This window comes from Engystomops pustulosus, chromosome 1 (genome assembly GCF_040894005.1).
Source record: "Engystomops pustulosus chromosome 1, aEngPut4.maternal, whole genome shotgun sequence".
In the NCBI taxonomy this organism is placed as follows: domain Eukaryota; kingdom Metazoa; phylum Chordata; class Amphibia; order Anura; family Leptodactylidae; genus Engystomops; species Engystomops pustulosus.
In genome coordinates this window covers 138,569,385-138,630,332 of record NC_092411.1, presented here as the reverse complement: position 1 = coordinate 138,630,332, position 60,948 = coordinate 138,569,385, and the positions used below count along the sequence as shown (strand labels likewise).

The following is a 60,948-nucleotide window of genomic DNA, read 5'->3' as shown; positions in this document are numbered from 1 at the left end:
AATTAAAACATTTAACTCTATAGCTTCTAAAAGGGAAGCATACCCCCCCAGGGTGGCCGCTGTATCTAAGATGGCGGACAGTAGTCAAGATGGCGTCCGAAACCAGTGCAACCTCCTTAACAATGGCGTTCGGCCCCGTATTCCAGGGAAAGATAGGATATGTCCTATCTTTCTCCCGGCTACAGAACAGTATGGTGCCACATGTATATACGTAAGGGATATGTATAAACGGTTGACGTATATACGGCCGATATATGTCCCCCATAGACGGCATGTCCTATCTTTCACTGTAGTACGGCGCCGTGCGCCATAACTTCCTATGGAGAGGGGGGCAGGGGTGAGCTGCGCTCACCTCCTCCTCTCCCCGTGCGCTGCCATTGCCCGCTACGGTACGGCGGGCAAGGGGAGTGTGAATGCAGCCTTAGCGGCAATCATTTCTAAATCTCCCACCACGCTGTACATGTGTAGATCATTTACATATTGTAAGAAGTTGTGACCGGGGTGAAGAATTCATGGGATATGATCACAGACAGTTGCGTCACAAATGTACTATGAGTAGATACCTGGACAAGAAGGGCTCATTGAGTGCTAATACTAAACATGAGATATTGGGGCCAATAATTCCAATAGAAATTGAGTCAATTGTTGATTTTTTTTTTTTTTACAACTATAAATGTGAATTCTTGTTAATTGAAAATGATGACTGCCCGTGACAATAAGACCCAGCGCCTCACCAGGAACAAAAATGAATACGACACCGGGCCACATTTACTACTACGGGTAGTCCCGTAGTTAGTCCCTAATATCTCCAGTAACACATACTGTAAGGCAGCGCCTGCCTCCTTCGTACGTATGACATTATAGCAGTCAGTCACAGCTATACACAGCACCCTGCATGAAGCGGGCAGTGATGGAACATATTATACACCACACAAGTACGTAACACTCCTCCCACACACGTGACCGGGCGCATGATGATGACGTAGTCGCCTGGTTCTTAGACCCGGCACTCAGTGAGGCAGCATGCTGTCTGTACCGGTGCAGGATGTGCTGGGTGAGGTTGTCTTACCGGGAGACGTGCTCCTGCTGCCGGCGCAGGCTGCGGACGCCCCGCTCTCCCTGTCAGTCGCCTCCAGCGTTACTAAGCGGATGCGAGTGGTCTGTGGCCCGGGGCTGACGCGCCAGGGAGAGGACCTGCAGGTGACCAAATGCGGGCTCCTGAGACACCGGGAGCCGGCCGTGTACTGGGTGGACTCGCATCAGAAGAGGGTATGCACTCCCGTCATTGCCAGCATGTTTTCTCATGTTAGTGATGTACTGTTACACAAGCAGAACGGGTGCAATCCCTATTAGATTGATGGTCTATCAGCGGTACTTGTGGGTCATCACTGATCCTGATATACAATCGGGAACACATCCACTTCATATGCCCATACAATCCCTTAACATAATATTTGTCTTCCAACAGGAGTCTGTTATTCGAGGGAATTACATTTTTAGGGACACAACCTTGTTTGGGTCTTAACGTGTTATACCCAGGTGCAACATGCCCCTGTGTGTGGTAAATAAGGTTATCTGCTCATAGTGCTCAAAACAGTGGTGGCGAACCTATGTCACGGGTGCCAGAGGTGGCACTCGGAGCCCTTTCTGTGGGCACTCAGGCCATCACCAGAGATGACTCCAGGTATCTTTCTACAGTCCCAAACAACCCAGGACTTGCTGTGCACGGAGGTATTTTAAAGTGCCAGTGCTACCTGGGACTACTGGAGGAGTGGAAAGATGTGGACAGATCTGGATTATCATTGTAGCTCCTGCTCCGGCCATGACAATTCTTCCTGTTTATGGGACCCTTGATGGAAGCTATAATGATTGTCCAAATTTCTTCTATTTTCTGCTTTATTGGTGTCCTTAGGGTGCAGCTATCAATGAAAGCTGTGACAGAGAAGGGAGTATAAATCACAAATTACACTTCTGCATTGGCACTTTGCGATAAATAAGTGGGACTTGGTTGTAGTTTGGGCACTCGGTCTCTAAAAGGTTTGCCATCACTGGCTCAGACTATCCCTGCATAGCACAGAAGCAGTGTAACTAATGGGCTCTCCTCATGCATTGCCTACGTCAGGCATGAGAGGGCAGAAACACAAATTTTCAATGTAGATATGCCCTGAAAACTGGCTGACTAGAGATTGTCAGTCGTACAGAAGTGAACGGTTGGTGGTGTTAATTGTAGACCACAGTAATAGGAGATGTGTTGCTATAATGACAGAGTTGCTGTTTTTTAATTGGTTATATGTCATTTTCTTACAGTATGTTCCAGTAAAGGGGGACCATGTCATTGGAATTGTCACTATGAAGTCTGGCGATCTCTTCAAGCTTGACGTTGCAGGCAGTGATCAAGCATCATTATCGTTTTTGGCCTTTGAAGGTGCAACTAAGAAGAACAGACCAAATGTGAAGGTGAGTGACATAAATCTAGCTATACCTCTGGGTGTGATACACCTCCATCATTAGCCTTTATATACAACACTTTCTTAACCCCTTTACACAGAATCCCTTTTTTGATTTTACGTTTTGCTTTTTGCTCCCATTCTCTAAAAATCCTTAACTTTTTTTTTTCATGTAACGAGCTTTATGAGGGCTTGTTTTCTTGTAACCAGGTTACTTCCTAGTGGCAGTTTTTAATTTTCCATGCCGTGTACTGGGCAGCTGGAAAACTATTCCGAAGTTAACTTGATAACAAAACACTTATTTATCATTTGTCTTGTGGACTTTCACTGTGTGCTCCAAATGACACGGGGTTTGCCAATTTACCTCCATGTTTAAATTTAATATTTTTTGGTTAACAGAGCTTGTTTAGGGCTTATTTTTTTATGTGTTGAGTTGTCCTTTCAATTGGTACCATTTTGGCGCACATAACTTTTTTTGATCACTTTTTAGAACATTTTTGTGAAGCCAAATTTTTTTTTTCATAAAATGTGTTCATAATAATGTTTCTGAGTTATTGTACGGTTTGTTACGGACGCGGCGATACCAAATATGTGGGTTTTTTACTTTATACATGTGTATAGGGAATGTTTGTTTAGGGGACTTTATTTAATTCATTTTTATTAAATGTTTTTAACCGTTTTTATTCACTTTTACAGGTTAGCTTGAACAAGCAATCCACTGATCACCTTACACAGTGTAATATAGATGTATTACACTGTGTAATGTAACACACTGCACATGCTCAGTGTGCTACAGCTGGGTCCTGCCAGAAGGCAGGGACCTGGCACACAGAAGAGGATTGTGCAGCCCCGGGCACCGGCAGTCCCGGGGCTGCAATCAGAGCCACGGACCCCCCCAGGAAGCGCCGGGGGAGGAGGGGTGGTCCGATTCTTGTTAAATGCCCCTAGCACGCTGCGGTCAGCGCGACCGTGGAATGTTAGGGGTTAACAGGTTAGAGGCGGGTGTTGGCTATAATATATAGCCGACACCCGTGGTTTCTGGCCAGAAGTTTGATGTAATACTGCATTTTGCGGGAACGCACTTCCCACGATCAGGCTAATGATTTTGTGAGCTACTAGACATGCAGGCAGTTAAATATACTGGATATGGATATTTATCTGCAGCTCATATTTGCAACGATGTCTTTAGCTGTCATTCTAGTAATGTGGCTCACAAAGCCATAAACCCGATGAGTTCTTTATGTTTAATATGACACAAAGCATGTTTCTAGGGGCTCCTGAAGTGACACTGTACCTGCAACCACTAATCTTGACTCATCTTGTGTAAAAATAGGATGAGAAGTGTCATATTTGCTTGACTTTGGGGAGAGCTTTTTTATTTTAGGTAAATGGGTGAGATTTAACATAAGAGGGAATTTTAGAAAGGACCCTAGCTAAACTAGTGCTAGTATTTCAGTGTGGGGAGGTTCTCTTCAAATGCTTTCATAATTAATATTTTCTCAAATATTTCCTTGTGTTGCAGGTTGGAGATTTAGTCTACGGACAATTCATTGTTGCCAATAAAGACATGGAGCCCGAGCTGGCATGCATAGATGGCTCTGGGAAAGCAAATGGAATGGGAGTCATTGGACAGGATGGATTTATGTTTAAGGTTTCTTTGGGACTTGTAAGAAAGTAAGAAACATCACCCTGGTTTTGCACCTACAGTTTTAGGGCTTTGTTGTTCAGATACTGAGAACATAGCTGCTTTTATAATTGGTACCTCCTGTTACACTAAACTGTAATGGTCTATATAGTAAGAATTGTTGCACAGTGGAAACCCTGAAGGAATGTTTAGGTACAAGAATAAACTAAATCCAAATAAGAATGTTACAACCTATTGCTGCAGTACTGGATAGCATCTCTGCCTTATGTTACTATTACTGCAGAACACTTGACATTTTTGCGCAGTGTAAGATTATTCTTTTATTAAGAAAAAAAAATTAGTCGGGGGCACCATGAATTCCTGCCAACAATTTTTAGTAAAATAGATAAAAACAAATATACATAGACCCAGGACCCCAGCACTGCAAGGCTGTAGTGCTTACCACCGAGCCACCATGCTGCCCATAACGTATTACATACTATAGTGTGTATTATTGCAGAAATCCAATGGGTATTATCTGTCACACGTGAGGCTTCTAGCCATTTGGTTAGAAGCCCATTTATTTAGGATTGGTTTTAAGGTTCTAGTAAATTTCCCTTTAGACTCTTATAATAATACAACCATGAAAGTGAATTGTAGTAAGACCTTTTGAGACAGGCCATATTAAAGCCCTCTGCACACAAATAAATGTATGTATATGTGTGTGTGTGTTTTTCCATGTGCAAGCTGGTTCATAACTTTTATTTTATATGGCTACCACATAGTGACATTGACTTTGATGGTAAATACGGTCATTCATTTGAGTGGCTGTATTTCCGAACGTAGGGTGTGTGAACCAGGCAACTGCATAACAAAAGATGGAGCATCTCTCTGCCCTCTCTTCACTTGAAATCCAGCACTGCCAAGCACATGTTGTGTGCAATGAGCTGAACTCCTTTGCCTAGTGTGCTGTATTTTTAATCTCAACATAATTTTTATTTATATAGTGTCATATTCCGTAGCGCTTTACAAATAAAATGCTACTTTAGATTAGTCATATGGAACAATAGGACTGATTGCCCTGCTCGCAAGAGCTTGAAGTCTGATGATTATAAGGGGAGGACGACACAGGATAGGTTAGTAAAGAGGGAGTTGAAATTTCATGCAATAAGTGAGTGTGATAGGCCTGCCTAAAGAGATTGGTTTTAAGAGCATGTTTGAAACTGTGGCGGTTGGGGCATTAGTCTGATAATCTGGGGAAGGTGATCCAGAGAACTGGTGCAGCTTAGAAGTCCTGGAGACGTGCACGAGAGGTTCGAATTAAGGAAGAGTTTAATCTAACATCACTGGTAGATCCAAGTTCATGGGTTGAGCGATAGACTGAGATGACAGAAGAGAGAGAGGGAGGTGCAGCATTATGCAGAGCTTTGCGGATGAGGGTTATGATTTTAAGCTGTATTTAGGAGACGGGCCAACAGTGCAGTGACTGGGGGGGGGGGGGGGGGTGTGTGGAGGATGGTGAATACTAAGTTTATTTTTCTTATATACTCAAGTATAAGCAGAGTGTCACTTTCTCCAATGTACATTTAAGGCCTTTACACAGTTTAATGCATATTGTATATAGAAGGAATTGTTCTGCATTATTGAAACTTTTTTTATGCCTGCAAACAAGATGGTCCCTTTATCTGGTCAGTGCCCTCTTTACGCTGCATCTTTGTGTTTCCCAGCCTTGACTAAAGGCGCATAGTTTCTTCTGCATCAGGAACATAAAGTTCTGGTGTTTCTAGTGATGGTAACTGCTTTTACTTTTTTAACATCACATTATTGGCACAATCCTGATGCCTCCATTTGCAATGGCTCACATGTAGGCTTCCCAGCTGCTTTGGCCCAAAATCTGAAAATGTAGGAGCTAAATCATATTTAAGCATTGGGAAGGGAAAAAAGATCAATTGATCATGTGTATCATCTGATGACTAATTGTATTTTTTTTATTACAGGCTTTTAACCCCTCAAAATGACATTATTCAAGAACTCATGAATGTTTTCCCAATGGAGTTGGTCATTGGCATGAATGGAAGAATTTGGATTAAGGCTAAAACCATCCAACAGACTTTGATTGTAGCCAATATCTTGGAAGCTTGTGAATACTTAACCACAGCACAGAGGAAACAAGTCTTTGCTAAATTTTCTGATAATGTACAATGAATGGTGTAAATCTTTTAATAAATATTTTGTTACTATACTTGTGTACAGTTCTTTCTAATGACTGTCCTGAGTCATTTTCCATCATATGTTAATGTATGGTTTTGCTTTTGTTTAACTTTGTTTTAATGAAAGCCAATTTTATTTTTCTAAAATCCATTTCCTGTAAAATATTATTTCTTTAAACTATAACACATAAAAATATTAGCTGTAAAACTATTCGAAATAGGATTAATTTTCTGGTATAATTTCATCTGGAAGAACAAAGCCTTTTCCTGGTGACACTCCAGCTCTCAGCGCTTCAGGCCAGCTTCGTGTTTCACAGTAAGTACATAAAATGTCGAACACTGGAACAGAGAAATGTAACTTATCTATTGGGAAGTGATTTAAAGATGATTAAAGTTTGTTTAAAGGAGTGAAGTGGCTGAAACTTAATTCTACCAGCAAGTAAATATGGTGAAGCTACAAATATATTTACTTCCCTTCTGTGTGAAGACCACATGAACATTAACTCACCATTATTGATAGCTAGTATCTCAGAATGATAGTTTTTCACATTGTCCTTTTTAATCATGTATTCCTGTATTGGTAGTCGAGCAGTTTGCAGATTATTCCCTTTAGCTTTTTGATAGGTTACTTTCTAAAAAGGAAAATAAAATGTATACAAATAATAAAATAGCCGCCACACTCAAAGCAGTAGCTTTATTTCAGTGCTTTGTACACAAAGTAAATACAGACAAGGCCCCTTTCACACACATGTAAGCTTTGCCCGGGCCGACTCGAGTACAGGAGGGCGGTTGCTCCTCATCCCTCTACTCTCCACAGAGCCATGCAAACAATTTCTGGCAAAAGATAGAGCACACTATCTTTTTCCCCAGGTACAGTGAAACACGTTGTACTCTCCTTATTGTGGGCAATGCACTTATATGCGATCTGTACAAATGGTAGCTAGCAAATGGCCACCATATAACGCATATGCGTTATTGTGAAAGGGGCCTTAGCACACACACTGTGCATGATAGTGATATGTTATGGAAGTCCACGCTTCTCTGTGAAGCAGCAGTGCCAAATTATCATTAGTGTTGGGGCTGCTGTTATGCATGGAAGAAGGGACTCCATACATCATATATATCACTATGATGAATGGAGTCCTGTCCCCTGCACTATTGTTGGTCCATGAAATCCAACCAATGCAGTTTATTTTTCACAGACCAACCACAGTCATGTGCGAAACTATGCTTAGAATGGGGTTGTAAATATGGTGGGGGTTTGACACCTAGTACCCCTATCGATCAGCCACTTGAAGCTTCAGCAGTGCTTTGGTGAGAACCTTTTTGGAGGCCTGCAATGTCACACCCATTAGTCACATTGCCTTTATGCATCTCTATCCCATTCTAGAGAAGCGACCATAGTATTTGAAAGATAGCTTCGGTCTATTCTCTGATCACGAAGCATGGCACCATAAGTTATTTAGAGGTAAGGTTGGGGTACAGAGAAACTTATAAGGACAGTTGATCAATAAAAAAAAACCTGTTTAAAGCCCAGTTTACAACGCCAATGGGTCTTCAGTTGTTTTCTTCAGGTATTTGGAGTCAAAACCAGGGGTGGCTGAACACACACAACAAGTGCATGTCTTTCCTTTGACTAGAGGTAAAATCTATTGAGAAGACTGTTCTGTCTTTTCCACCACTCCTGGTTTTGGCTCACAATAACTGAAGAAGAAACAGATATAAACTGGACCTACCCCTGTATGTCATGCACACTTTGCCACCAAGCTGCTACTCATCATGTAGAATAAGGCTACTGCTTCCAGTACTCTCTGTAATATATGTTTACATATTTTTGTAAAAATAACACACCTTCTGAACACTTTCATCCACGAGGCCTCCAACAATATATATTTTTGTGGGATCAATGTCTTCCAGGACTTGAAAGATAAACAGGATGGGGTTTATTTTCTTTGTTTTGAAAATATTTAAAATTAAGCTGTACAAATGAAGTTGAAAATATGCAAATCTAATGAAATATGGAGCTTAGGGTGAAAAAAGTGTTGAGCATGACTCCGATCGTTCATGGCCACATGAACATCTAAAACATCTAAAACCAAAATATGGTAGGTCATTCATCCTACTGCAGAATATTAAAGTCTCTCTTACCATTCTCTGAGTCTGGAGTTAGATAAATGATAGTCTCTAATGGAAACAGATCAAGAAAACTGTCTTCTGTGAATTCAACCTAAAAATAGAAATTCAAAATTTCTATGGCTTGAAAAAAGAATTATCTGTTAAAACTGTTGTCCGAGTTATTATTGTTATTTTTTTTTTTACTGGCCCTGTGATAAAAAGGCGTACTTTCCTTGTGTTCCCTCCAATGGCGCAGTTTCCAGTCTGTGATGTATTGCAGTTGTCAGGTGACTTCTGCAGCCAATCCGCTGGTGAGAAGTGGTCACATGCCTGCCGCAGGAAATCACAGACTGTAAGCTGCATATATGGATCGTCTCGGAAAAGCAAGGCAACATCACTTAGCAAAGCAAACAAAGAAAACAGCATGTACATGTTAGCAAGTAAGAGCTCAAAGCAAGATGTAATATGTAGTTCTAAAACTCTTAAATAGGGGGGTTATAGAAGGATATACCCTACTCAAAAAGGGAACACCCAAATGATACATCCTAGATCGGAATGAATTAAATATTCTCACTGAATACTTTTTTCTGTACAAAGTTGAATGTGCTGACAACAAAATCACACAAAAAATGTATTAACCAATGGAGGCCTGGATTTGTAGTCACTCACAAAACTAAAGTGCAAAAACACACTACAGGGAGATCCAACTTTGAGGTAATGTCAATTAAACAAGACAAAATGAGGCTCAGTATTGTGTGTGGCCTCCACGTGCCTGTATGTCCTCCCTACAAAGCCTAGGCAACCCCCACAAGTGGCTCAGGTAGTGCAGCTCATCTAGGATGGCACATCAATGCGAGTTGTGGCAAGAAGGTTCGCTGTGTCTGTCAGCCTAGTGTCCACAGGCTAAAGCCGCTACCAGGAGACACGGAGGGGGCCGTAGGAGGGCAACAACCCAGCAGCCCTACTGCTATCTCCGCCTTTCTGCAAGGAGGAACAGGAGGAGCATATCTACAAACACCAGCCCTTTGCAGCCCAGAAAGGGAAGATTAGGGACACTAAAACACCGGTTCATAAGGATCTGTAGTTGTTTAGTGTCTTAAAACTTCCGGATAGGTTCCCTAGAGAGTTCTCAGCACTTACAAGCAATCAGTACTGTACCTGGGTTTAATTTGTATAGTAGATGGAGGAACAGAAAACACTGATTGCTGCTCTCACATAGAGGTGATGAAAAGTGCTTATTGATACCTTATACAGTTCTTCTAAGTGTTTTATAAGCATATTTTTAAATCGTGTAAAATTCTTATAAATGTATATCTGAATATACATTCAGAGATCTAGTTTTGCCTCTAAGCCAGACCTCTTGGTCTATGTACATTCATACAGCACGTGGCCACAGCGGTCTCATACTGTCATGGTAGCTCTGTGACAGGAGTCGTGCTGCCAATAATGTGACTGCTGCATTCACCCAGGTCTCATACCATAACTTCATTATCAGAGATCAGGACGACCAACAGCAAGGCAGCGCGGGATTCCTCGGGGTAAAAAGGATGAGTGAGCTATGATTTTTTTTTTTTTCTTCCTAGGCTGTTTGCATGGCTTTAAAAGAATTACAAACCCCTTTAAAGGAGATATCAGCAACGACTGCCATTGGTAACCAAGAATACAAGTGCATAAAAAAAAAAATCTATGCAGATTGTCATATTGTTAAGAAATGTACTGTCACCCCTTTCATTTGTTGACATATGCAAGGGTGACATACTCAGACACTTCTGATATATTATTGGTTTATGCAAAGTGAATAAACAAAACCTAGTTATTTAAAAGGTTATATACACTCCAAATGGGAAAAATAGGACTGCATACAATCCTATTTTTCTTGTCAAAATTGTGACATTTAGGATTGCTGACCTAACACATCCTTTAACAGAGTTGGGAACAGAGCCTAAACTGTAAGTAGATACAGGTCAGGAATGAAAACAGGCACAGAACTTAAATGGATTGTCCAGCCACTAAAAAATTAAAGTTTTACCCTGTCCACAAGATAACTTGCTGATATAGGTGGATCATTAGAACAGGGATCTGTTTTATTCGAAACGAACAGAATAAGCCAGTGGCATATATGCCCTGCTGCTCTATTCAACTCTATGGCACTAACAGAAATAGTACTTTGTCCATGCCATAGGCAGTGAATGGATCAGCAGTGTGTCTGACCAACCACTCCATTCGTTCCGAGTAAAATGGCATTCTTGTGGTCCATGGGAGTCCCCCAATTGGTAAATACACTTTACATATGCATTTAAAAAAGAAAAATCAATAAAAAATAGTTTTAATTCAAAGAGACTTACAAGATAATTGACAAATCCGTCATTCATTCTCACACATTCATCATATAAAGGACTGTTTTGTACAAAACCTGTCAGGTACAGCCAAAATGGTTTTGCAGCTTTCTTGTTCGACCCATAAAGTCTTCTGATTTGAGCAGCGAGTCGACTTAGCTCCTAAAAGTTCAAAAAATAAACAAAGTTACTGAATCACACAAGAAATGAATACTATACTATAAATTAAAAGTTGTAGCTACATATAGACAATGAGCTCAACAAGCATTTTGTAAACTAGAGAGAAGGCTGTGATCTGCTCTGTAAAGCAGCTGGAGGTCTAGTGTGATATAGTGGATATGCGTGTTGTCAGTCTTCTTGATACAATTTCAGCCCTCACTAGCAAACTCAGTACCTGCTGAGATTATCATTTATATAGTTCCTATAGCTACAATAGAAAACAACATATTTCACTGGAGTTTCCCCCACTTTGAATTTTATAAAGCTGTGTACATATTCCAGTTTTCTCGAGTAGTAAAAAGAATAAAATTCAGCAAAATCAAAAAGAATACAAAGCTGGTGTTACCTTCTTACTCATGTGATCAGTCATACTTAGGTCAATGCAAAGTCTAGGACCAGAATCTTTTGCTTCTAAGAGGCGTTCTTTGGTTATAGCTTTTAAAAACTTTTTGCTGTGCTGCTGGTGGTTATTGCCTGGAACAAAATAGATAAAAAGAAAGGCAGGGCTCACTTAGTGTGCTTGTCACTATATAAATATATTGGATAAAGTGAGGGTGATTCATAAATACTGTCCAACGTAAGTCATCCTGCGATCTCTACATCTAAAGCTCTACTTTGTGTCTACAAGGCATGTCCGGCACACACACAAATATCCAAAGACTGGATGTAATCAAAGAGTCTCCTTTTCCCACGGATCCACATATATTTTCTATACTAGGAGTCAATGGAAGGCATGTACTACAGGCAGTCCCGGCTTACATACAAGATAGGGTCCGTAGGTTTGTACTTAAGTTGAATTTGTATGCAAGTCAAAACTGTATATTTTATAATTGTAGATCCAGACAAAAAAAAAAATTTCGCCCCAGGGACAATTGGAGTTTCTAAATTTTTTGCTGTAATTGGACCAAGGATTGTTAATAAAGCTTCATTACAGACACTTTACAGCTGATCATTGCAGTCTGGAACTATAGTAAAGCATCCAGAGAGCTTCACCAGAGGTCATAGTGGGCAGAGGGGTCCGTCTTTTACTATGGGTCGTCTATAAGTCGGGTGTCCTTAAGCAGGGGACCGCCTGTAATATACTGTCTATATTTTAATCTAAATGTTACAGAGAGACTAATACATTTATAATCAAAATATAAATCCTCAATTATTGCAACACAAATAATGATAAAACACAATTCAAATACAATTCTAAGAACATCAAACCACAGTATGTGGAACAAAACCCAGTAGGACAAAGAAAACCCTTTATAAGAATAAGGCGAATTACCTGCATTGGCATCCTGACAATGTTTAGCTTTTCTTCTCTCTTTTTCCTGCCTTCTTTTACTTTTTTTGGCGGCAACTATTTTTTCCCAATGTCTCTGTTTTCTCATTACATTTTTCTGAAATATAAAAAAGTATGATTTGGGTAAAAAAATATCACAGTCCTCCAGGTGTGACTCCGAGAACTTCTTGAAAGGCCATGTGACATAATTAATGCATTACATAAATATTTAATATTACAGATCTATAGCTTCTAACAAAAAAAAAAAAAAAAAAACTTGAGTCAAGATACCAGTAAATATGACATGGTGGCAACTGAGAACAGTGATTGGCTGCTACAGTCACATACTGCCTGACATGTCATGAACAAAGAGTGTTAGGAGACCACCAGTAGCAGCTGTTTCTGGTTACTAGTGAGTAGTGTGTTTGTTTTATTTTTAGCTTTTTTGCAGAAGCCCCCTTAAAGACCATGTTCCTTTAATTTGAAAAATACAGAACCTTAAAAAGACTCTATTTAAAGTGAACCTGACACCAGGAATGTCATTTTTAGATGGTGACAGGCAGATTGGCAAGAAGCCAGATAAAATTAAATTAGGTTTAGGGGTTCTCACAAAGTCACTCAGGCATGCAACTCGTAGATCAGAGGCAGTATCTGATTTTAATGTCATCTTCTCATTTTTTTCCTATGTCTTGCCACCTACATTTGTTAAGAAGGAATTCATCCCCTAATAAGGCTACATTTACACAATCGTATGGGGGACGTATATAACGGCGTCGTATATATACGTCCCCCATACACCGCAATGGCCTCACGGCCGGTACGGGAGCGGTACAGAGCCGCTACCGCTTCGTTCCCCGTAGAAAGATAGGACATGGCCTATCTTTCAACGGAATACGGCGCCGGGCTATATGTGAGGCTATAAAGAGGGGCGGGGTGAGCAGCTACTCCTCCTCTCCCCGACACTGCCGTGTGCCCGCCGTGCTACGGTACGGCAGGCAACAGTAGTGTGGATGTAGCCTTATGGAATCTTAGTGTATCTGCACACTAATCATTACGCATTTATCAGAAACCAGTCGTGGCTGTAGCTCAAGCTATGCATTGAGAAGTTTGGTTTCTCCCCAATTATCCATAGCAATAAGTCACAAGTTACTTATTTGCTGCGGTTCAGAAATTGGGATTATTTTACCCCTTACGAATGCCCTTACAAATGGGCAAGAAGAGGGCCATGCTGGGTAATGGGAGGGACTGGCATAGAATTGTCCGGCCGCAAAACCAAACGTATCATGAGGAAGGAGCCTCCTGATTTATCTGGCGCGGTGAGAGCTGGGGTTTGCATTGTGGACAACATATGATAAAACCCTCCCAAAGTGTGAATGGGATGGTCAATAATCCCACACACTACAATGCTACTGCATTAAGCAAATACGCAATGTGTGCAGGTCATGTATGCTCCGCTGAGGGTGCGTTCACACGTTGCAGTTAAAACTGCATCGCAATCAGCTTTGAGGTGGTTTTAGGTGCAGTTTTGTCAATTGAACAGGTGAAAGACATGAACTGAACGAGTGAATTTGATTTTGAAGGAGAAACCTGCTCCACAAATGTAATTCACTCGTTCAGTTCATGTCTTTCACCTGTTCAATTGACAAAACTGCACCTAAAACGACCTCAAAGCTGATTGCGATGCAGTTTTAACTGCAACGTGTGAACGCACCCTGAGGCTTCTTTGTAAGGAATATGCGCATATGTTTTCTTTCCTGAAAAAGCTATTTACAGTTTCTTACCCATCATATATATTTGGTAATGTAGACAGATTGCAGTGGCATATGTGTATAACATACTCCAAGTATACCCGTGTGTGTCAAACATACAGCCCTGAAATAGGGAGCAGTTACAAACATCACCAAGTGCTATTTGACATGGATTATAATAGAAATACGGGCTGCATACCAGATCTGGCCAAAACATCGTGATAGGTATACACTTACCGAACCACAATCTTCATTTTCCTCAAAGCGTAACCCATCCCGGTTACTGTCCAAATCAATATCAATTAAAGAAAGATGATCCAATAAAGAGGTCATATCTTCAGGTATTTCTTTTCTGCCGTCTGCCATTTCTATCTCTTCTTCTCCTGTATAAGGTGCTGTCTCAATTAAACTATTGTCTTCGGCCAACTTCATCATGTCCACACTGAATGCTGCCTATTACAAGAGACTGGTACTCAGAATAGTCTAGTAAAATATAAACAGTATATTACATAGCATCCATTAAAGGAAATCTCCCATTTGCTTTTATGCATTATGAACCAAACATACCTTGAGAATGCCTTAGCTACACTGATGCAGAAACATACCTTGTTTAACCCCTTAAGGACGCAGCCATTTTACAGCTTAAGGCTCAGCCCGATTTTTTGGATTCTGACTTGCTTCGCTTTATATGGTTATAACTTTTGAACACTGTTACTTATCAAAACGATTCTGAGATTGTTTTTTCCCCACATGTTGTACTTCATTTTAGTGGTAAATTTTGGCAGATAAGTTTTGCGTTTATTTACAAAAAAAAGAAAATATGATGAATTTTTTGAAAAATTTGCCATTTTCGAAATTCTAAATCATCACGTTTTCAGGCAGATAGATTTACCAGCTAAATAAGTTGCTGAATAACATTTCCCATTTGTCTACTTTACATTTTCATAATTTCTGAAATATCTGGATAATTTATTTTGACGTCACGCGGCTTACAAATAGAATATCGCTTTTCCGGATTTTCAGAATTGACTATTTTGGGGATAAATACAGTTTTGAATGAAATTTTACATATTTAGCATCAAAACCCCCTATATAATCTACCCATTTTCAAATCTGCACCCCTCAAGCTATCAGAAACAGCTTTTACGAAGATTGTTAACCCCTTGAGATCTTCATAGTAATTGAATCAAAATGGAGGTGAAATTTAGAATGGTCATATTGTTCCCTTATACGTTCATTTAGCACCAAAATTTACACATTTTCAAAATATAAAAAGAGAAAACCCACCATACAATTTGTTCTGCAATTTCTCCTGAGTACAAAGACCCCCCACATGTGGCTGTTACTTGTTTTATGGGGGCACAGCGAGGCGCAGAAGGGAAGGAGGGCGCTGCAGCTGCCAGGATTTTAGTTTCCTCATTGGCCCCTTTTGAAGGCTCTAAAATTTTCGCTTTTTCGTTATTGGGGCCATGTGACTGCATTTTTTTTGCGGGATGAGATGCTTTTTCCATTGTTACCATTTTGGGGTTGGTATCACCTATTGTTGAAAATTTAGGAACTTTTTTTGAGGGCAGGAGTAGAAAAGCATCAATTCTGTACTGGATTTTTGACTTTTTTTTTTTTGGTGTTCACCGTATAGACTAATAGTCATGTTATCTTTATTCTATGGGTTGATACGATTACGGGGATACCAGACATGAATATATTTTCTTACGTTTTACTAAATTTGTCAAACAAAACCCTAATGTGGGGAAAAATCTATAATTTTTGTATTGCCATCTTCCAAGTGGCATAACTTTGTTACGTTTTTGGCTACGGAGCTGGTTGATGGCTTGTTTTTTGCGGGACATGTTGTACTTTGCACCAGTATCATGTCTGAGTACATATGGTTTTTTGGTCGCATTTTATATCATTTTTTGTGGGATTGAAAAGGTAAAAATCATAATTTTTGGAGGGTTTATAACAGTTTTTTTTTACGGCGTTTATCGTGGGGGTTCAATAATGATTTACTTTTATTCTACGGGTTGTTACGGACGCGGTGATACTATATATGTGGGGTTTGTGTTATGATTTAGACTTTTTTTTTGAGTTATATGTCTCTTTATATGTTTTGGGGTTTGGGGCATTTTTAGTGATTTATGACTTTATTTTTTTATTGAATAACTTTTTTTTTTTTACTTTTTCACTTTTATACCATGGGACATGAAGAAGCAATCTTCTGATTGCTTCTTCATGATAATATTCTGCAATACTCATGTATTGCAGAGTATTATCAGTGTCAGCCTATGCACTTGCATAGGCTGGCACTTTGCCAGTAAGATGACGTCACAGACGCCATCTTACTGGCAATTCTTGCTAGTAACTCTGGGGTCCAGATCGGACCCCAGAGTTACTATAGCAACGATCGGCGCCCCCCGAAAACGGTTCGGGGGGGCCGATCGTGGGGGAAAGACCCCCCAGATTCTTGTTAGATGCCGCGGTCGCGCTGACCGCGGCATCTAACGGGTTAAGCACCCGCGATCGGAGACAACTCCGATCGCGGGTGTTACACTGGGGTGCCGGCTATTAGTTACAGCCGGCACCCCGTGTTTCCCGATGCCGGTTCGGCTCTGATCCAGAGCCGAGCCGGCATAGGAGCCGTGGCGGATATATCCGCCACTGAGCGCTAAGTCACTGCGCTCCGTGGCGGATATATCCGCCGCGGAGCGTGAAGGGGTTAATACCTGAATTGAGTGGTTTTGCTGAAAAAAACAATCATAAAATAATGAGGCTCTGTTGCTCCTGTGCCTGCCCCGTGTTTCTTCTCTTACCCCGATTATGCACTGCTTCAGAGAACGCTGTATTCACCGTGTTGTCCCTGACAGGCAGAAGTAATCAATCACTGCATCATCGCCCAGCTGCAGCTGTAGGAGTCATCCAACTCAGGTTGGTTAGTCCTGTCTGGACAGTTAAGGAAGCCCTGTGAAACATGGCAGGCAGTATGCACCCAGCTTTCCCAAGGTTCTGAATTTTACAATTGTTTTTTGAGCAAAACCACTCGGATCAGGGATTAAACAAAATATGTTTCTGCATCAGTGTCGCTACAGCATTCTCAAGGTATGTTTGGTTCCTAAAATCAAATAGTAGGTTTTCTTTGAAGTCTCCATGAAAGACTCATCCAAATGGGTGCGCGATTTCAGCAATTTCACAAGGAAGGTCAAGTTGTTTAGTTTTTTCAGTCATAGAAAAAAGTGGGTCCGTCTCTACCTTCCAATAAAAATCTTTCAGACGTAAATTTTGACACAGCTTTGCAGCGTGACTAAAGCCTAGTTTATGCTCTCATGATACATGTGATAAATAGACACTGTTTTCGCTCTTGATTCTTTTCTGGGTGGTATAGCCTGCATATAGCAGAATTCTATGACAATGACAACCATGAAGGACAGATTTATTAACTCAGATAAATGTAAATGCCATTAAAACAAATTCATTTAGTCAGGCCTATCACACTCGCTAACTGCATGCAAATTTAGCTCTTGTGAGCAGGGCCCTGACTGCTATTGTTCCATATGACTGTTTGTGTTCTGTAATGTAATATTATATTTGTATATGTCCTCTAGGATTTGTGAAGCACTGCAGAATTTGATGTCGCTCTATAAAGATTATTAGTAACATTTAGGCAACTTTCTTTCAAGAGGTGCCAGAACTAAAATAGCAAGACTTCATCTGTTTGCACAGTATTGCTGGAGAGCTGCTACCTTCCTCATGTATTTGCTATGGTCTAATATAAATAGCTATGATGAGAGAGTGGAATGAGAAAAATAGATGCAGATAACTAGACAATGGATCTGCAGATAGAAAACAATGATCGATATGATAATCAACAAAGGTAAACATTGTAATAAATAGAGATATGATATATACATGAGACATAATACTCACAGATACAGCAGCCGGCAGGATACACGCTGGATAAATGCTACTTCCTACTGAATGGAAAGAGACCTTCAATGACGTCATGGTCACGTGACTAGGCCTGTGTGGGAGGAGCCGCCGCCATTATAAAGAGCTGGTTTATGCACATGTATTGTGGCTGCAGCAGTGCTGTGAGCTTACACTGGGTAGGGTGATGAGGGTTGGGAGAGAAGGGGGACCGGAGGGGGACAGCTGTGTACATTTTGGGTGCAGACTGCAGAAAAGGATGACAAGCAGCCTCTATAGGAAGCATTAGGGTGCAAACTTAGAAGGAGGGGAAGATGGCTTTGTGAGCAAGAGGGGGGCATGGGTAGTATGTGACGGGCAGACATGTTGTCACAATGTGGATGAAATGCGTATAATAAGTTTGTTGTGAATTAAAAAATATTTTTTAAGTGGAGCACTGTAAATGCAGCACTGGCATTATGTGTGACCCAAAACGTATGTACAAACTGTTTTTTGTTTTTTTTTTTAGATGCAAAAATGCCCATCGCAACTTTTTGGGTCTAATTGCCCCCATTGATTTTAATAGGAAACAGTTATCTCGAACAGTAAACTGGCTTTGAGAGCACAAAAAATAGAATGTCCTAATTTTTTATGTTTTGCAGCCCGGTCTCTATCTGTGGGAATGTAAAAAAAAAAAAAAAAAAAGCAGGCTGCATACATTGTTGTCCACCACATGTGGACTATTTTTGCAGTGGGTTGCTCACAAGGCCAGGTCACTTGGGTATACGGCACATTTATGGTGGCATATGGGCTACATATGAGTGACACACAACCCAGACAAAAAATGACCGCAAAAAGATGGTACCACAAAATGCTTACAGTCATTAGCATAAGCCCTGGTTCACGTGCAAAATAAGCGGAACAGGGACGTACTTGACCAGTTCACATATGGATTACAACTGAAACGTATACAATAAGTGGTGCTCCTAACTGATTGCCCCTCCCCATTCTAGCGGACTTGCGTTTCAAAACCCGTGTGAACACAGCCTTATCGTCGTGCCAGTTACTTTTTTTGATGCCTTCATTAGGCAATATTTCTTAACGATGTAATGATGTAATGGATGTAATGAAAATCAGAAGGCTTTGTACACTGTTTAGTGGGCATGCTGTTGTATTGCAGTTCAGTTTCCGTTAAAAACCTGTCCATTTATCCAGCAGGGTATCTGTGAGGCTTGACACTGGTGTCGGAAGTGGGACCTGGCTTACAATATCTGTTCTAGTTCATCCAAAAGGTGTTGAATATAAGGTTGAAATGATACTAGAATTGTGAGTGCGATACCAATACCTGGATAGTGATACGATACTTTCAAGAAAAGAAAAAAAGTATTATCTGGATTCAATGTCTAGGGTGCGGCCACATGGGGTGTTTACATTGTGTTTTGAAACACAATGCAAATGTATGGGGGTGTGGCTCAACCCAATCGTATATGTATTTTTTGGACTATAAGATGCACTTTTTAGCAAGAAAAAATCTTGCTAAAAAGTCCCTGCGTCTTACAGACCGAAGGTCAGGAGGATCCAGCATTACCAGACCCTACTGACCGCTGTAATGGAGATCTGGTGATGCCCTGACACAGAGCTGCACCCGATCTCCAAGAGAGGAGAGCCTCTACACTGCTATCTTCCTACAGGTCCAGGACCTGCGGTGATGTCAAAATCATGTGACTGATCACATGCGTCTTACATCACCACAGGTCTCATACTGCCATGTTGCGCTGGGACAGGGTATGAAGAAGGGTTGTGACTAAATCCCATGACTCAGAGGTACCCGTCCTCCCCAGTCATGGGATTTAGCTGGCTCTGTATGAGCTGTCTATTTCCCATGACTGGGAAGGACCTATTCGCCCCTTAGTGGTGAGGTGCTGGATAGTTATAGGATTTAGCCTTCTCACATAGAGGAGGCTATTTCCTATAACTCAGAGGGACCTGGTCCTCCCCAGTCATGGGAATTAGTCTGCTCTGTATGAACTGTCTATTTCCCATGACCTGGAGGGACTCTTTATTCTCTTATTGGTTTGGACTTGATCTATGAGAGTTTTTGGCTTCTTCACACTAAATACACACTTATTTTATATTTTGTATATTTTTTTAACATTGACTAAAGTACCAAACTACCATTTCCCATTGTCCAGAAGGACCTTTTCTATCTACTATATGGGGAGATTGGGTTATGTAGGAGAAGGTCCTTCTGAGTAATGGGGTTTAGCCGCCTCATATAGAAATGACTATTTCCCATGACCCAGAAGGACCTTTTCTATCTACTATATGGGGAGATTGGGTTATGTAGGAGAAGGTCCTTCTGAGTAATGGGGTTTAGCCGCCTCATATAGAAATGACTATTTCCCATGACCCAGAAGGACCTTTTCTATCTACTATAGGGGGAGATTGGGTTATGTAGGAGAAGGTCCTTCTGAGTAATGGGGATTAGCCGCCTCATATAGAAATGACTATTTCCCATGACCCAGAAGGACCTTTTCTATCTACTATATGGGGAGATTGGGTTATGTAGGAGAAGGTCCTTCTGAGTAATGGGGTTTAGACGCCTCATATAGAAATGACTATTTCCCATGACCCAGAAGGACCTTTTCTATCTACTATAGGGGGAGATTGGGTTATGTAGGAGAAGGTCCTTCTGAGTAATGGGGTTTAGCCGCCTCATATAGAAATGACTATTTCCCATGACCCAGAAGGACCTTTTCTATCTACTATATGGGGAGATTGGGTTATGTAGGAGAAGGTCCTTCGAAGTAATGGGGTTTAGCCGCCTCATATAGAAATGACTATTTCCCATGACCCAGAAGGACCTTTTCTATCTACTATAGGAGGAGATTGTGTTATGCAAGAGAAGGTCCTTCTGAGTAATGGGGTTTAGCCGCCTCATATAGAAATGACTATTTCCCATGACCCAGAAGGACCTTTTCTATCTACTATAGGAGGAGATTGTGTTATGCAAGAGAAGGTCCTTCTGAGTAATGGGGTTTAGCCGCCTCATATAGAAATGACTATTTCCCATGATCCAGAAGGACCTTTTCTATCTACTATAGGGGGAGATTGGGTTATGCAGGAGAAGGTCCTTCTGAGTAATGGGGTTTAGCCTCCTCATATAGAAATGACTATTTCCCATGATCCAGAAGGACCTTTTCTATCTACTATAGGTGGAGATTGGGTTATGTAGGAGAAGGTCCTTCTGAGTAATGGGGTTTAGCCGCCTCATATAGAAATGACTATTTTCCATATGTCAGGAGGGCATACTCCATCTATTATATAGCGAGAAAGTGTCATATAGGTGTGGTTCCTCCTCAGTTTTAGGGTTGAGGTGGCTAATGTAAAACTTACTATTTAACAGACTCCTGAAGAGATTTATGGAAGGGTCATCTCAAATCCAGATTTAACAGTTTTGGAAATCAGTTATAGTGTAAGACGTAGAACTTCTTGTAATTTATGGCAAAAAAAAAAATCTGAATTTTCCCCTGCACTGTGCATGTAGACCAAGCAGGTTCACGCAATCAGCCTCATGATGACACAAGGTCAGGTTTAGGGTGATATTTGAAGAGGGTAGTCTAATCGAATGGCGCACTCTGGGGTATTGGTAAAAGGTATTTTATTGATAATTGATTTTATAAGGTCTTTCAGTCACAACGCGTTTCGGGGCGCAAGGACCCCTTTATCAAGTGGAAAAGACTGAGTAAGAAATGGTGGTGAAATAAAGAGAATATAAGTATATTGACATATTTTTATATATTGTGACATCTACGAGTTGTTGACAAAAGACCTATGACTATTATTTATTGGACTATATGAAATCTCACCATATGTATTGCCTCTCATTGTTTTTTATCTGTGTGTATACAACTAATCAATTTTTTATTCTAATTTTATTGATCTAAGCACACTTTTATGTAATTAATTTATTAACATATTAATTTACCAATTGATTTAACCACTTATTACCATATGTATGTTTTAGACACACTTTTGCTTTCAAATATTTCGAAAGGATACTTTTAATATTATCCAATTTTTTAATAATGATTTTTATAATGATTTTTTTCCTATGTCCATAATTTCGAACTACCACTTATATTCTCTTTATTTCACCACCATTTCTTACTCAGTCTTTTCCACTTGATAAAGGGGTCCTTGCGCCCCGAAACGCGTTGTGACTGAAAGACCTTATAAAATCAATTGTCAATAAAATACCTTTTACCAATACCCCAGAGTGCGCTATTCGATTAGACTACCCTCTTCAAATACCGCCCATACCTCCTGTGTCGTTTTTGGCGAACGACACATAGGAGATCTCTATCTGAAGGCAGCACCTGCGATACCTGAACGTAGTGTTGTGCCTACTCTCAGCACAACCATACACGGTGAGCACATTTCTCTCCTATACCCTGTGATCATTTCCATAAAAGGTGTCACACTATTAGCGCTCTCTCCCTATCCTTCCTTGCCATTCTCTACCCCCTAGGTTTAGGGTGATGACACACATGGCGTTTTTGGGCCGTTTTTAGTGTGTTTTCAGATTGTAAAAAACGCATGCGTTTATGTCCGTTCTTAATTGCGCAAATTCGGAAAACCGGACAAAAAAGCATGCTTTTTCGATCTGATAAATAAAAACGGCCCAAAAGCGCCATGTGTGACATCACCCTTATTGATCGTTTTTTAAGTTAAATCCAAGATTGGATAAAAAAAAGATAAAAAGCATGTGGCATTGTTTCTGTGGGTCTTTTTGATTTGTGTGGTAATTTTGTGTTTTTGTCTGCCTAAACAGTCCAATTTCAAAACTCTGTCAAATGGCACATATAAATGTTGCCTCACAATTTGGATTGACACATAGGGGGCATTTTTTTCTTTATTTTATGTGTTACTTTTTCTGGCACATGTAATGCATTAGCATTTGCATTGTCTGAGATGTGGCTTGTGTGGTGTCCACCGGCATCCAGATGTTGATGTCTTTTTAAAAATTAACTAATTTTGCATCAAAAGGTGACACTCCCCGGCTGGAGTAGGAAAAAATGTTGAGCGGGTAGCACAAACATTTTAGACCCATAAAGACACAAAAGCCAGATTTAACATTCCCATTTTATACTGTAGATTTTAACATACTATTAGACTAGCAATTATGTCCAACAACATTTGAAGCCTTTCTGTGAGGCTAGCTTATAGGAGCCTTAGGCCGGCGCCACACAGGGCGCTTTGTCTGCGCTTGCGAACTTTATTACTGATAATCAATGTTTTACATTTTATGTCAATTTTATGTATTTTATGTAACATTGATTATCAGTAATAAAGTTTACCATGTTTTATTGTATATTTTTATTCTGATTTATTGTCTTTGCGTATGAAGTCATTAGGTGTTTAAACAAGGGCATAGGAAGCACACCAGTATGTTAGTGCTTGGTTTACAGTCCTTCATCCTGGTAGTAAAATAAATTACCTTTTTGTAAAATAATTTACAAAAATTATTTATATAAATTTAAACAAAAACAAACATTTATTTTTTAAATAAACATTTAGTGTCAAACATAAACTATATTAAAATAATCAAAGAATACAGCAAATTGTCATAAAACAAAATGGCAGAAGAAATTACAAGGCAGTCAGTACCGACACTACCGTACATACTCACTGAGAACTACATTTGTTGCAAATGTATGGTATTTCTTTTGTTTTAACGCAAGGAGACTCTTGGCTTAATCCAACACATTTTAAGTGGTACCACATTTTGCATGTAAAACATTCGACCATTTTGATTTTGGGGTGGTAAAGAAGGCATAAGCAAAAAGTGCTTAGTCTAAGTTTTTTTGAATAAACTGGGGCACAAGATTTTGACAACATAGAATGAGGGAACATTAATATTTCTTCTTCTTGAAGACATTTAACAATATGAGCTCTCATTTCAGTTTGTTTCAAAGTGACATCGCTCAAACTTATTCCATATGCTAAGCATACGGCATTTGCAATTGCAAATGGCCCACAATCGTTTGTGCCTTTTTGTTTCTCAAATGTGACACAGTGTAGATCAAGAATTGAAAAATATCCCTTAAAAAACATTGAATACAAATTTGTAATTTGTTTTTTTAACATATCATTAACTGATGTTTTCAATGAATCATATATTATTACATCAGCTGCGGCTAGATGGGAAACCAGCCAATGTGCACCTACATGGTGGATCTGAATGACACTTTGCTTTTCAGTAATTTGGCTAACTTGATTGTGTGACAGCAGCAATGTGTCACAAAGCCCAGCCACATGAGGGAACTGAACTGAAATGAGGTATTGGCAAGCATTAATAACATTGTCATCTAGCCACTCATTTCCCTCAATATTTAACTTATCCTTGTAAGTTAACTTAATGCCATTAATGATTTTCCAGGTGGCATTCAATGTGTCCTGTACAATGTCACTGTGTGTAGGGCTGGCCTTATTTATGGGTATTACTTCCTCTACAATTTCCCACACCTCTTCTCTAAGCATATCAGCTTTGGTGCCTACTCTTTGGTGCCTACTCTGGGTGTTTGGGGCGGCCGTAGGTACGTATTGGAAGAGGTTTAAAATGTTCTGATGGAGCCTTTTGTCTCTTTGGAGACTCAATCAATGGTAATCCTCCATCTTTAGGTACAAAACCTTTAACATGGGTCACCAATTTTAGCAGTTCATCCTCTACATTATTTAAAACATCCAAATCTTTGATCAAATATAATGAGTCCACTAGTTCTTTTACAAGACGGTGGCAGTTTTGGATTTTTGCGGTTCGAATTGTTCTTCTTCGAGGTGCCAGTTCCAGTATGTGTTCTCTGGGTGGTATCTTTACATCCTCAAACTGATGTGGTCCATCAACTGTCTCCTCTTTTCCTTCTGGTTTAAAACAATGTACATCGATTGTAAATAGTGGGTTCTCAGTGTAAGACTTGCTCAGTCTATCCCATCCCCAGTCACTGATGTATTGTATAATGCAGCACATGTGCTTACATGGAAGTAAAAAATTTCCCCAGTCTTCACATGTGCAGAAGGGAGTTTCTTCTCCTAAATTTACACTATATTTGTTTCCTTTTTCAGTCTCACTGTCCACTGCAAAAATGCCTAAGGCACTATTCACGCACACAATGTTGTTGAGATCCAGCGTGCTACTCATTCGGCGCATAATATGGTTAATAATTTCTCTTGGCCGATTTTGCAAAAACTTTGGTATGTTCTGTTTGTATTTGCGGTACAATTTAGAACTTTGAACATTTAGCTCCATGTACCTGGGTAATGAAAAAACCATCAGAAATGTTAATTATAAATTTCTATACTTTGAATAACAAAAAGTTATACAGTATTCTAAAATATAAACATCTTCAAACTTACCTAGTGTTATGATAATAATCTAATTAATATATTTTATTATTGAATATCTAAACATATCCCTACAAAAACATATGTGGTGGAATTTATCATGACTGGATGCATACCAGAGTGCCAGAGCACAAAGTCCAATATACTTTCGTCTTGGGTGCATCAATTAATGGGTTGTCCATGGATGAAAAAAAAATTTTCACAGCTAAGGGGGCATAAAAAATAATAAACAGCTTATACTAACTTCCTCCAGTGCTAATGTCCCAAAAGAGTACCAACTGTTTGTTAATTTTACTGGCCCCTCAGCTGTGAATTTTTTTTTCTCATCCATCGACAATACCTTTAATTCAAACCTGCAGCTCAACTCCAAATATTTATGGTTCGAATGCAGGTGTTTTAGGCAGAATGTGCATGATATTTGTTCAATAGATCCACTATACTTGTGGACAGTGTGAACACTAAGGTTTTGTCATCAAGTAATGATCTCTGCTTCCTTAATCAACTCCTCACCTAGACAGCAAGTAGAGTACTTTAAGGAATCCTGCTGCAATTAACATTCATACAGAAAAAAAAAAATCTTCTTTGCCTTCCCACTATGTACTCTCATATATGGCAGCAAAGATCACCTGACAAGTCTCTGTAAACGGGTAATAAACTTTGAATATACGGTCACATTGTATTATGAAATTAACCCCTTATTGGCTGCTATATGGCAATATACATTATATTAGCACAGTGATGGCGAACCTTTTGGAGACAGAGTGCCCAAACTACAACCAAAATCCACTTATTTACCGTGAAGTGCCAACATGGCATTTTAAGCAGTACCTTACTGCTCCCTGTTCTTCCACATCTTTCAATCGTATCGCCCCCCCCGAGGCCACCAATACAGTTGAAAGAAGGAGGGCAAATTCAGACTCTCGCTGTAGCTTCTCTCCAGGGTCTCTCTGTAGAGGAAGAATAGTGGGTCCAGCAGGATGACCTCCAAAGATATTGCAGTTCTGTAAACACCACCTCACTTTTCCCGCAGTTCCTAACAGCCAATGGTATTGTCATAAAATAGCGCTGAGAGCAGCATCTCTTAAGTTGCCTGGGACATGGTGGATTTGGTACTATTTGGTGAACTCTGTCCTGAGGTGATGGTCTGAGTGCCCATAGAAATGGCTCCGAGAGCCACCTCTGGCACCCGTGTCATAGGTTCGCCACCACTTTATTAGCACATGCCCTGTCTTATTAAAAAATATTTAATGGCAACTTTTTTTTTGCTAATTCTAAAAAAATATATAGTTAATAAAATGATTTTATCAATTTCAAGTCCCACATCTGATGTAAAGTAGTTAAAAGATATAGTCATTTAAAGGGAGTCTGTCAGCAGAAATTCACCTAATAAGCCACTACCAGTATGTTATCAGGCAGCTGAACACCTTCCAGATTGTGTCTCTTCCATGGCCTACTGCGCTGGCATCTTCCAGAAAACCAACCTTGAAGTGAGATGTAAATTGGTTGTATAAAGTCAAGGTGGCAGCGATTTTAACACTGAAGACAAGCTCCTTCTTCTTCAGAAAGTCCCTTTCACTGAAATTCATGGTCCTGCATCCACAGACATCACTAACTAGACCTCCTTGACTTTATACAAGTAATTTACATCTCACTTCAAAGTTGGTTTTCTTGATGATGCCACCACCCTGAACCATGAAAGAAACAAAAACTAGAAGGTGTTACGATGTTTGAAAATATACTGGTAGTGGTTTATTAGGTCAATTGCTGATGGCAGGTTCCTTTTAAAGCGCAAAACAGATCGGAAAAAATTAACCTGGACATTCACACACTAATGACGCTCAGTCATGAAGGTTAAACTACCAAATATCTTACTTTTTGTATGTGTTGGGGAAAAAACTTGAATGAAGTACTGAAATTATTTCACTAAGAGAACAGTTTTTGTAACCCTCTAGGTGAGTATATTTCAGAATTTCGTGCTGTCGCTCAAGACCATTGTTCGTATGTATGCCAACTTGAAAAGTACCACTTCGGTAAACACGGGCCCATTTCTGTTGTAGAACGAAACAAAACCATAGTGATATTAATTACAATTTAAATCTCATCCTATCATTTGTATTGTATAGCCAATATAACTCAAACATAATCAAAAGATACAGTAAGAAAAGATCCAAGCAGCACTATCAAAACACACAATGAGTAAACAAAATAAAAAGCGTGTGCACGCCTAAGAGGGCCGGGCATCAGGTTGTTCAATTATAGAGACAAATGAAAAAAGGGCAGCACACCAGATTGTAGTAAAAAAGATACCTCGAGCCTTACTGTTTGGAGCCGAAACGTTGCTCTTCCACATGGAATAAATCCACTAAGGTATTTTTCACTACAATCTGATGTGCTGTCTTTTTTTTTAATTTGTCTGTGAAACCAGTTATTTTTTATGCCCTTAGTGATGCGGCCTGAGAAAGGCACTAATGACTGGGTTATTTTAGCAAATTTTTGCATGCAATGGTTTAAGGGCCATACCTAATTTTTTTTTTTTTCCGTGCTACCTTAAAATTGTTTGCAGTGTTTTTTGGGACACATACAGGCAGTTAAAATGTTATACAAATTTTTAAACAGTTGTCTATAGCGCCGGAGGCAGCTCCTCCGTGCCTGCTCCCGCGCCTAATGCAAGACCAATAGAAAACGGTGACAGAGACCTGAAACGCTGACATTAAATGTGTTTGATGTAGAAATTTGAAGACCTGTCGTTCCAGTCCATAGTTGACATTCAGGTTTGGCCGCCTGACCTGGATTTATGGCTGGACTAGTGGTTGAATAGCCAATCGGGCAAATGGACACCACTGGCAATTAGCCACGGTTATGATTGGCCAGGAAACTGAGCGACCATGCTCCAAATCTGACCAAATAAATTATGTGCATATATTTTGTGGTATGGTTGCTCCTTGGGGTCATAATGAGACATTTTGTGCTCACTGAATCGTGCTTGGGTTCCATCAATCTCTTTGGTGGCTGTGATCTGGCCACAATTTGCCAAATGCTCGCTCACCACACCTCCAGCCACACACCACGTGGCACATGGGCCTTATGGCAGGAATTGTAGCCATTTCATGGCTTGTACAACAGAAAACTATTATACAAGCTCTAATAAATGGCCCAAATTCACTTTATTTAGTTTAAAAAGGACTATATCCTGCTGCTGTTACTTTGGGCAGTGGCTTTTTTGTAGGTCGTATATCTTGTGAGTTTTTCTGGTGAATAAACTCAGCATATACATAAAATGTTATGTTAACCTGGCCTAACCCCTTCAGATTTTTTTTTTTGTTTTTCATTCCCATGTTCCAAAATACAAAACTTTTTATTTCAAAAATGAGGGCTTGTTATCTATGAGACAAATTTTACTTTCTACTAGTGGCTTTTAATATTCCAAGCAATTTTATTTAGTATCATTTAGAGTTTTAAAAAATTCCAACTATTGTGAAACTGTCACAAAAAGTCCTTAATTGTGTTTGCCTCTCCACTGGAATCTGAAATCATTGCACATGTGCCCTCGTAGACAAACATCTACTGCGCATGTGCAGGAATTTTGAAGTGTCCCAGTGTCCATGGGGAGGTGGGAAGCTTGGCTGGATTTGAGAGCGCTCCCCCCTTTGACTGCATACCTGAAAAAATGTGGATTAAATGTTGTTTCTAAAGCTCAGCACCAAAAGAGAGGAACCATAGTAGAAACAAAGACATGTTTATAATCTTCTATACTGCCGTATACTAGTTGAACAAATATAATCAAAATAAATCCAATAAAAAATATATGTAAATTTTTTACCGCTATTTCAGGCAGCCATTTATGGGAGAACCACTGCCTCAGTTCTGAAGTTTTCTTCCAAACATCTGAATTGGTCAAAGTTTGAAGAGCAACATTATGTTCTTCCATACTTCTGGAATTTGCTATGTCACGAAGCATTTTCAACACACCTTTACGAAAATCTCTGACTTTGTGATCTTTTTTGTTCACCCACTCCATCCAAGCTTTTTCCCGATGAAATTCACAAAGTAATATTTTTGAATCTACATTAAAAAATGTTAATTTAACAACTTAGTGTGGGACATATATCACCTGAAGAAACTCTTTTCCAGAAAAAGTTATATACCCTGTTTCCCCGAAAATAAGACAGTGTCTTATATTAATTTTTGCTCCTTAAGAGGCACTAGGTCTTATTTTCAGGGGATGTCTTATTTTTCCATGTACAAGAATTTACATTTATTGGTGAACAAAAAAAATAAACTTCTAAAACATCCTTATTACTCTCCAAACTCTGAACTATTGGAATTTTTGGCCCCAATCTCTCATGTTTAGCAATAGAACTTTCCTTAAATTAGCACTTCATGTCCATGTAGCTGCTTGTAGCGTATTTGTCCTGCAACAGTCAGTGATTTTATTCTGTAATTCTTCCCGCATGTCACAACCTATTGCAGTATCTAAAAAATCTACTAATACTAATGTATGACATGGGGGTCCGCTGCAATGGCGGCCACTAGGTCTTATTTTCACGAGAGGCCTTATATTTCTCAGATTGAACAAAATTGTACTAGGTCTTATTTTCAGGGGATGTCCTATTTTAGGGGAAACAGGGTAAATACTCAGGACACTGCTGACGCGTTCATAAATTCAATAATTGTGTTTCTCACTGCTTGCATATTGTTGAAAAAAAATGCTTATGTGAACAGACCCACAGGAATCAATGGGTCAATATACAATCCCAAAAAAACAGATAGCATACGGACCTCAAAAACACCTGTCTGAATGAGCCCTTCAGTTGGATTTACATGCATGTGAAGGGTAAGAGACCTTAAGCTTGAGTGCATTATGTTTTGCCAGATTTGCAATTTACTTGTATACATATGATTACATGTTGCAAATATTTTGAGGTTTCATACAACATATTAAATGTTATCTCTGGCAACTATTAACAGCACAGCTGTTGGAATTGGTTGCCATGGGAAACTAAAACAGTTCTGCTCTCAAATACTTCTGATAAATCTCCCCCTGTGTGTGGAATCCTGGGCTGACAGTGGGTAATGACAATTATTATCAATCAGTAATATTGCAAATGTGTTTATGCATTTTTATTGTATTCTTAGGTATTAATTATGTAAAATGCCATATTTCTATATACTTACCAGGAAATACTTTTGAGACAGCATTTATCTCTTCCAAACAGAAATCAACCAAAAAGCAAGTTGGCTTCCAATTCACGTTCCATGACTTAAACATTGCTAATACTTCCAGTATGCTTTGCGAATTTTCATACTGGGTGACAAAGGCCCCTACTACAACATAACACACATTTGTCCTAACACAGAGGAAAAACAGTGGCAGAGCATACCGCGTGGCTCGGTATGTAGCATCAAATAGGGTCATATGATTTCCATATAACTGTAGTAACCTTTTTTGCCACTCTGTTTGATAGCAGAACAAAAATGTCTGCTTATTGCACTCTTCATCTGTGGCTGTGTTTGGTTGACAATAAATGTTAAGAGTAGTATCTTCTTTCTGCCATTCATGCACAAGATGAAGTAGGTTAGATTGATCTACTGAAGAGGTGTGGGTTGATGACTTGGCTTTAGCCATAATATTGCAAATGTCCTTTCTTGTAGGATAGAACCGTCTCCGATATTCTATCGGTACATCTGAATCTGGAAACATTTCTGTACTGACGTATGTATTAATGTGACGCCTCATCTCACTAATTTTACGAACACCACCTCTGTGTAAATTGATAATTTTTTCTTTGACTCTAATGTCAACCTTTTCACGTAAGTTGGCTACCTGAAAATAAAAATTGTCATAAAATTGGTAATCTGACATTCTAATACATTTCAACAAATTGCTTCATGGGCGATACCATTCAATTATTGGAAGTACCTTGTGAGCCTTATGGTTTGGCATTAGGAGCCAGGGCAGTACCATGGCCGGACTGAGTGGAGACCATAGTGATAACATGTGAGATGTTCTGTAATCACAGCTCGCACACATTCTCTACGTGTCCATAAGCCAAAATGGCTTCAGTAAAAAATCACCGGTGTGAAAAAAATGCCAATGTGAAACCACCCTTAGGCTGCATTAACACAAACTTAGCCTAATGTATGCCTGACCAGCCATAGCCATGGTCTGTAGGTTGTAATTTCTGAGATTGTGCATCCCTTGTTTAGAGCATGACCCAAGAGTACTAGAATTTTTCATTACCAGTAATTCAAATAAGTTGGAACTTATAGAAACTTGAACAAAGAAAAATGTCAGCTCCCATAATGCAAAGAATCCATCATGTAACCACCAGTGCTCCGGAGAGGAGGTGGATAAGACCACTCATCGGTCCTCCAAAGCCGCGTCGCTGTCGGTTAGCATCGATATGTAGAAAAACATAGAAAAAGGTTCTCCAGGACTCCAATAAAAATCCTCAAGTTTATTGGTTTACATTAAAAGCAGTAAAATGAAAAATTGTATGTGTGGTGCACAGACCAACACGTTTCGAACGTATAAGAAATTTCTATCTGTTCTTAGTCATGGTCAAGTCATGAGATCACGTCTAAGAACAGAGAGAAATTTCTTATACGTTCGAAACGTGTTGGTCTGTGTACCACACATACAATTTTTCATTTTACTGCTTTTAAATGTAAACCAATAAACTTGAGGATTTTTATTTTTATTGGAGTCCTGGAGAACCTTTTTCTATGTTTTTCTACAATTCAGTTAAGTAGCTCATAAGCACAAAGAATATTTATACAGAGTATGATACATATGGCCTTATACTACTCCAATCCTTCACTTCCCCCCAGCCTCAGCATATTTAGCCTAATGGAGATAGCTAGTGTTACCCAAAACAGTAGGTGTCCGGGCTTTAGCCCCTTAAGGACCAGGCCCTTTTTCGTTTTTGCGTCTTTATTTTTCACTCCCCCACCTTAAAAAAATCTATAACTTTTTTTATTTTTCCATGTAAGGAGCTGTGTATGGGCTTATTTTCTGTGTAACAAATTGCACTTCATAGTGATGGTATTTAGTATTCTATGCCATATACTGGGAAGCGGGGAAAAATTCTGAATGTAGTAAAAATTATGAAAAAACACATTTGCACCATTTCTTATGGATTTGGATTTTATGGCTTTCATTGAGCGCCCCAAATGTCATGTATACTTCAATCATTAGGTAAATACAATCACGTGGATACCAAATTTGTATAGGTTTTATAATGTTTTCATACACTTACAAAAATTAAAACCTCCTGTAAAAAAAAAAAATTCTTCAGTTTGCCCTCTTCTTGCACTAATAACTTTTTCATACTTTGGTGCACGGAGCTGTGGGTGGTGTCATATTCTAAAAAATACCGTATATACTCGAGCTTAAGCCGACCAGAGTATAAGACAAGACCCCTAATTTTACCACAAAAAACTGGGGAAAACCTACTGACTTGAGTATAAGCCGAGGGTGGGAAATGCATTGGTCACAGCCAACCCCTGCCCCCCAGTATATACCCTGCCCCAGCACATAGCCAGCCAGCCAGCCCCTGCCCCCAGTATATACCATGTCAGCCCCTGCCCCCCAGGAAATAGCCAGCCAGCCCCTGCCCCAGTATATACCCTCCCCCAGTACAAAGCTAGCCCCTGCCACCAGGTATAGAGCCTGCCAGCCCCTGTGCCCCATTATGGAGCTGGACCCCAGCCCCGTTGATTTAAATTAAACTAAACTTTCTGGCGGCGCTGGAAAGGTGGGTTTTTTACTATTTTTTTTTTGCCTCGAGTAAAAGCTGAATTTGTATTTTTCAACACATTTTTTTGTGCTGGAAAAACTTGGTTTATACTTGAGTATATACGGTACTTGACAACCCAGCCTAATAGGTTAATAAAAAAAAAAGCCACACATACCCTGAAACACATTATTCCGTTTACGAAATCCATGCATGCAATACATACCTCTCCTGTAGTAGCATGAAATTTATGGTCAGACTGCATTGGAAATCTGGCTACATATCCATGACTAGTTTTTACAGTGTCTACATTCTTTAAAAGCGCTAATTTTAATTTCTTGGAACAATTTTTTCTTCTTCTTACTGTATCAATTTCAATCTAGTTTAAAATATACAAAAAATATTTGATGATTCATGAAAAATAGGCAACAATTTTAACACTGGCCCAGATTTATTAAAGCAGATGAACCTCAATTTGTGCCTACTCCGCAGACCATCACAGCCGCCTGTGGTGGTATAAAGGGGGGGGGGGAGGGGTTGTTGCAGTTCCTTGCATCTAGGGATTGCAACTATTTTCAAAAATTATACGGCAGTACAATCCTGTTTAAAATTATGGGGTACATTTATCATTAGCAATATTGATATCTTTTTTTTTTTTTTCCTAAAGCTTTTCTGCTCCCAAAAACTGATATTAGCAGGTTTGCCATTTTGGGAGCTAATTTGAAGTCACATTTTTGAGAAACATCTATTTGTCTAACAGGTTTTTTTAGACACAAAACAAAAGTTATAAAACTATTAAGATCTGGAAGCAGGCTAAATACAAAAGACACAAACCCTCTTTATTGATTTGCGTCAAACTCATGGGTCCAAAAAAAAAGTGCATAAAAAGGTGCAAAGAATTAAATTTATCCAATTGACAGATTTCCTCCCCATTGTCCAAGAAGTAGGCACAATTATTAAATCTAGACCAAAGTGATTAAGATGTGAAAAATCCTTTAGGGTGTGTACAGGAATAGGTTCTGGGCTGAGAAAACAGCCATCCTTGAATAGTTAGGATCTTTAAAACCACATGGTCAACAATGTCTGCACTGAAAAAAAACAGCAAGCCACAATCATTGACATGCCAAGAAATAAAACCAAAATACTGACAATATTGTCAATACTTTTTGAAAGAAAAAAAAAAAAACACATCTTTATGGAGTATTCTGCCACAATAGATGCTGCAGGGTTGTTACAAAACAAACCAGCAACAGCCTGGCAGTGTGCACACCCTAAAGGCTAATTCACACGAATGTGTGCACGCCATACCGTAGCATGGTGGGCACACGATAGATGAGGGGGTGAGCGCTGCCCATGCCCCTCTCCATAGAGATATTGCACACGGCGCCGTATTATGGGGAAAGATAGGACATGTCTATCTTTTCCCTGAGTACGGAACCATGTAGCTCCATACGGCTTCATGCGCCCATTGCCGTGTGACGGCCATGTAAAAGTAGCCTTACACTGGAAAAACCATAAACGAGTTAACCATAGCTAACAAAACACAACCATGATCTTGTCCTGGTGTTGTTAGTTTGGGAAGGGGGGGGGGGGAGGGAGGTGTTTGTAGTAATTTTATTCCATCAGTTGTATTGGGCAGGGGGAAAAGAAAAAAAAAAAAAAAGGTCAAGAGGGTAATAAAGTACCAATTAATTTTCTATAAAAGATAGTTCACATAATTTTCTTCAATCCTGAGGTCCTGCGTATTTAGATGAAGCTATTTAATTAAACACTTGTAACCACTGGAAGTAATATTTCAAAAAATTTGCTTCTTAAACCCCTTAACGCCGAAGCCACTTTTCACCTTCCTGACACGGCCCATTTTTTCCAATCTGCCCTGTGTCACTATAAATGGTTATAACTTTGGAACGCTTTAACATATCCAAGTGATTTTAAAATTGTTTTCTCGTGACACATTGTACTTCATGTTAGTTAAAAAATTTTGGTGCTATGTTTTGCATTTATTTATGAGAAATTCAGATATTTGGTGAAAATTTGGAAAAATTCTTGATTTTCAAACTTCAAAATATTCTACTTTTTCCACACATAGTTATTAAGTTTTTTTGCTGTTATGACTATCATTCACCGAATGTCTACTTTATGTGGACATGCTTTTTTATGCATATTCTTATATTTGTAGGATGTTCTAGGGCTTTGATCTTTAGGTGCGATTTTTCACATTTTCATAAAAAATGCAAAGTCCTGCTATTGAGGGACCTGCTCAGGTTTCAAGTCACTTTGAGAGGCCTAAATAAAAGTAAAACCCCATAAATTACCCCATTATAGAAACTACGCCCCTCAACGTACGTGAAACAACTTTTATGAAGTCTGTTAACCCTTTAATTGTTTTACAGGGGTTAAAACAAAATCTGATGCAATTTTGATAGTAAACTTTTTTTGGCTAAATGATTGTGTTTTTCAAAAGATGTACAAATTCTCAGTGGATAAAATACCAAAACGCTCCACAAAATTTGATACCCAATCTCTCCTGTGTGTAACAATACCCCATATGTGGTGGTAACCTGCTGTATGGGCGCACGCCAGGGCATCGAAGGGAGCTGCGCCATTCAGAGCAGATTATTCATTGTCACTTTTTATTGGCTATACAATCTTTATTTTTTTGGCAATTTGGACATATAAGGGCTTATTTTTTGCGACATGAAATGCACTTTAAAATTTTAGTGGGTCATTAGCTTATTGATGAGATTTTATTAACTCTTGATTGTATGGAGGAAGAAAATTGTCAATTTTGGTTTCCTTTTTTTTTTTTTTTGGGGGTCGTACACTAAAAATACTATAATATTTTATTCTATAGATCACTACAATTATGGTGATACCTCATTTATATAGTTTTTCGTTTATTTTTTACAATTTTACTGGATAAAAACGAATATAGGAGGAAATCCCATTTGCTTTTTGCATCGCCATCTTTTCGGAGATATAACTTTAAAATTTTTTGGTTGACAGAGCTAGTTTAGGGCTTATCTTTTTCGTGTTGAGTTCTTTTCAGTGGTACCAATTTGGCGCACAAAACTTTTTTTGATCACTTTTTAGAACATTTTTGTGTAGAGATTTTATGAAAAAGGTACATTTTTGGCGTTTTTTTTTTGTTTTTAATGGGGTTCACGAGCGGGTCCAATAATGTATCGGGGTTATTGTACGGATTGTTACGGACGCGGCGATACCAAATATGTGGGGTTTTTTGGCAAATTTATGGGTTTTTTTCCACTTTATTGCATGTGTATAGGGAATATTTGTGTTTAGGGGACTTTAACTTTATTTAATTAATTCTTTTTATTAAAAAATGTTTTTATTTAATGTTTTTAACTTTTTTTGTTTACTTTTACAGATTAGCTTGAACAAATGATCCACTGATCGCTTGTTCAAGCTATTCTTCACATTACACAGTGTAATACAGATGTATTACACTGTGTAATGCTGCACATGCTCAGTGTGTTAAAGCCGGGTCCTGAAGGCAGGACCTGGCTCCCGGAGGAGTTTCGCGCAGTCCCCGGGCTGCGATCGGAGCAGGGAACCCCCCCGGTAAGCGCCGCGAGGGGGTCTGATTCACTTTAAACGCCCCTAACATGCCGCAATCTTCTGGCCCCGGCTCCGTTCATGCTCCCGGGATGCAGTACTATTACGTCAAATGTCGGGAAGGGGTTAAACTTACCCACAACCTTAAATAGGCAATGTAATATTCAGCAATAATAATCTGTTGTATAATATCTTAACACTGTGTTTGAGTCTGCATTGTGTGTGGTTCAATATCGATAGTTGGGTGCTAGAAACATTAACCCCTGACAACATGGGCCACATTTTAATACACTTACACAGGAGATATATATATTTTTTTTTTTTTTTAAAAACACAACACAATTTATTTTTTATTGCACTTTAACATTTAATAAAATTTCACTTAAATACTCTAATTTTAAAAAATTTTTCTTCCCCCATGACTCATATGCATTGTGCAGAAGAGAGGTAAAGACAGGGCTGTGGAGTCATTAAGCCGTGCACTGTTTTCATGAATAGTTCAACTCCTCTTCTTTCAAAATGCTTGCGATAACAGGATATTAAGAACATACTGCATTTTACCAACTCTACCAATGTACAGTAGGAAGAATTTATAAAAACTCGTATTCTACCAAAATAGCCACTGACTCCACAGCCCCAATAAACACAAACACACATATACTTTGATTAACCTTAAAGTCAGGAAATCTGATAAAATGTATGATGTAGATTTCAGCAGAACAACCCATTTTCTTGGTATTTTGGACAATTTGCCTGTGTCTTTTGAAGGAATGGTCTTCATGCTAGAAAAGAAGATGCAGAAAAAAACAAAAAAAAACAAAATTCGAGTAAGACATTGGCACATGATAAATCTTCCTTACAATTGAAGCACAACCTCATACAACAAGTGGCTTAGGCCTCCTAATGTTTACCGCGGGGTGGGTGCCTGCCCCAGGAACACAAACAATGTAAAGTTCAGCATGGTTAAAAAAAAATAGTTTGCCTCACATCCACAATAAACCAAACTTTGTTATCTTTCCTGGCATCAAAGGGTATGTATCCTGCTCGAACAGCCCCTCCAAACATTGAAAACTACATGTTGTATAAGCAAGGTGATCTCGTGTAAGGTCATTTACCCAGTAACATTTGCTTTACTGAGTAACATTAATAAAATATTAATAATTCCTTTGTATAGCGCCAACAGATTCCGCAGCGCTGCAAAGAGTTTACCAAATCAATCCCTGTCCCCATGGCGTTCACAATCTTATCAACCTACCAGTATGTTTTGGAGTGTTGGAGGAAACCGGAGGACCCGGAGGAAACCCATGCAAACACGGAGAGCATAAAAAAATTCTCTGCAAAGGTTGACCTGGATGCAGGGGTGTAACAACAGCCAGGTCCCAGGATGGTTGGCGGAACAAATCATTAGTGCTGTTTACCTGGGCCCTGGGAGTACAGCAGTAACAGGAACCCTAGCCTGATGTGCATAACGTATGTTGTCTACACTGTATGTATATGTGTATGTACTATACAGTACGTGTTCAAATTTAATGTGTATATACTATATTTGTGCATAAATGTAATACCTAGTAAAAACTAGGTATTAGTGTATAAATGTATGCATATAAGTGTATATAAGTATAAGTGAATTTATGAGTTTAAAAATTTTAAAATGTGTGTATATAATATAAAATGTGTTCATATACGAGTGCCTTAAAAAATATATACATATTTGTACAATTGTATACATTAAGGGTATAGGGGGACCCCATGCAGAAATCTGCTATGGGGCCCAAGCTCTCCTAGTTACACCACTGCCTGGACTTGAACCTAGGACCCCAGCGCTGCAAGGTTGGAGTGCTAACCACCATACATCAACATTAAACATCAACCCTATGCTTTAAACAATTATTCTACATACCATACAAATTTAAAATGTTGCACAATGGGATGACTTTCCAGCCTAATGGCCATGGACCACCGTTCATAACTTAAAAAGGCTAGGATCAAAGTAGAGACAAATGCTATCACCTGTAGTGCTCATTCCATACATCCAAATAACACCGTTATGTATATTTATGTGTGATTATTTATAATGAATTTATTTTCTTTATGCATTTTGATTGCGTGCGTATATAATATATACACGCATATACATACATACATACATACATACACAAATAGGTCTCATCATAGACACCATGTCACCATCATCCAGTCTGTCTGGGATTACATAAATACAGAATCTTTATTCTCAAAGAGTTTGTAATAATACCGTTGGTATGTTCTGTATGCAAGTGTACATCTGAACAAAAGACTTTTATCTTATGAATGTAGTTGTGATAATAGAATTTACATTTTATACATGGATTACACTAAATCAGGGATGGCGAACCTTTTAGAGACCGAGTGCCCAAACTACAACCAAAACCCACATAATTATCGCAAAGTGCCAGCACAGAAATTTATATTCCCTGCTCTGTCACAACTTTCATCTCATCAGCCCCTGATGAGATCAATAAAGCAGAAAATAGTCCCAGGTAGAGCTGTCACTTTAAAATAGCTCTGTGCACAGCAAGTCCTGGGCTGTCTGGGACCGCAGGAAGATACCTGGAGTCATCTCTGGTAATGGCCTGGGTGTCCAAAGGGTGTCATAGGTTCGCCACCACTGCACTAATTGATTTAATGCAAATATTTACATTTATAATTGACGTTCTGATTTTACATTAATTGATTTTAGATTTACACAGTATACCAATTTTAAAAGAATAATTCTAAAATAGATTGTTTAGGAAAAAAAGTAAAGCCCTTTATCACCCAGATTAAGGATAAAGTATATTGTACATGATTTTTAAATATACCTGATTTTCATCAACCGTGTTAGTGTGACGCTTCAATTCTTTACCCAAATGACACTGAAGAATTTTTCTTCCCACAACAACATAAGGAACACCGGTAAAAGAAATCAATGTCCCCCTCTTCTCATTTTGACTTCTCCACAAGAGTTGCTCTTTGCCAGTGGCCTTGTGATCTAAAATTAAAAATAAAATAGTTAGAATAGAAACAAAATTTAAAAAAAAGATAGGTCACAATTAAATTATATATGCATTCACTAAAGAAGTCCACTGTAAAATACTACCTTCATTGCCAAAATTTTTGGACTTGTATAGAACTACGAAGTTGGATTTTGTAGTTTCCTCCAAAGTAGAAATGGATGTATTCAATGAAATAACAGAATTAAAAAATTGTGTTTGCAGCTCTTCACAGGATGCACTATGCTGGAATTTAGATAATAAATAAAATGAGAATTCAACAATCCATATTTGGTATTTTTTGGATTATACATTGAGAGAAGTGCTTAAAAATAGAAGATATCATATAGCCTCTTATACAATAATTACTTTGCCATACATGGATTTGTTAATAGGAACCAAGAACAAAAAAAAAAAAAAAATGCTTAAAGGTTTGTTCTCATCTGGGCATTCACATTTAATGTAATTCAACTCATGTACAAAATGTCTTAAATTGGATGTTATTATAAGCCGAGACCCCCCTTTACCATCAAAAACTGGGAAAACCTATTGACTGGAGTACAAGCTGAGGGTGGGAAATGCATTGGTCACAGACCCCCGTAGTATGTAGCCAGCCCCCCCCCCGTAGTATGTAGCCAGCCGCCCCCCCCCTTAGTATGTAGCCAGCCGCCCCCCCCCATAGTATGTAGCCAGCCGCCCCCCCATAGTATGTAGCCAGCCGCCCCCCCATAGTATGTAGCCAGCCGCCCCCCCCGTAGTATGTAGCCAGCCGCCCCCCCCATAGTATGTAGCCAGCCGCCCCCCCCCCGTAGTATGTAGCCAGCCGCCCCCCCCCGTAGTATGTAGCCAGCCGCCCCCCCCCCCGTAGTATGTAGCCCAGCATTTAAAAAAAAAATTAAACTTATATACTCACCCTCTGGTGGCCCCGACGTGCAGCGCTGCTCCCCCGATGTCTGCGCCCGTCTTCCTTCTTCTCTAACTTTGTGCTGAGCGCCGCCATTGTTCTCCCCCGGAAGGCAGGCACATAGTATGACACGCTGCTGCTGACGTCATACTAGGCGCCGCCTGGGACAAAAACACGGCGGCGCCCAGCGCGAAGTTAGAGAAGAAAGAAGACGGGCGCGGAAGCCACAAGAGGACCCTCGCAGACATCGGGACCACCGGAGGGTGAGTATACAAGTTTAATGTTTTTAAAATATTTTTTAAGTATATATAACTGTATTTTTTGCGCTGAAAAACTCGGCTTATACACAAGTATATACGGTAAACAAATCTACTTTGATAAAGATAATTTCCCATATAAAAAATATGGATGCTGCAATACCAGGTCACATTCAACAAGGAAGCTGGATTAGACCTGCTGACCTTATATGCCACCTGTGCTCCAGATGGAAAGGAAAAAGACAAAACACACCACTATATACCTCTTGCATTTGCACTATGTCATCATGAACAGATGAAGTGGCTTCTTCAGTATGCGATTCTGTGGCATTCACAGATATTTCTGCTGTGTCTTGGATCTAAAAATACATTAAATTTCAACTTTAAAATTAAATTACACATCAAGTCTATATTGTGTACCAAATAATTAAATATATGTTAGCAGCACATATATCCTACATACAAGCAGCAAAGTGTTCCCACAGCTCATATCATGGCCTTTAACATGAACAGAGGAGGTGAGACACAAAGACCCATGACACAAACAAACATGTTTATGATTTTACTTTATCAGTTTTAGGGAAAGGGAGGTGATTTGAACTTTAACCCCTTAAGGACGCAGGGTTTTTCCGCTCATTTCTCGCTCTCCAACTTCAAAAATCCATAACTTTTTAATTTGTACGTGTACGAGTGTGTGAGGGCTTATTTTGTGCGTAACAAATTTTACTTTCCTGTAAGGTTATTTATTTTAACATGCCGTGTACTGCGAAGCTGAAAAAAAATTCCAAATGTGGAAAAATTGAAAAAAAAAAACCCGCATGTGCGTCACGTTCTTGTGGGCTCAGTTTTTACGACTGACTGTGCACTCCAAATAAACCTCAGCTTTATTCTTTGGTTCGGTGCGATCGCGGTGATACCAAATTTATAGGTTTTATTGTGTTTTAATACATTTTCAAAAATTAAACGAATGTGTACAAAAAAGAAAAAAAATTTAGCCATCTTCTGACGCTAATAACTTTTCCATACTTTGGTGCACGGAGATGTGTGAGGTCATTTTTTGCGAAATGATGCGACGTTTTCATTGCTACCATTTTGAGGTCTGTGCGACATTTTGATCATTTTTTATGTGATGTAAAAAGGTGTAAAAGTCGCATTTCGGACATTTGGGCGCCATTTCCCGCCTCGGAGGTCACCGCCGGTCGTAACAGCTTTTATATTTTGATAGATTGGGCCTTTTGGGACGCGGCGATACCTAATGTGTCTGATTTTTACTGTTTATTATATTTTATATTAGTTCTAGGGAAAGGGGGGGTGATTAGAATTTTTAATATTATATTAATTATTTTTTTAAACTTTTTTCTTCTTTTTTTCCCCACTATTTCTTAGATCATCTAGGGTACATTAACCCTAGATGGTCAGATCGCTCCTACCATATACTGCAATACTTCTGTATTATACTTCTGTATTGCGATATATGGCATTTTTGCAGGTCATTCATTACAATGAGCCACTGGCTCATTGTAACGAACCTGCATAAGCCATGTAGCCTTGTGTCAAAAGAAGACCCTAGGCTACCATGGCGACCGATCGCCGCCCCCCCAATGACGTTCGGGGCGCGGCGATCGTAAAAAAGATGGCGCCGCCCGCGCGCCGCCGTCTTTTAAACGCCGCCGGCGACTTTGCCGGCGGCAATGACAGGGTTGATAGCCGCAATCGGTGCTTGCACCGATCGCGGTTATTAGCGGTGGGGGTTTTCTGCAAAATGCAAAAACCCCCACCTTTGTATGAAGAGGACTCAGCCCGTGAGCCCTCTTCATACACTCCTTACACCTCTGCGCCGTAGAGCTACGGCGCAGAGAGTTAAGGGGTTAAAAGGTTTAAAAAAAAAAAAAACACACAACAAAATAGAAAGTTCAAACATTTTTTTTTTAAAATCTGTATTGGTCTATTACTCATAGACCATTACAGATGCTGGCCAAAGACAGGCCTGGGAATTTGACAAATTCCCAGCCACCTCAGCGACCGATCAGTGCGCCCCGATGACTATATAGGGAGGGCCCATCAGAATCAAGGCGGCGGCACCCACAAGCAACATATTTAAAAGCCCTTGGGAACGATCACGGGTATTTACTGCATTATGCAGCCCTTTTCACCTTCCGCATTCAAGTCTAAATGTGGGAAGGGGTTAATAGCCTGCCATCAGCATCTGAATTGAGTATCTATGGCAATCCTTCAAGTCTGAGACTGTAGGCTGTCATAGCAACTACTAGCAACGGTGTTAGGTGTCGCAATCATTTGCAACCACAGCACTTAACAGGTTAAGTGCCGCAATTAGTGCCAGCACCCACTGATGCAGATAGAGGCACCCCAATTATATAATGGGCGAAAGGATTAAAGCTCTGGTAGTGGTTATTGCAGATATACTACCAACATACACCGAAAAAAATTAGAAGATACTAAACCACTAAAATAATATGTATATCTCCAGAACACCCTCACACAACTCCTCTATCCCCTGAGCACCCATGACAAGAACTACAGGCATACCTTCAATGCACAGAGAGGCTGTTCAGCTTTCTCATCCGACATGACGAAATCTTCTTTTGAGCACGTCTGTTTAAAAAAAAAACCAAAAAACAAAAAATGATTTAGAGATAGCCTTATATATAAAAAAAATGCATATAGCATGCACCCCCGTAGTATATAGCCAGCCTCTGCAAAAAAAATTAAATAAAATTAGACTCCCATACTTGCGCTCCCTGGAACCATATGGTCCGCCCCGCAGTACCGGCTTTCCCTCTTTATGACGCTGGGTCATAGAGGACACCAGGAACCAGCGATATGTGTATCTAAGATGCACATATTTCTGACCGCTACTGAGGCACGGGACAGCACCCAAGGATGGGAGGCATTGCCCTAGGCGATCACCTACCCCTCGTCCCCGCCCTGGCTCTTTATGTTAAGTGGAAAACATTGTTGTGGATTAAAAAATAAACCTCACCATGCCCCCCCGCAGCCATCCCTACCCCCTCACCTCACCATGCCCCCGCAGCCATCCCTACCCCCTCACCTCACCATGCCCCCCCGCAGCCATCCCTACCCCCTCCCCTCACCATGCCCCCCCCGCAGCCATCCCTACCCCCCTCCCCTCACCATGCCCCCCCGCAGCCATCCCTACCCCCCTCCCCTCACCATGCCCCCCCGCAGCCATCCCTACCCCCCTCCCCATGCCCCCCCCGCAGCCATCCCTACCCCCCTCCCCATGCCCCCCCGCAGCCATCCCTACCCCCCTCACCATGCCCCCCCCGCAGCCATCCCTACCCCCCTCACCATGCCCCCCACTGCAGCCATCCCTACCCCCCTCACCATGCCCCCCCCGCAGCCATCCCTACCCCCCTCACCATGCCCCCCCCCGCAGCCATCCCTACCCCCCTCACCATGCCCCCCCGCAGTCATCCCTACCCCCCTCACCATGCCCCCGCAGCCATCTCTACCCCCCTCACCATGCCCCCGCAGCCATTTCTACCCCCCTCACCATGCCCCCGCAGCCATCTCTACCCCCCTCACCATGCCCCCGCAGCCATCTCTACCCCCCTCACCATGCCCCCGCAGCCATCTCTACCCCCCTCACCATGCCCCCGCAGCCATCTCTACCCCCCTCACCATGCCCCCGCAGCCATCTCTACCCCCCTCACCATGCCCCCGCAGCCATCTCTACCCCCCTCACCATGCCCCTGCAGCCATCTCTACCCCCCTCACCATGCCCCCGCAGCCATCTCTACCCCTCACCATGCCCCCGCAGCCATCCCTACCCCTCACCATGCCCCCGCAGCCATCCCTACCCCTCACCATGCCCCCGCAGCCATCTTCACTCATCCACCTGTAACCACGATCCACACGCTGCTATCGTTGTGCCACTACACAATCTGCTTCCAACACCATAACTAACTGAACCGTCCCCAACTTTGTATTTGTATCCGGCATCACCCCACCTCAGCATTCAGACTATACCTGTTGTACAACACAGACTTGCTCAACCACTAGTCAGCAAAAACAGAGGCTGAAAGAGGGAGAGACAGCTCCTCAGATGCATTTGGCGCCACCATGTGGTCACGTGGTTGTAGCACGTCACGTGACTCATTGACGTCACAGGGTCCCTCTGAGTTATAGGATTTAGCCGCTACCTATGAAGAAGGGGCATGGGGGAAGTGTGTGGTTGTGCACCTCATATGGGCAGTTCATGATATTTCCCTGATGCCTGGGCTCCTGCTCTGCCACTCTGCCCAACGTCTCCTCTGAGGATTTCCGTGCATACAGATCCCAGGAATCTGTGCAACAGCAGAAGCCATTCAATACCAAAAATGACAGGATCCTTTTACTGCAACTATGAGGCCAACCTCTGAAAAATCTTGTGCCATTATTCCTTAACTTGGCTCAATACATTTAGGCAGGAAAACATCCTTATGGCATTTGCCAAACCCAGACTCGTTCACCAGGCTGTCAAATACAGAAGCCTAATTTATCACTCTGCTCTCCTCCAGAGTCCTGTGGCACATTGGGCTTCATACACTGACACTTGCCATTGGGTTTTGTGATGGAAGGCTTGCTTGCAGCTGCTTGGCCATAGAGACCCAAGACACAAAGCTCCAAGTGCACAGTTTCTGTGGTGATGTCAGAGGAGGTTGAAGGTGCGTTTACACGTACCACCAGCGATGTGTTAGGAGGTGTGTGCCTCCTCTGGCAGCATCTACTCTTCTGTTAGTTCCTTTTGACCTTGTTTTTTTGTTTAAAAAAAAAAAACTTTAGTAATTATGTAAATGAGTCTGAGGGCCTCCAGGCTCAATTAGCAGCTATGGAGCCCGGAGCTCCTCAGGCTTTTTTTGCATACTTTTTAAAGCTTTTTTCTTTCTGTATAAACAAGGCATAAAAAGCTAAAAGCAGAGAGGATTCATGTAAATGTGGTTGGTTTACAATGCATGATCCTGGTGATAAATTTCCTTTAAAGACGACCTGTCACCTGTAAAAACTGCACTAGCAACTGCTTACCAAAGTAAGCAGCTGCTAGTGCTACAACAGACACAGCAGTGTTACACTGCTAGAGTTATCGAAAACCCCCAAACACTGTGGTGCTGTACAATAGAAAACGCCAGACCACGCTGTAAGCAGTCTGGCGTATTTATGAGGGGGCGGGATTAGGGGCTGCATGAAGCTCGGCAGTCACTGCCGGCCTATTGAGTAGGAGGTGCGGTCCGGGGTTGAAGCAGCACCTCGGAAGGAAGGAAACATAGAAGCTTTCTATAGAATGACAGCAAACAGAGTTCTAGAAAACGGTGAGGAATTGATACAGAAAGTATATTGGAAAATTGTGTAGCTATTTGTCATACAAACAATAACATTAATTTGCTGTAATGGGAATAACAATTGAAGTGCCTTCCATAATGCTAGTTTCACTTGATTTAACTGCTCCCACTAAACACACTAGAATGATGGCTGTTGTGGTAAAGAAAAATGCAAAGAATATGTAATTCTATGATTGCGCCAGCAGATGGCACTAACGATTATAATGAGTAAAAAAAGTGAACTGAAAACTGCAGTGCAAGCAAAAACTGAAAAATCAAAGGATCCAGAATGAAAGCAAATGTAGCTTGTTCTGCATATCATATGCTTCACCTGATATATTGAAGAATTATAAAAAGGTATGATTTATTCTTCCAATTGTTGGAAATGCATTGTGTGAAATTAGGTCCAGGTCTCTCTAAATATGGTAGAAGGTTCAAGTACATAACAAAAGAAAAAATGTGTACAATAAACACAAATTTAATTAACCCCTTAAGGACATAGCCTATTTTGACCTTAAGACACAGCCCCATTTTTCAAATATAATGTGTCAATTTAAATTGTAATGACTTTGACACATTGTACTTCAGGTTAGTTGAATATTTGAGTTATATAATTTTTATTTATGAAAACAGCTGAAAAAATAGCAAAGATTTGTAAAAATGTGCTCTTTTTTTAAACTTTGAACTCTTATAATTTTTGGAAAAATACTTATACCACAAAATTAACTTAATAAATGATATCCACCAAATGTCTGCTTTATTTTTTTTAATTATTTTTTTATCTGTAGGATTGTAGAAGGCTTTTACTTTCGGTAGCTATTGTCAAGAATTTCCAAATTCATTTTATTAAGGGCAATTTCATTTCTCAAGTGACTTTAATGGACCTAAACAACAGAAAAAAGAAATAAATTACCACATTTAATAAACGACAACAAAACGACAGAGGGGAAAGGTATGCAGTGAAGGGGTTACTTTTTTGTGGTGGGAAAATGATTCTATGGTGTGGAGGGTCACTTTAGGCATCTGATCTCCTTTCTCTGTGAAGGAGAATGAGGAGATTGGATACTGATACTGGGAGTTCAGCCAGGGAAAGCCTTGCTGTGATTTGTCAGTCTGTACTAACTGACCAATCACAGCAATCAATTGGGGGGGGTACTTCTATTCCATCCCTGATGGATGTTGCTGAGATCCTGTCACCCTGACAGAAGCCATGACGTTCCACAGCGTCATTGTGTCTTTATGCACTGCTGCCCATTTCATTGGGGAACGTCATGGTGGCTTAAGGAGTAACACTCCAGTACATGGGGAGATTGGTCTAATGGTTGGTATTTACATTCCAAGAGGATTCTTAATTTCAACCCCTTCCCTCTGATTTCAGTGTTTTGCTCCCACCTTCAAAAATGTATAGCTGTTAAGTTTTTCTGTGTGCAAATAGATGTAAAAAAATGCAAAACCATTTGTACAAGAAAAAAATTCATTTTTTTTGTCCTATTCTAATGCCAGAAACTGTGTAAGGCGTCATTTTTGGCGGGACAAGCTGACATTATCATTCACACCCTTTTTGAGAGTGTACAATCTCTTGATCACTTTTTATTCAAATTTACATGTGTTGTGAAATAGCAAAAAAGTGGTAATGCAGACATTTGGTCACTATTTTCAGTTACAGGGGTTCACCGTCGGGAATAAATATTTTTATATTTCGATAGAGCAGGTATTTTGGGAAGCGGCAATACCTTGTCTTTATTTATGTTTTTGCGCCCAGGGAAAGGGGGGTGATTTGAACTTTTATGCTTTTTATTTATTAACCTCTTCACGACTGCCATGTGGCTATATAGGTCCTATTTGCACATGCCCTGTGATGAAAGGATGTGAGAGTGGTCAAATTCAAATGGCTATATCTCCTTAACCATGACACATAGAAACACAATTTTTGTGTCATACTAAACGGAATCTCCCCTTTAATATGATGTGCATATTGTGTATGGATACTTAACAGAACCAGAGATATCCACCCTTAAAGTTGTACTAAAAATTCAGATTTAGAATGGTCTGCCATGACGGCAACCTGCCCTTTGACCTCTGTGGGAACAGGAAGAAGAGAGGTTAAAAGTCCCCTCCTAGAATCCTCCCACCAGTTCCTACCAAATAACCAGGATAACCGATTGAAGAACCTACTGTCAGAACCGTTCAGTGTGAATTGTGCCTCTGGAGTCTGGACACACCCGATGACTATGGTCCAGCAGTTAATGAGTTACCTGGTCTTTGCTGGACTGATGCAGCTGATTTCAGCTCCAATCAGCACTAGTCCTATCAGCTTCTTGTCTGTCTCTCCAGCCTTACTTATAAGGCTGCCAGTGGCTCAATTGCGTGCTGGCTATTGTCTAGTTCTTACCTGGATATCCCAGCTCCCCATATTTCCCTGTGACCTCTTTGTACCTTCTGTTATCGTTGCCGAACCTTTGCCTGACTTTGACTACCGTTTTTGCCTACTGAATTTGTACTGCGATTCTTCTGGTTTTTGATTCTGGCTTGTCGACTACCCCTTATTGTGTTGTCTGTCTTGTCCAGTTACGTGTGTCACTTACATAGTATAGGGACCGCCACCGAGGTTGTCCGCAGTTGCTAGAGCTGTCTTGAGGCAAGCAGGTAGGGACAGTGGGAGGGGGTTCAGCCTCAGGGCTCACTGTCTGGTTGTCTTTCCCCCCACCAACTGACAGAATAGCCAGCCCAAAAATATACTGTCGCTGTCATGGACAGCAGAACTACGTTGACAAATATTGTGGAACAGATGCAGCAAATCAACACCATGGTGCAGGAACTAGCTGTTCGGCTTCATGAGCAGGAGACGGACCCACGTCAGTTTACCATGGCTTCTCCAGCACCACCTGAGCCACCTGTACAACTCCCAGATAAGTTCAGTGGGGATAGAAAGAGATTCTGTGCCTTTCGGGAGGGGTGTAAATTGTTTTTTAGATTGCGCCCCCGCTCTTCTGGGGATGAGGTCCAGAAGGTGGGCATAGTTATGTCTCTACTCCAGGGGTCACCACAGGAATGGGCTTTCTCGTTACCTCCTAGTTCTCCTGAGTTGCAGACGGTGGATGGGTTTTTTCAGGCCCTAGGGCTACTGTATGAAGACCCGGATAGTGCAGCTAATGCTGACCGTCACTTGACAGGTCTGAGGCAGGGTAGGCGTCCTGTGGAGGAATATTGCTCGGAGTTTAGGCAGTGGAGTGGTCCCTCCACTTGGAATGACTCGGCACTCCGATTTCAGTTTCGTGTCGGACTGAATGATCGGTTGAAGGATCTGTTGGTAGCTTATCCCACTCCTAGTTCACCTGAGGATAGCATGACATTAGCTATCCGAGTTGACAGACACTTGAGAGACAGGCTAAAGGAGAGAGGTACATCAGACGCTTTTAGACCTTCACCTATTCGTGTTACCAACCCTAGTCCTTCCCCTCCTGCTATACCCCCATCAGAGGAACCTATGCAAGTGGATTCTACTGATGCCAAGACCAGACGTGCATATCGTGTGTTGAACAACTTATGTTTCTACTGTGGGAAAGCAGGACATCGAGTCCGGCAATGTCCATCCCTTCCTGGACCACCGCCGGAAAACTTCTACGCCTGAGTGACTATCGAGGGGGTCACTCAGGCGAACAGGTAACCTTCACCAATAAGAATAAGTTATTATTGCCTATTTCATTGTCTTTGGGAGGGAGAAACATCTCTGGTTATGCTCAGATTGACTCGGGGTCTTCTGCTAATTTTGTTAACCCTATGTTCTTTTCCGGTCTAGAGGTGTGTCCCCTTCTGCTCCAATCTCCTGTTAATGTCACAGGAGCAGACTCAGCCCCCTTCGCTCAGGGGGATATACGTTACATCACTCCCTGCCTTGAGGTTAAGGTGGGGTCAGTTCATGTGGAACGTATGAAGTTTTTGTGTCTGCATAACCTGTCGTCTGATGTGATCTTAGGTTTGCCTTGGTTGGAGAAGCACAATCCTGTTTTTAATTGGGCAAACCGGGAACTGGTGAAATGGGGTACTGAATGTGACTCCCATTGTGAGGTGGTTTCTTTTGCTGAGTGCTCTTCCATGGAAGAGGATATTCCGAGTTTTTTGTCCGATTATGCGGATGTATTTGATGAAAAAACTGTGGACGGATTGCCGCCACACAGATCATACGACTGTGCCATTGAATTAATTCCCGGCGCCAAGTTTCCTCGAGGTCGTATTTTTAACTTGTCTTGTCCGGAAAGGGAGGCTATGCGGGAGTATATTAAGGAAAGTCTCCAGAAGGGTCACATTCGCCCATCTTCATCCCCATTGGGAGCAGGGTTCTTTTTTGTGGGAAAGAAGGATTGGGGGATTACGACCCTGTATAGATTATCGACAACTTAACAGAATCACTGTTAAGAATCAACACCCTCTACCCCTGATTTCTGACTTATTTAACCAAATTGTGGGGGCCAAATGGTTTTCCAAGATAGACTTGCGAGGGGCTTACAATTTGATTAGAATCAGAGAGGGTGATGAATGGAAGACCGCTTTCAATACACCAGAGGGTCATTTTGAATATCTAGTGATGCCTTTCGGTCTATGTAATGCCCCGGCGGTCTTTCAACATTTTGTGAATGATATATTTCGTCAGCATCTAGGTCGTTTTCTTGTGGTCTACTTAGATGACATTTTGATTTTTTCTCCCGACTGGGCTTCACACATAAAACATGTTCGTATAGTGATGGAACTGCTTAGACAAAACAGTCTGTTTGCTAAGTTGTCTAAATGTCAGTTTGGTATCCAGGAGGTCTCTTTTTTAGGTTACTACATCACCCCTAATTCCTTCCGTATGGATCCCCTTAAGGTGGTGGCCATCGAAAAGTGGGAACGTCCCAATAATTTGAAGGCCTTACAAAGATTTCTGGGGTTCGCTAATTATTATAGGAAATTTATTAAGGGGTTTTCTGTTATAGCCAAACCACTTACTGATCTCACCAGGAAGGGGGCAGATCTTGTCAACTGGTCTCATGAGGCTATCCGAGCTTTTGACAAGCTCCGTAAGTGTTTTTCAGAGGCCCCAGTATTGACTCAACCTAATTTTGAACGTCCATTTATTGTGGAGGTGGACGCATCAGAGGTAGGGGTAGGAGCGGTGTTGTCCCAAGGATCGGACACTCTTACTAACCTGCGACCTATTGCGTTCTTCTCAAAGAAGTTCTCTCAAGCTGAATGTAACTATGATATCGGTAATAGAGAACTATTGGCCATCAAGTTGGCATTTGATGAATGGAGGCATTTCCTTGAAGGTGCCAAACATAAGGTGGTGGTACTCACTGATCATAAGAATCTGGTTTACCTAGACAATGCTAAACGTCTCTCGCCATGTCAAGCCCGATGGGCTTTGTTTTTTACCAGATTCGATTTTGAAGTCACTTACCGACCTGGTCCCCGTAATATCAAGGCTGACGCCTTGTCTCGTAGCTTTGATATAGAAAGTTCCCCCAGGACTCAATCTGATACTGTTTTAAGACCCGGGGTAGTAGTGTCTATTTTGCAACCTGACTTGGTGACCCTGATTGCAGAATCTCAGGGTCAAGCACCTCATAACACTCCAGACTCTTTGTTGTATGTACCACCTAACCTTCGACTCCGAGTTCTTGAAGAGATTCATAGTTCAGTTTTGTCTGGTCATCCAGGTGTGGCAGGTACCAAGTATCTGCTCTCACGCCATTACTGGTGGCCATCTTGGGCTCGAGATGTCAAGGCTTTTGTCGAAGCTTGTGAGGTTTGTGCTAGGTCCAAGGTCCCTCGTAGACCACCCGAGGGTCTGTTACATCCTCTACCGGTTCTTACGAGACCTTGGACGCATCTTTCTATGGATTTTATTACCGACTTGCCACTATCTAAGGGTAAGACAGTCATTTGGGTAGTGGTGGATAGATTTTCTAAGATGTGTCATCTCATCCCACTACGCAAACTGCCTAACGCTCGCACACTCGCCACACTTTTTATTAATCATATTCTACGTCTTCATGGGGTGCCTGAGAATGTTGTTTCCGACAGGGGTGTCCAGTTTGTGGCTAGGTTTTGGAGGGAGTTCTGTGGCAAATTAGGTATCTCTCTGTCCTTCTCGTCTGCATTCCATCCTCAGACCAATGGACAGACAGAGAGGACCAATCAATCGTTAGAGCAATTTCTAAGATGTTTTGTGGCTGATACTCAGAATAAGTGGAAAGACTTCATTTCTCTAGCAGAGTTTGCTATAAACAATCATGAACAACGTTCTATTAAGATGTCACCTTTCTTCTGTAATTATGGTTTTAACCCCAGGTACTCGTCTGTTCATTCTGCAGAATCTATTAATCCCTCAGCCGAGGTCATTTTCTCTAAACTGTGCACAGTTTGGGCCCAAGCTCATCAGAACTTGGTAAAAGCCCAAGAGGCTTATCAAAGACATGCTAATAAAAGACGTATATCTGGTCAGCAATATGTACTAGGTGAGAAGGTCTGGCTTTCAGCTAAAAATCTGAAACTTAGGGTGCAGTCAGGGAAACTGGCACCCAAATATATTGGACCTTATACCATTGTGGAAATCATTAATCCGGTAACCTTTAGGTTGAAACTACCCAATGCTCTTCGTATCCATCCTGTGTTTCATAAGTCTCTTCTTAAAAGATATGTGCCATCGGTGTTGCCTTCACCTCCTCCGGTTCCACTCATCGTCCAGGGGGAATTGGAGTATGAGGTGGAGAAAATTTTGAATTCCCGCTGGGTACAGGACTCCTTACAGTATCTGGTCCACTGGAAGGGTTTCGGACCGGAGGAGCGCACGTGGATCTCTGCTAAAGACATGCATGCGCCCCGTCTGGTCCGGCGATACCATTTACATAATCCTTCTAAGCCTGGTCCAATGATTAAGGGTCCTGAGGCCCCTCATAAGAGGGGGGGTACTGTCAGAACCGTTCAGTGTGAATTGTGCCTCTGGAGTCTGGACACACCCGATGACTATGGTCCAGCAGTTAATGAGTTACCTGGTCTTTGCTGGACTGATGCAGCTGATTTCAGCTCCAATCAGCACTAGTCCTATCAGCTTCTTGTCTGTCTCTCCAGCCTTACTTATAAGGCTGCCAGTGGCTCAATTGCGTGCTGGCTATTGTCTAGTTCTTACCTGGATATCCCAGCTCCCCATATTTCCCTGTGACCTCTTTGTACCTTCTGTTATCGTTGCCGAACCTTTGCCTGACTTTGACTACCGTTTTTGCCTACTGAATTTGTACTGCGATTCTTCTGGTTTTTGATTCTGGCTTGTCGACTACCCCTTATTGTGTTGTCTGTCTTGTCCAGTTACGTGTGTCACTTACATAGTATAGGGACCGCCACCGAGGTTGTCCGCAGTTGCTAGAGCTGTCTTGAGGCAAGCAGGTAGGGACAGTGGGAGGGGGTTCAGCCTCAGGGCTCACTGTCTGGTTGTCTTTCCCCCCACCTACTGACACCTACCTTCCGAAGGCTGTCTTTATTATTCGGAAGATCTAGTCTATAATGCTTATATAAGGTGTTCTGTGAAGCCCAAGTAACTGCCTTGCATATTTGGTCCAGAGTTGCTCCTCTTCTTTCCGCCAAGGAAGTGAATATGGCTCTCGCGGAATGAGCCTTTAGGTTTGAGGGTACCGGCTTATTCTGGAGAGTAGCATTTGGATATTGCCATCTAGCAATTTTGGATGCCTTTTTCACCTTGAAAAGAGATTGTTTTCCACATGCCATGTTTCAGTTAATTGAAAGTATCTTCACACAATGCGCCTTACATCAAGCGTGTGCCACTCAGCTCCCCTGGAGGATGATGGATTATCACAGATAGATGGAAGGACAATCTTTTGATTTTTGTGAAAATTTTAGACCGCCTTACGAAGAAAGTCAAGAGTTATTATAATCCTATCGTCAAGTATTTTTAGATAAGGTTCCTGTATTGAAATGGCTTGGAGCTCTCCTAGTCCTCGGGCTGATGTTATGGCTACCAGAAAGACTGTCTTTAAACTCAGGTTTCTGATGTCAGAATTTTCACTGGCTCGAATGGACCTTTAGTTAGGGCACTATGAACCAGGGTAAGATCCCAAGTAGGGATCTTGTTAAGGACCATAGGTCAGATTCTAGAAGAAGTGGTTATAAATCTTTTTACCCACCTATTGTCCATGAGACTGTAGTCGTGGAAAGCACTTAAGGCAGATACTTGGACCTTTAGGATACTTGTGGATAGACCCTTGTCCCGCCTGGAGGAATTCCAGAACCTGACAGATATTAGGAGTATCTTGTGATGGAGCTTTATTTCCACAGAAAGATACATTTTTTTCCATGCTTTATGATAAATTGCAAAGGTTACAGGTTTTTCCTCACTAGGAATTCCCTTTCAGGATTCATGCTGATAGATTGAGGTAGTCTGGTCTTGAATGGGACCCTGATAGAGAAGGTCCTTCTCTGGAGGGAGCAAGATGGGATCCTGAAGGGACATGGATCTCAGGAGAGGATACCAATTATTCTTCCAGATGGGGCAGATTAATATCACTCTGGCCTTTTCCAGGAAGATCTTCCGTAGTACCACTGAAATCAGGGGAATTAGAGGAAAGGCATAGGTGAGTGGCTGATTCCAATTATGGCTGAAAGCATCTAGACTCTGAAGTGGTTCTCTTGTGTCAAGAAAATAGAAAAGTCTGCACTTCGTGTTTTCTCTTGAAGCAAACAGGTCTATAAGAAGATGACTCCATATAGATGTAAGTCTTGTTTCAGCACCATTTGTTTGAAAGAAGCACCTTCCTGCTCAAAAAATCTGCTGTTACATTCTCTATTCCTTGTAGATGAGTGCCTAATAAGGAGAGACAATTGTTTTCGGCCCACAAAAATATTTTTTGTGTTAGTGAGAGTAGATCTGGTTCCCCCTTGTCGCTTCAGATATGATACTGTAGTTATGTTGTCCAATAGTATCAGCAGGTGTGGATTTTTAAAGTGTTGGACCTCAGTGTCTCCCGTACTGCTTGTAATTCTCTGTAATTGGAAGACTTGATAGTGATGTTTTGTGGCCACTGACCCTGTACCAGATGGTCCTGGAAACAAGCACCCCATCCTGACTTTCTTGCATCTGTTTGGATGGTTATCAGGGGTTGCTTGATCCCTTTTCTATGTTTCCATCCTCAGCCTCCAAAAAGGTCTTGTCTTACTTTTAGGGGAATATGGATCTTCTTTTCTAGACCCCCTGGAGACTTGTCCCTAGAAGAAAGAATCCAGTTTTGTAGAACCCTGGTATGATTTTGGCACCAGGATATGGCTGGTATACAGGCTGTCAATTGTCCTAGAGGTTTCATTGCTGACTGGACAGAGAGGAGTTTCCTCCTGAAAGACAATACTAGATGTCTGATGCACTTCCTAAATCACACAAATGCATATTTCTACCCCCCTTAAGACCTATAGTGTCCAGTATAGGATCTCTCAATGAAAGACTAGGTATATGGTTAGATAAGCTTTTACAGCCACTAGTCTTCCGTCTACCCGGATTCCTGCAAGATTCCAAATCTGTATTAAATGCACCTTCTGTAGCTAACCTCTACATGGCCCTTTGGGAAGAACAGTATCTTTTTAATCCCCAAAATCCACATATACAGGATATATTTTGGTACGGCAGGTACATAGACGACTGTCTCCTGGTCTGGAACACGGACCAAGAGACAGTCCGTCGGTTTATTAAATACATTAATGTTAACCCTTACTGTCAGGTTCGCTAGGGAGAATGCTGGGACTTCTGATTCTTCTGGTGGAGCTAGCAGCGTTCTCCGACCCCGGCGCGTATCCGCGCAAACTCCACCTCTCATCCCGGGCAGCGGCTGCTAAGATCTTGCGCTATCTAGGAGTTGTGTTCGAAACTGCTGGGACTTGTGGTACCTCTGCATGGTGCCTGGTTGTTCTGCACCATGAGGGGTTAATTCCCATAAGCTGTCCAGCTCCTATCAGGTTCTGGAGGTGGAGTTCTGGCTGCATAAATTGCAGCTTCACTAGTCACCTGTGCCACTGTTTGAATTCCCCTCTTCACTCGCTTGCTGCATTAGGTTGATTTGCTCTGTATCTGTATCTGTGTTGTTGTGACCTCGGCTAGTTTTTGACCTTGACCCTTTTTACTGATTTTGCTATTGACGTACCCTCTCGTTGTGACTCCGGCTAGTTTACCACTCTTTTGTGTTTTATGTTTGTCAGTCTGTTTGTGTTTTCCTTCCCACACTTATCCAGTGTATTTCGAGTCTTCAAGTAGTCGCCCCACGGTTTAGCGTGGGGGGGCTATAGGAAGGGACAGAGGTGGGGACAAGCTCAGGGCACACTTTTCCCTGTCTTCTGTGTTACCCAACCCTAACTCTTACAATCTCAAATTTACGTTTGAATACCAGAATAAGGAAATTTCCTTTCTGGATATTCTACTAATGGGGGACACTACTACAAACAAAGTCCATACCTCTCTCTTCCGTAAAAAGAGAAACATTAGGCAATACATTGCTACATGCGTGAAGCTGCCATGCCCCACATACAATTAAAAACCTACCCATAGGTGAGTTCATCACAAGAGGTCATGCACAACAGACAATAGTTTCAAACAGGATTGTCACACTATTACCCAGAGGTTAATATCTAGAGGCTACACTAAGAATTCCTGTAGAATAGCTATCAATATTGTAAATAGGTTGTAGGTAAGCTGTGCGAGGTTTCCTAAGTCTGACCGTGAAAGATCGGGAGTAACCTTCAGCACAAAGCATAGCACCAAATGTTACAACGCTGAAATTATTAAAAAACACTTACCAATCCTGTACCATGAACCCACTTTGAAAAATATTTTATCTGGAGGTGTAGCATTTGTATCTACTAAAGCCAGAACATTGGGGGATATTTTATCCCCTAATTTGTTCTCCAATGTGAAACCCAAAGGGTCATGGCTCCAAACCAAGGGTAGCTATTGCTACGGGAGCACCCGCTGCAATATATGTAAGTACATGTGCAAAAAAACGACCTTCTCTTCTCTGAGTACCAACACGGTATTAAATATCAAAACCTACATTAACTTTGAGTCATCATTTGTGGTATACTTAGTTCAATGCACTAAATGCTCTTTGCAATATGTGGGATGCACCGTGCGAAAGCTAAAATATCGAATTAGCGAACATATCACGGGGCTAACCCCAACACCATTACCAGCACCCGAAATCTATTGGGCATTTCAAAACACTATAAGGATATACATGCTGGTGTGATGAATGGCATGACAGGTTACCGGCCCCATCAGAGGCGGAAATTGGAAAAAGGCTCTTCTATCCAGAGAATCCTTCTGGATTCTTAACTTGGATACTCACTATCCAAAAGGGCTCAATTACAAACAGGATTTGCTCTAATTCCATTACGTTTATACAGTTTTCTTGGTTTACTCTCTGATTGTTCACCTGTGTTTTGCACGTCAGGTAGCTGGATGATACAACTCCTACAGGGCGTGTTCTTTACGCGCAACTTGACACAGAGTCAGTTTACTATTTAAAGTTTAGGCAAGGGTTTGCAGGTTAGGTATGACTAAGGACTAAGATGTTATAGTCTCCTGTTTTTTGGTTATTTTTGTGTCCATGTTTAACATTTGCTACATTTATCATGAAGATTAAATTTTTGTCTTAACAATTTTGTGTACCGATTTTTGGATGCTGCATCCCCTGCCCTTTAAAAACCGCTTTTCTCATTGCAACTATGATGTTGTCCTTCTTGTCCTGTGGAAGAAAAGAAGTTTGACGACATGAGTCTAGATTTACTCCTAGGAATCTTATCTGAGTGAGGGGAGATAGACTTAACTTTTGAAAGTTGATGATCTAACCTAGTTCTGTGAGTATTGAAATTGTTGAATCTCGAGACCTTATAAGATCTGGTTTGGTTCTGGCTATAATCAGAAAAGTATGGGACGATGGATACATTCTGATTTCTTAGGAAAGCGACCACCTCTGTCATTAGTTTGGAGAACACCCTGGGAGCAGATGAGACCCCAAAAGGTAGTGCACAAAACTGTAAATGGTGAATTTCCCCTTCCAAGGATAAGACAGAGAATCACAAGAACTTCTGAGATGAAGGATGAATTGGAACGTGATAATACGCGTCCCTTAGATCTATGGTGCACATAAGAGAATTAGGGTCTGTGAGGGGAATAGCCAATCCTACCAACTCCATCTTGAAGCATCTGTAGACAATGAAGTGGTTTAACCCCTTTCGGTTTATGATGAGGTGGTTCGAGGCTTCACAGGTTTCACAGGGAATAGAGGGGAGTAGAACTCTTGTTCTTTTTGATCCGTGGGGACTCTCAGGATGGCCTCCAGCTGGAGTAAATTCTAGACCTGCAAGATGGTGACCTGTAGGAAGATGATGAGAATGGGTTGAGGTATCTCTGGGGGGGGGGGGCGAGAAAATTCTATTCTGTATCCATTTTTGGATACAATACGTCTCGTGTGAAGTCACAAACAAATATAGTTCCCGGTGAAAAAGGTGAACTTGAGAGGAGCAATTTGGTAAATAAGCACGCTCTCTTGCAAATGCTGAACAACAAGTAATAAAAAAAAATTTCACCAAAGCTCAACTCTCCCTTCAAAACAAGGAAAATCCCCTTAAGAAAAGGGAGACAAACCAATCGTGCAGACCACCAAGGGTTAAGGAGATAGATAATTATTATCAAAATACTCACAAAAAGTTCCAAAACGCCAGAGCACCTCGCCTAGGGCGTTTTGAAACTTTTTAAACTTTATATACGCATTTTAATCTATGTTTGTGAGTATTTTGAGAATAAATACCTAACTCCTTAAACCTCGGTGATCTGCACAATTCGCTTGTCTCCCTTTTCATAGGAACTATGGCTGTTTTTTCCATTTGAAAGCAAGATTTTGTTAAATGGATCAATGCTGAAAACATATACTATCACTGGTAGTAACTGCCAAGCCTTGAAGCACTAAGAGTCTTCCATTTCAGAAAAGGGTGGGGTGTTGTATGTGATCTTCAATTGAAAGTACTGTTTCTTTCTTTATTTTATCTGAAGCCCATTTTATATGGATTTTCCTTGTTTTGAAGGGAGAGTTGAACTTTGGGGACATTTTTTATTACAGCATGTCTCGAGCCCAGAGATTTGACATAATTACCTCCCATTTTGGAGCGTATAGCAACAGTCTTCCCCCAACCCTGCCGTCATGGCTTATTCATTTTTGAGGGATTGTTGTTTGAAGAAAACAGGAAACCTTGTCCTCTACCTCCCTTTAGGTAGCTCCAGTGGCCCTGTTTGCCTTTCCCCTGAAAGCTATCCTGCTGGTCTTTTGAGCCACAAAAAAAAAACATTTTTTGAGTCTTGGTCTTGTTTTCCGGGAATCCCATCTTTTTATCAGCTGCCTTTTCCAATATGGCATCAAGATCTGGATCAAAATCGAATTCACCAGAAAATGGAACTCCACACAGCTTGGTCTTTGAACGAATATCTCCTCCCCACTGTTTTATCCAAAGGACTCCAAATTAACATTTGTATCATTCTTAAAACTTATGGCCATAACTGTATTCTACACAGTGGTAGCAAATTATTAATGTATTGCATGGTCTGAAAGTGTAGATCTCGACAACACTAATCTTTTGCCACAAAAGATTCATAATTCTGTTCTGCAATTCTGTTGTAATTTGACTGTTGCTCTACGTTTAGACTTGCTTTCAGCTGATCTGGTCTTCTGCAGAAGTTGAAAAAGTTAAAAAGCCTTGATAAATGTGTAGCAAGGCATTCATTGGCGAAAATTGCTCCAGAAGTCGGCCAAAAGTGGCTTAAAAATTTCCCCAAAAGGTTCTTTCACAGCAAGTGGGTGGGATGTGTATATGCTGCTAATATTGTGAAGAAAAGATTTTTGCTACTCATTTTATACAAATACATTTTTAATCTTTATTAACAGCTATATTAGTGTTAGAGATTTTTATTTAGGGCTCATAACTGAATCATGACATGACAGACTGTGGACAACATGGCCCCCGGCTAAAACAAGATGGTCTCTGGTTTAACAAAATGGCGTCTGGAGAGAAATATGATATCTCTCAGTGCTGACTTGAAATTGCTTCAGTGCCAAGATGGCTCTTGCATCCAGGACAACACCCAGGTGTGTAAGAATGTGTACGCCCACACAACAATTGAAGCTGGCAACACCCACTCCCACCTCTATTGAACCTGTGTGGCTTCTTATAAAGTGGTAATGCGCACCCTGTTCTGATCAAGAGAGGTTATACCCGACATATGTGTCTGGTGTGATTCTCTTTGCATGTACTTGATTAATATAATTAGTACAGGCCCAGAAAAACGATAAATCTCCAATTTGGGGGGATTACCCCAACATTTTCAATCACTGCTGGTGAGTCCACTGCAGCTAACCTGCCGCTATTCTGCACCACATATCCTGAATGTAGATAATGTCTTCAGTATCAAAGGAAATCTACCATCAGGAATCTACCTTTACTTACTATCCAGATGGTAGATTCTACAAATATGTCTCATCCCTATACACCTTTTAATATTTTCTAAAACTTTTTGTTTTAATAGTTTATTTTATTTAAATGCTAATTAGCAGCAGAGGCTACTCAGGGATACTTCACTCCAAGGCTACTCCCCACCCAGAGTAACCCTGCAGATCCACCTCCCTGAGTGTCCATGCCTCCTTTAAATGCTATGCCTCCTTTAAATGCCTTTAAGTGTTATGACCTGCAGAAGTGCAGTGGCTTCTCCGATTGTAACGTGCGCCACAGGTGCCATTTGCAAGCAATGGGGCGGTCTGCAGAAACTATTTGAG

At 40.9% G+C, this 60,948-nt stretch overlaps 2 protein-coding genes across 4 annotated transcripts; one reads left to right on the top strand and one right to left on the bottom strand.

Annotated features, from left to right (window-relative positions):
• Positions 1-941: 941 nt before the first annotated feature.
• EXOSC3 (exosome component 3) lies at positions 942-6,311 on the top strand. The gene is made up of 4 exons (XM_072154499.1): positions 942-1,269; positions 2,308-2,457; positions 3,970-4,121; positions 6,069-6,311. Exons 1-4 carry the CDS (start codon positions 1,024-1,026, stop codon positions 6,274-6,276), a joined length of 756 nt encoding a protein of 251 aa, XP_072010600.1. The 5' UTR covers positions 942-1,023; the 3' UTR covers positions 6,277-6,311.
• A 141-nt stretch (positions 6,312-6,452) lies between these two features.
• On the bottom strand, positions 6,453-17,978 carry TRMT10B (tRNA methyltransferase 10B). Of its 3 annotated transcripts, none has more exons than XM_072154455.1 (9): positions 17,891-17,978; positions 14,207-14,422; positions 12,225-12,339; positions 11,298-11,425; positions 10,742-10,894; positions 8,430-8,508; positions 8,133-8,200; positions 6,790-6,913; positions 6,457-6,620 (listed from the first exon to the last, which is right to left on the bottom strand). In XM_072154455.1, the coding sequence occupies exons 1-9, from the start codon at positions 17,966-17,968 to the stop codon at positions 6,505-6,507; spliced, it is 1,077 nt and encodes a 358-aa protein (XP_072010556.1). In that variant the 5' UTR covers positions 17,969-17,978; the 3' UTR covers positions 6,457-6,504. The 3 variants fall into 3 exon arrangements, with proteins under 3 accessions (XP_072010575.1, XP_072010556.1, XP_072010565.1); XM_072154464.1 differs by having other exon boundaries at positions 14,207-14,452; positions 17,891-17,969; XM_072154474.1 differs by lacking the exon at positions 14,207-14,422 and having other exon boundaries at positions 6,453-6,620.
• Positions 17,979-60,948: the final 42,970 nt, after the last annotated feature.

Coding starts and splice junctions, on each gene's coding strand:
- EXOSC3 (XM_072154499.1), top strand. CDS start 1,024: ATGCTGTCTGTACCGGTGCAGGATGTGCTGGGTGAGGTTGTCTTACCG. Junction 2,458..3,969: donor AGAACAGACCAAATGTGAAG/GTGAGTGACATA, acceptor CTTGTGTTGCAG/GTTGGAGATTTAGTCTACGG. Junction 4,122..6,068: donor TCTTTGGGACTTGTAAGAAA/GTAAGAAACATC, acceptor TTTTTATTACAG/GCTTTTAACCCCTCAAAATG.
- TRMT10B (XM_072154455.1), bottom strand. CDS start 17,968: ATGACGTCATTGAAGGTCTCTTTCCATTCAGTAGGAAGTAGCATTTAT. Junction 11,426..12,224: donor TTGTCAGGATGCCAATGCAG/GTAATTCGCCTT, acceptor ATTTTGTTCCAG/GCAATAACCACCAGCAGCAC. Junction 10,895..11,297: donor CTGATCACATGAGTAAGAAG/GTAACACCAGCT, acceptor TTGAACTTTTAG/GAGCTAAGTCGACTCGCTGC.